This window comes from Pinus tabuliformis, chromosome X (genome assembly GCF_031772625.1).
Source record: "Pinus tabuliformis cultivar Carrire ecotype Pingquan chromosome X, CPIR1, whole genome shotgun sequence".
Lineage (NCBI taxonomy): Eukaryota > Viridiplantae > Streptophyta > Pinopsida > Pinales > Pinaceae > Pinus > Pinus tabuliformis.
Genome location: NC_142308.1, coordinates 1,068,546,963 through 1,068,619,051, shown reverse-complemented (window position 1 = coordinate 1,068,619,051; position 72,089 = coordinate 1,068,546,963).

Here is a 72,089-nt window from a genome sequence, read left to right as displayed (position 1 = left end):
CTTCCTCTTACCCTTTTCTTGCATCGATTTGTTTCTTATTGTTGTTTGTTGTTGCTTCCTGAAGTGTTGCTGCCTGCAGAGAAAAGTTCCATTTTGTGGCTGTGCTGGCAGGTTCATTGAGCTTGGAGTGGTTGTAAAAATACCTCCAAGGGTCCTCCTCTACATACTCTCCCTAGCCTCTCTCAAACCTATGAAACTTCAATTATCCTCTAGTTCTAGCTATTCTCCTCCCCCTATGGGCTTTGTTAAAATTTAATGGGGCCTCAAAGGGTAACCCCAGGACAGTTGGCTATGGAGGTATATTTCAAGATCAAAATCATAATGTTCTTTGGATATATGTAGTTGAATATGAAACAACTAGTAACAATGAATTAGAATTTATGGATTTGGAAAGGGGCATCTAGTTAGCATCCATGCTACAATTTTGAAAACTCGAATTGCTTGGGGATTCTTAGTTGGTGATCAAGAAAACTTATAAAATTATTCAAGGGACTCCAACTAAGAAACTAACTAGCAGTTGGAGGTTAATTAACTTAATTTCTCGTGTGAGAACATTACTCCTCTCTTTCAACTACATTTTCAGCTCCCACAATCTCATAACATGTGATGAAGCCATTGATTTTTTGGCTAATATGGGATGCAACTAAAGAGACCTTAACTTTGATAAAGGATGGATTATGGGAACTCATTCAAAATGGTAAACAACATTACAATGTATTCTATAGGGGGACAAATATCAATCAGAAAGGGAGGCTAATGAGCAAACCCAAGATAGTCTGATGGGCATGAACCTCAAGGAAAGTGGGAGGTTTGGGGGTTGTTCCTACCACTCTAAAACCTAGAATGTAGTAAATGAATGGGGTTGTGTGGTTTCCCCCTCACATGCATCATGCATGTGAATTAATCCTTTCCTAAACTAATGTTTGTTTAATTGATAGAGACTTAGGAGAGTGGGTTGTCTGGTATTTTTACAACGAAGGGATACAAGTCTAATCTTCTACTATAGGATGAAAAGAAGGGAAGAATTTGATGGAGATTGGTTGAAAATTTCCTAGTAGGGGACTGTATGGGATGCTTGGTGGGAAATTTCTAAAGAGGTTGTCAGATTGCGGCTTTGAGTTTTGCATGGCTGAGTGACTTGTTAAATTGATTGCAAGGGAAGATTGGCGGTGTAGTTCAAGGTATCATCTTGGGACCTCTGAGCATGTCTTATACTGGAAAGCTTATCACATTGTTTCCATCTTATTGATGTGAGTTTTATGCACCTATCGATGGTGCTAGACCTGCAAACATTCAAGGGGATCTCCCTGGTAAGAATTCCCAACTAGACATCATACCGTTTGGAGTAGGAGTCCTAGAAGTGGGAGGTAATGTAGTGATCCGGGTTCCTTCAGCTACCAGAATCATCCAAGATCTTTTACTTCTATGATGTTGTTAGAATTTCATTTAAAAGAGCATAAAGAACAACATGTGCATGCTTAAACAAGAGGAAACATGACAAGATCAACAATTCAAAACACGAGACATTTGATAACGGAGTTCATCCAGTGTGGACTACGTCTCTAGGCCCAGTGTCAAGGTGGTGTTGGTCACTTCATATAATGTTGGAAGAAGATGATGATGTACATGGAAGACTCTATGTCATAGCAAGTACATATACCCTCAAACAAGAGTGGCTTGTCTCTCCACAAGATATTCCTCTTACAAGAATTCTCACTCAAGAAGGCTTCCTCTCAGCATGACAAACTCACATGATCTCACACAATGTGGCAATGAGTATCCCTTCAACATAGTTACACAGGGATCTCAACAACAATACATAGCATGACAAGCTAAATACATCTCACATAATGTGGCAAAAGCGATCCCACAACATAACATCAAACAGGGATCTCAAAACATAATACATCATCTCAGCAATTATGAAGGAAAACATGACATGATTGATTCATGTACCTTCACCTCTGAAGTTGGCCAAAAAATGGAAGGCTCAGCTACAAAAACTGACTACACCACTAAATTTTTGTCGTCGAGAGGTGTAAAATCAACTATCCATTTGTCGAATTCTGACACTGTCAAAATCTGGGCTTATAGGAATCTTTTAGATTCCCCGTGATTCTCCAAAGATTATGTTCTCTAGACTGACTAGAGATCTACAACTCAAATCACAAATCTGATCTCGCCATCATGATCCTTGCGATATTTTGATACTTTTTAGTATAAATTTGGTTGCATTTATCCTCTGGCAAATTTCAGCCTCCAAGGAATCTGGACGATTCCCTCAAGATTCTTCGAAGATTCTGCTCTACCAAGAATCTGCAAATCTACTACTCATATGGTGATTCTGGTTTCACCATTGCATTCCCTACAGAATTTTGGTTAAAATGACTGTAAACTTCATATGGCTCTGATAAAATGAAAATTTACCTCCCTAGAAAATCTTCAGGATCAAAGAATATTCTCTGAGAATATGTCTCGAAATGTGTGCCAATCATCATTCTGCCCCCTCAAACTATGTCATGGTTCCACATGGATCATGTTACCATTGGCTCTGAGTTTCACTTCTCTCTAACATAGATCCACTACTACTCACCATTCCGCTACATTCCGTCATATGCTTAGCTAGGAACTTAAAGTAAAATGTTGGGTAGAATTTTCAAAGTGCTGGCCGTTGGCCTAGCATTGGCAAAGCCTTCTATGGTTATGGCATTCGGGGTTCGAATCCCCAATGCACCCAACTTAGCATAGACATTGGGGGCATATGTTTTTTTTAAACGTCTTCTGTCGAATAATCTTGGAGCGGTTGTGATATGGTAATGTTTGAGGTGTGGTATAGTGCATAGTTGGTGGGTGTGGTCCATGCCACGCGACCCTGTCCCAATCCTTTTGACTTTTGTTTACCATGTTATAAGCATAATGTGGCTCCATTTGTTATTTTGTGTTGCGGTTATAACAAACGTTAAATGGAAACAAACGATTTATTATTTATGGTGTTTCAAATGGTATATAGTTGTTAACCCATATATATATTACCCACCACCCATTTTAATTCCTTTCAACCATATTTTCTTATGACTTTAATGTTTGTCTCATATGGATTCTTTTTTATTTTGTTGTTATTTTGTTTTTATATAGTTATATATAACTATATATTATATGATTTTTGTTTTATATGAGATATTTTAAAATTATATTTTTTTATTTTGCAAGATTGAAGAGGCCAATGAAAGGGTACCACATGTCAATGGCTGATGGGCTGCCATGTGGGTCCCACTTTCTCACTGGAATGCCAAGTGGCACATTGTGGGCCCCTCTTTTCCCTTGTCGTGTCAATCTTTAAAGAGATTTATCTCCCTCATACAAACTCAGATTTGAGTGTCGTTCACGTTGTTGGAATCAGGGCGATGAGCACTTTGATCTGGTGTTGGTTTGAGTGAAATCTCACCACTTTGAATTTTGACAATTTCTAAGCCCTCTTAGACTTCTACATGTGTCTGGAGCCACCTAGATCAATCCTCCCCATTGAGGAGCTTTTTGTCCTCTAAAAAATGAAAATAATCTGCAACTTCTTTGTACCTTGTCTGCACTACAAGTGTCCTGACAAGTCACCCTTCCTTCTCCTTCACCTTTGTCCTTTGGAGCCATAAGTGATGAGTTGACACCTGCACCCTCTGCAAACCTATAGTACAATTCTGCAAATTACATGCTTAATTTACATGACCAAATAATGACCCAAGCATCCCATACTTGCCATGAGTTTATAACACATACTCTATGGTCAAGTTTACATCAAAATGGAAATAATACCCCAGCTATGAAAACAAGGCCAACATATCATTGTTGCTTCAACACGTGATGGAATACACATCATCACTACAACACATGATTTACAAAGAAGGTCAGACAATATTGTTTTTTTAACAAGTGATGGAAACACATCATCACTTTCACAGTTTAAAATGCAACATAAAAAAATCCCAGACATCATTGTTGCTGCAACAAGTGATGGAAAACACATCATCACTTTTACAGTTTAAAATGAAACACGTGATTGGCAAAAATAAGACCAAGAAATTCTACCACACCTAGAAAAATCATCTCTCACTTATCAAAGTGAATGGGTCGTCTCCTTGTGGTGCATTCGTTGGTCGAACAATTGTTTCACCTAGTTCATGCATAGATGTTTTGTCCTTGCGACACTGCTCTAGATGGAGCCTCCAACATGTGGCCCTTTGAATGTCCACCTCTGTTGCAATGACTACAAAAAGTATTCTTCCTCCAGATATACTTTACCTTCTTCTTTGATTGTTGTTGAGAGGGTCTTTCATGCCTCATCTTTTTCCATGCTTCTATTCTTTTCCAGCACTCAGCAAACATATGGTTATGTAAACCGCAAAAACTGCAAGTTCTTTTATGCCATGATTTTCGTTCATTATTAACAATATGGTTGTAATCAAAATGAACATTAGAATACTGAGACTAGTTATACCTTTCTTGTTGGTCTCTGGTATGATCATGGGAACAAGAGCTTGCCTCAGCTCTTTCTCTGCAATGCATACTGCCATGGGATGATGGTGATGTGTTCCCATCATTCTCTTTCCTCGACGGTCTCAACAATGTCTCAGAAGCATCTGACACCCTTGAGAATTCTCCTTCGGTGTATCCCAAGCCTACAAATCATGGTCTTTGCATGACCTCCAATGGTTGAGTTATGCCTTGGCTATTAACACCAAGTCCTTCTTCTTCCTTGTACCTCATCCTGGTAAGGAGCCTCATGTTTGTCCCTGTAATTGGTATCTGCATATTTCCAATAGAAAGTATACTATGTGAAGATGAAATTGAAGGGAAATCAACATCTTTTATCTCCACTATCAATTTGGAAAGAACTGATGACGGTTTCTCATCATCTGTTGTTGGTGGTTTGCTGGCTATCTTGGCGCATTCCCCAACTTCCTTCCTGACGGGGTAATTCCTCTACTTTGATGGGGTTTATAATGCCCTGGCCATTAATGTCGAGGCCCTTCCCCTGATACCCCATTTTCTATAACAATTTGGATCCAATTCATGTGGTATGATTTTAAAAAATAGCAAAATCATCATTAGGAAACGTACATGAAGTCGGATAATTACTTTTTACCTCACACGGGTCACGTTGTAGCTTTTCCAAGGCCTCATCCTTAACTTGTAGCGAGCGTAGAAACCTCTGTTTCTCCTATTTCTCTTCTCGTAGAAGCATCTTCAATTCAACATTATCTCCTTGAAGATTTGAGTTGTTGTGCTTCAGTTCGTCCAGGGCCTCTTCTGTGGCTCGCAACCGACGCTGCAATCGCTGACATTCCTATGTCTCTTCTTGTAGAGCTTCATACATTATGTCCACCTTTTTGGACACTCTGAGCATGGCCTCGTACATCTCTTTTCCATCCTCCATTTTTGCACGTTCAATTGTTCACGCTTGTAATTCACATCCACGCGAAGACCACTTCGATACCAAACTTGATCTGAGTTCCTTCAACTACCATAATCATCCAATATTTTTTACTTTTGTGATTTTCTTAGAATTGCATTTAAAAGAGCATAAAGAACCACATGTGCATTCTTAAACAAGAGGAAACATGACAAGATCGACAATTCAAAACACGAGACAATTGACAACGGAGTTCATCCAGTGTGGACTACGTCTGGTCTGGGTTCCTTCAGCTACCAGAATCATCCAAGATCTTTTACTTCTGTGATGTTGTTAGAATTGCCTTTAACAGAGCATAAAGAACTACATGTGCATTCTTAAACAAGAGGAAACATGACGAGATCAACAATTCAAAACACGAGACATTTGATAACAAAGTTCATCCAGTATGGACTACATCTTCGAGCCCAGTGTTAAGGTGGTGTTGGCTGCTTCATATAATGCTGGGATAAGATGACAATGTACATGGAAGAATCTATGTCATAGCAAGGACATCTACCCTCAAACAAGAGTGGCTTGTCTCTCCACGAGACGTTCCTCTTACAAGAATTCTCATTCAATAAGGCTTCCTCTCAACATGAAAAACTCACATGATCTCACACAATGTGGCAATGAGTATCCCTTCAACATAGTTACACAGGGATCTCAACAACAATACATAGCATGACATGCTAAATACATATCACATAATGTGGCAAAAGAGATCCCACAACATCACATCAAATAGGGATCTCAAAACATAATACATCATCTCAGCAATTATGAAGAAAAACATGACATGACTAATTCATGTACCTTCACCTCTTAAGTTGGCCGAAAAATGAAAGACTCAGCTGAAAAATTGACTGCACCACTAAATTTTTGTCGTCAAAAGGTGTAAAATCGATTATCTATTTGTGTAATTCTGACACTGTCAAAATCTAGACCTGTAGGAATCTTTTAGATTCCCCGTGATTCTCCAAATATTTTGTTCTCTAGGTTGACAGTAGATTTGCAACTCAGATCACAAATCCGATCTCGCCATCATGATCCTTGCAATATTCTGAGACTTTTGAGTATAAATTTGGATGTATCCTAACTCTGGCGAAATATCAACCTCCAAGGAATCTGGAAGATTCCCTCAAGATTCTTCAAATATTCTACTCTACTAGGAATCTGCAAATCTACTGCTCAGATCGTGATTCTGATTTCACCATCGCATTCCCTACAAAATTCTGGTTAAAATGACTATAAACTTCATATCATTATGATAAAATGAAAATTTACCTCCTCGGAGAATCTTCAAGCATCAAGGAATATTCTTTGAGAATCTATCTCAAAATGCGTGCCAATCATGGTTCCGCCTCCTAGAGCTGTGTCATGGTTCCACACAGATCATGTTACCACTAGCTCTGAGTTCCACTACTACTCACCATTTTGCTTCATTTCGTCAAATGCTTCGCCAAGAACTTAAGTAAAATGTTGGGCGGACATTTCAAAGTGTTGGTCATTGGTCTAGCAGTGGTGGAGCCTTCTAGGATTATGGTGTTCGGGATTCAAATCCCCAATGCACACAACATAGCAGAGACTTTGGGCGCATATGTTTTTTTTAAATGTCATCAGTTTCATAATCTTGGAGCGGTTATGATATGGTAATGTTTGAGGTGTGGCATAGTACATAGTTGGTGGGCGGGGTCTGTGCCACGCGACCCAGTGCCAATCCTTCTGACTGTCATTTACCATGTTATAACCATAATGTGGCTCCGTTTGTGATTTTGTGTTGCAGTTATAACAAAATTTAGATGGAAATGAACGATTTATTATTTATGGTGTTTCAAATGGTATATAGTTGTTAACTCACATATATATTACCCACCACCCATGTTAATTCATTTCAACCATATTTTCTTATGACATTAATGTTTGTATCACATGGATACTTTTTTATTTTGTTGTTTTTTTTTTTTATATAGTTATATTAACAACTATATATTAAATGATTTTTATTTTATAAGAGATTTTTTAATATTATATTTTTTGTCTTTGTGTAGGAGTGAAGAGGCCAATGAAAGGGTGCCATGTGTCAATGGGTGATCAGATGCCATGTGGGTCCCACTTGCTCACTAGGATGCCATGTGGCACACTCCGGCCCCTCTTTTCCCCAGTCTTGTCAATCTGTAAAGAGCTCTATCTCCCTCATACGAACTTGGATTTGAGTGTCGTTCACGCCATTGGAACCAGGGCGACGATCATTTGGATCTGGTGCTGGTTTGAGAGCAATATGGCCACTTTTAATTTTGTGCATTTTTGAGCCCTCTTGGAATTCTGCATGTGTCTGGAGCCACCTAGATCATGTAGTGCCTTGACCACGAGAGCGCGAAGAGATAAGTATGAGGAATTTGGTTGGAAGCAAGTATGTGACCTTGCAACAAGTTAAGTGAGATACATGGGGGTTCTAACGCACAAAGGGGAAAAGGAAGTGTATCCCATAGAAGCTTGTAATAGTACGTAGCCTAAAAGGAACACACAAGCGGAACGACATCACAAGCTGCAATGCAGAATAGTCCACAAAACAAAGTGATGGGTTAATCCAACAACACGCCTCCAACCAGATTCGTACAATTGCAAACAAAATAGTTCATAAGCAAATGCATAAGTTAAACAACATACATTGCTAATGCAACCGGAATAGTCCAAGTACAATAACAACATATGCATGAAAATGTGTTGTCTCAATTATTATTATTAAGTGCAAGTTCCATCCATACATACACCATTGACAACCATTAGCCACAATAGTGGAAAATTACAGTCATGAACCCTTGCTCCTCCAAAGAAGTATACTTACTTTACCCTGTAGAGAAACTAAGGCTCGTCACAATACTCCCAAGCCTTCTCTAAGCCTAAGCCTAGCCAAAAGATTGGCTCCCAAAAGCCTCTTCTATGATTTATGAGGTTTTATTTATAACAAAGGGTGGGGTGACCCTTGAAATTCCCCTTTGGGACTCTTTGACTACCCTCATGACTCTTCAACTTCCTTTACAAATAACTCATTACATTACATAGTGAATTTTCATATTCCACTAATGACACTTGGAATTTCACTTACAACATATTTACAAATAACATGCAATTTCCACATGTACCCATGTGAGACAAAATAGGCTAGAGACGGCCTAACAAGACAAAACACTATGACTCCAAAGTTTTGAGAAATACCAACTCGACAACCTACACTTGATGCTTCTCGGTCACGTATGGACGCCAAGCTTGGTACTACGCGATGACGTCCTCAAATTGCTTGATGGTGTCTTTCTGATAGCATAATCTTTCCTCCATAGCTTCCAGGTATATGGTCCTGGAACCTATTTCCAACTCATCCTGAAGCATATGCAGCATGGTGTTGACCATGGAAGGGCCATCAATGTACTTCTACATGTTATGTGTGCTCAGCTCCAAGTCATCCCTTGTGGCCTCTCGCCTTAGATGCCCCATGTACCTATCGATCTCTAGTCAACCCTGGTTCTTGTCCTTGGCTACAGTGAGGGAACTGATTGATGGGATCCTGTGTGTTCTCACCATAACATCCAAACTCTTAAACAACCATGCATATGAGGACTGTATGGTATTGACAAATGGGGAGAGATGCTCATAGTTCTGGATCTGCATCCGGATCTTTGCTTTGTCTAGCTCTGCCTGCGGCTTCATCATCTTGGGAAATTGAAGCGGGGCTCCTTTGTATCTCATTTTTCATTCCTAAACATGGGTGATAGCAATTTGTATGTCTCTGAGACTTTGGACAATCTTTCTTCTCCACCACTAAAAACCAAATAGATGGACAACCGCCTTATGCACGGTGAAAAATCTGTGATAGAGTCTCTGCATGGTGGCCTCAAGGGCTGATACTTCCTCATTTATGCCATTGCGGATCCTGTGGATTGTTCTGCTTTCTGCATGGCCCCTTGCAAGTTCTTAGCCATGTGTTCATTCTCTTCTAGCAAGAACTTGACATTTCATCTTGTGGCTCCGACATAAGCCATAGTGGCATCGACCATGGCGACTGGATGCTTCCTGAAATCTGGTACTATCATGCTTTCCTTCATAAATGCAGGTGACGCGTGATCACCTAGGAAATTATTTCTCTGCACTTGTACAATCCTCTATTTCAACTCATCAAATGAAAGATTGTACACATCCATCACTGGATCATCATCAAGGAGAACAACCTCTCCTTGCTCACTTGGGACTAGTTCTGATACTAGAGGTGGTGGAGACTGAGGGGCGACCTCAGATGCTCTCGGCATGAGGTCGGTGTCTTGGTCCCATGGCTCCTATCCCAACTCCATGTATGTTGCTTCAATCATTTGCTCAATCTACTGAGAAAGATCCTGATCATGCATCTTCTCACCTTATTCTTCATCGGCTGGATGTTTTGACTCCTCAACTTGTATGGGTGAGGTTTTCTCTATGATCGTGCCTTTCCCTCCTTCCTATTATTTTTTCTGCTTCTCTTCCTTCTCTCTCCTTCTTAGCTCTTTTTCTTCTCTTAGCTTTTTCTTCGTTTCCTGCAACATCCTTTCTGCTTCCTCGCCCCTTTTCTTTTCTTTCTTCCTTCAATCTTCTCTCTTTATGTGTTGTTGCCTCGTTTCCTCCATTGCCAAAGTTGCTTTCCCAATAAGAGGATATTCTATGAACTTGTAGCTTTTCTTAGCCTCTGGGTTCTCGACAATCTTCCTCTTACCCTTGTCTTGCATCGATTTGTTTCTTATTGTTGTTGTTGCTTCCTGAGGTGTTGTTTCCTGCAGAGCAAATTTCCATTCTGTGGCTATGTTGGCTGGTTCATTGAGCTTGGAGTGGTTATAAAAATACCTCTAGGGTTCCTCCTCTTCCATATGACATTCCCCGTGGATCCATGGATAATACACCCTCGCACAGTGGTTCTTGCAAATCTCACAGGATCGTACGGATTGTAATCTTTGGTGCCGAACTCATACTTTGATATCTCCTTGGCTTCGACATTCGCATCTTTCAACCTCTTAATCTCGTACAATCCAATCCACAAAGGAAGAGTAGGGCATGTTGCCTTCTTCCTCCTATGTAGCCCTTCTGATAACCTTGTGGAGGTGTGATATGTGACCTCTTTCATGACCAACATGTCCATGGAAAACCTTGGTAGAACATGTGGAGGCTTCTCTGTGCCAACAATCCTGATGAAGGTGACACCAAGTGAGGCATACCAATCTACAATGTTCAGTATTGCCTCCATCGCTTTGTGGGACATGCAAGGTGGATCCTACTCAAAGATCAACTTGTACACTGGGGTGATGAAATGGTCAGCTGGCCTCGCCATAACTCCTCAATAGTTGAACTTGGAAAACAACTTCTAATAAATATTGATGGCATACTCCTGTGGTGTCCACGTCCAATCCATGTCAGGAAACTGATGTTGGGCACAGATTACATCAAGTAAATATGCAAACATGTAGAATCTCGTTTAATCATCCTTGGGCGGATTTCGGTCATCAGTCACATGGAATTTCAACAAATGAGCTAATAGATCTGATCAGTTGAATGGTTTTCCATCATTCACCAACTAGTCCAACACAACCACCCAATTCTGCGAAAAGGTATCCATGATTTCTTGACCATACAATCTGCATGCAAATATTCTCAAGAACTAATAGGCCTTTCTTAGTGACTTCATCTTGTAAACATGATTTGGCGTGGATATGAACTTTGATGGCCCCTTCATGCAATGCTTTATAATATCCATGGTGTTTACATAACTATGGGTGGCACATAAAACTTCATCCATGTGGTTCACTAGTTGAGGTAACTAATACATATAATGATAATTGTCCATCCTGAAGGTAACAAGATGTGGTCCACTGGCATTGCTCAATCTCATAGTCTCGGGATCTGTGTGTGAGAAAATTTAGTGGATGATGTCCACAGATTGGAATGCAGTGTACCTGCATGAATCCTTATGTAAGCCTGACTGATGGATATTGAAATACACCTCCCGATCTTATAGATCTTCCTTGAAGTATCCTCCAAAGATATCCTTGATTTCTTGCCATGTTAACTTCATGCCCTTCTTAATGAATAGTCGAGTGCCTACATAAACTGGTAAACTCACTAACACATGTTCAACTACATCCCTAGTGCTACTTTCAACAATATCTTTCAATGCAACTCTCTTCGAAGCCATGTTACCTGTAACTGTGGATAGTTTCTTAAAAACTACTGTAGCTAGAGATAGAGAGGACACTCATGGCATGCAAATATTAGTGTTAAACCAAAAGAACTTCAATAACAAAGCAAACAACAAACCAGGAAACTATTGGGAAGAATTATGCAATACTAGATTTTAGAGGTAACTGACTACCAGTTGGTTCTATGCATTGTGCAATCCCAGCTTCCAGTGTGGAGGTTCTACTAGCTTGAACTGCACAATGTGTAATTTAGTCATGCTTAGGCCAGCTAGGACTGCGCATTGTGCAATCCCAGTGACCAAGGCTCAGGACTGGCTCCTGGAACTGCGCATTGTGCAATCCCCGTGACCACAGACTGGCTCCTGGAACTGCGCAATGCGCAGTTGGAACGAGGCCTTGGAAGCCTTTGCACAATTTTTGGAGCCAAGGAAGAGCCTTGAGATCTAGAAATGCGCAGTGCATGCCTGGGAAGAGCTAGATCCGGGCCAAGGAAGCCCAAATCTGCCCAATGGCAACATGAAAATGAGTAGATCAGAAAGTAGAAGTGAAGGTGGGTGCATTGATTTGGAATTTATCCAAGACAAATAATTAAAGGTATTACAGACTCATGTGCATGGATGTGCCTAGGTTACTTATGCAACGAATCGATAAGATTCCTAGAATACATAGACACTGAGGCAATCAGAGAAAACATAACAGTCAAACATGTAAACAAAGCAAGTTTAATAAGGAGTTCACCCAATTCTCCTGGGCTACGTCTCCTGGTCCAGCCTTTCAATGGTGGCATCTCTATTATGTTTTCAAGAAGAGTTTTTACAACAATGAGCTCGTTTCGAGACTCACTAAACAGAATGAAGTCAGTAGGAATGGAGTGCACAGACTCTCCTTACTGAAACTCAACCTCTGAGGGTCACAGTAGTATGACAGGCTTATGCCGAGGAGTTTGCTTGAACCTCTCAAGCCTTCAATGGAGTACACAGACTCTCTGACTCTCTCTGGCTCTATTTGGCTCGATGCTGCCTTCAAGTCAGCTCGGCTTCTACTCTCTGTTCTCTGCTATTAGCTTCTTGCGTCTAGCTAACTCTCGTCTACCTCTCTGTGTGTTTTTTTCTGCTTCTATCAGGTCACGACTTTAAAGCTAGTCTGTTCTTTTGACTGTTTGTTTCCGCTTCCTAGCCTTTTGGTTTCCTTACCTCTGTCCATTCGAATTCCTCTGCTTTGCGTCATCATCACTGGGTAACGCCTCGCAGGGAGGTGGCCACCTGTTTCCCAACGAACTGGGTGTCAGATTCCTTGAATCATTTTTGAATGGCTGTTAATTTCATTTGCTTCAAGATCGCCCGCGAATCATGAATCGTTTGCCAACTAATCATCCAAGTCGGACTTCAAATCCCCTGTCATCTTGCTTTTTGACCTCTCAAATCCGATCAATCATCGAGACATATCTCCGTCGTTACTCTGGGCCCCCCAGATCCTACGATCGTCCTTCATATCAGGCAGACAAGTCGCATGATGTTTACCCGTCCGATGCGAGCGGTTTTCTCTCTCATTCACCCGACGTGTGTCACTCGATGTGTGGCATCGGGCGGGACTCAGTCAAAAGTGCTTACCGCCTCGAGGCCTTCTGATATCAGTGCATCAGTGCGCGTTACCATGGGCCAAAGGTCTGCGCGCTCGACCGAGGGTCCTCGTTGCTTCGCTCTTGCCACAACTGCAACTGTTACGAGGATTCCTTCTGATAGCTTTGATTTTTCTAGGACTTGAATCATTTAGCATAATTTGAAACAGTCATGAAAACTTAGAGAGTGTTCTAGGATCCAATTCGGATCACGGCCTTCCCACTGAAAAGGCTTTTGGACCACCAAAAGTTGGTTTTCTTTTAAGCATCAATCAAGTGAGGGTATTGTTTCCAACAACGTAAACTTTGAAACGGGAAATATAAACTCAAAATGGGAACTCTGGCCAAAAAACCTCGAAAAAACATCAAAAACAGTGTTAAAAACGAAAAAGTGTTGATGCTGGAATAACACCTTTTTTTTTCTTGGGTAAATTTTCAACGTGTTTTAAAAATTGCAGTGAAAACCAAATTTTTGCGCAAAAATTGTCCAAAAAACACCCTCAAAACAAAAAGTGTTAACGTTGGGAAAACACTTTTTTTTTTCAAAATTAAAATTTCAACATTTTGAAATAATGGCGTAAAATATTTTATCATGACCCCGAAAAACATTAAAATTTAAAAGAAATAATAAAAGCATAAAATAAAATAAAAAATCAAAACAATGAAAAAACACAAAACAATGAAAAAACACAAAACAAAAAAAATTAAATAAAAAATAACAAAACATAAATTAAAATATATACTAAAAATAAAAATGAAAAATGAAAAAAAAATAATCAAATATAAAATAAAATAAATAAAAATAAAAAAAATCAATCATAAAAATGTAAAAAGAAAAAAAAAAATTAATGATAAGAATTAAAAAAAAAAAAAAAAACATTATAAACAAATAAATAGTAAAAAAAAAAAATCTTCTAAACCATAAAAAAAAAAAATTGGCAAAAAGAAAAAAAATAAAAGACAAAAATATGGCAAAAAAAATAAAATAAATAAAATAACATTTAAAATGAACTAAAAATTAAGTAGGTAAAAAAAAAAAAAAAAACAAAACAAAACAAAAAAAATAATTAAAAAAGTTAAAAATAAAAATTAGAAACAAACTAGATTTAAAAAAAAAAAAATAGAAAATTAACAAAAATAAATAAAAACCACTAAAATTAAGATTAAAATGTTGATTACTTAAAAAAACAAATATAAAAATATATATAAAAAAGACAAAAATTAAAAATTAAAAAAATATATATATATTATCTCATAAACCATAAAAGAATTGGGAAAAAAATAAAATTAAATATATATACCCTACCCTATTTGGCATTTATATCGACAAGCTCGAAGGTTATTTAGAGGAAGCAGGATGTGATGGCACGTTCTTAGCTGGGATAGTCGTCATCCTTCTTCTCTATGGTGACGATATTGTTCTTTTCGCAAGGTGCCCATCTGATCTTGATAAGCAACTCAGGCTTCTTAAGGATTTCTGCTCTACCATGGGTATGACTGTTAACACTGACAAAACAAAAGTTATGATTATCAAATCCAAAAAGGACACTTACGCTAATTTTATGTATGACAATAATAACTTGGAGGAAGTGTATTCTTACAAGTACCTTGGAATTGATATTCATCACAAGCTCAACTGGAACCATAGCATTGAGAAAAGGATTAATGGGGGGTGGAAAGCTTATTTTGATCTTGAAAATAATTGTAAAACTGCGAACCTTGTAATGTTGGATAAAAAGAAGTTCCTCTTCAACACTTTAGTCACTCCTATTATCTTATATGGCTGTGAGGTTTGCGGTTGCAGCATCTCTAGAGAATCGTGGAGAAAGATTGAGCAAATCCAAAAGCGTTTTATAACGTATAACCTGAAAATTAAAAGTAATACAACCTATCATATTCTCCTTATAGAGGCAGGTCTTTCCCCTATTGAGAGCCTAGCTATGAACAGGTTTCTGATGTACAAGCACAAACTCAATAACATAGGCAGTCATAGACTTCCTAAGCTAGCATTAAATTCCAGCCCAAACCACCTAAGGCTCAAACGGGGGTGGCATAAAGACACAAGGGTCTGGTTAAACTATTGGGAGATCAACAAGAATGATGCATTGCAAAACATCAATAACATTAAAGATATTATTACTTCTAAGTTTAAAGAAAAATGTGGTGTGAGAAAGTTTTAGCAGCTAAAAGAAAATTAAGTTATTATAAGGAGGTCATCAACCCCACCCTAGAAGATCAAAAGTATCTCTCTATTTTAACTAGCTCAAAGAGGAAAATTAATATAGCAAGGTTAGAATGAATTCTCATAGAGCTCCATAGTGAAACAGGTCGTTGGGCAGTTCCTAAAACACCATGGATGGAAAGGATCTGCCATCTATGTGAGAATGGGAACATCAAGGATGAAAACCAGTTCCTCTTAGAGTGTCCCGCGTACAACCACATTAGATCTCAGTTTCACAATCTTTGTTACAATACTGACCTTCCTATCCTTTTACAATGTCAAAATTATAATGAGCTCGGAAGGCTTATCTCCAAGATTTTTAAGCATAAGAACAAAATCTTAAATGAAAATAAATAATTTGTTTCTTTAGGTCCGATAGAACAATGTTTGGTCTCAGCGGACGTTAACCATCATCATCATCATCATCATCAAATTAAGTAAAAATAGAGAAATTGAAAAAAAAAAAAAAAAAAAACATTAGCAAAAACTAGGAAAAATAAAATAAAATAAAACAAACTAGTTAAAAAATAAATAAATAAAATAAAATTAACGAAAAAAATTAAAAAATTAGTAAAATTAATATTAAAAATAAAAAATAAATTCGAATTAAAATATCTATATATATCTATATGTGAAAATTATTTAAAAAAAAACAATTAAAATATTAAAAAAACCAAAAAACAATTAAAATTTATTTTTTTTAAACAATTATTTTTATTAAAAAATATATATATATATATATTATTATTATTAACTCTTTTTTTTAAACCATTTTTTTTCTTATTTAAAAAAAATCATTAAAAAATTTTAATTTTTTTTTAAACGAATTAAAGTTTTTAATTTAAAATTTAAATATTTTAAAAAATTATTTTAAAAAAAAAATAAAATTTAAAATTTTTTATAGATTTTTTTAAAACATTTTTTTTCCTTATTTAAAAAATAATTATCATATTAATTTTTTTTAAACATTTTTTTCTTTATTTAAAAAAAAAAAAAATCATTAAAAAAATTTTAAACCAATAAAAAATTTTAATTTAAAATTTAAAAATTTATAAAAATTATTATTATATATATATATATATATATATATATATTAAAAAAAAATATTTAATGCCCCGTCGCCCGTGGTGGCGTGGACATGGGCGGAGGGTCTTGCGCTCAGGCCCTTCGCCCACGATCGCGCCACCATGGGAGGCCGAGGGGAGGGCGTCGGATTCCTAGAATCGGACGCTCGCCCCCCAGCTGCCTGTGGTGGCGCCACCACAGGCGGCTGGGGGGTGGGTGTCCAATTCTGTGCAGGCCCTTCGCCCACGGTCACGCCACCATGGGCGGCGGGGCATTAAATTTTTTTTTTTTTTAATAAGAAAAAAATGTTTTAAAAAAAAATCAATATAATAATTATTTTTTAAATTAATTAATTAATTAAAAAAAAGTTGTTTTTAAAAAAATCCATAATTTTTTTTTTTTATTTTTTTTATTTTTTTTTTTTTTTTATTTTTTTTTTTATATAATTTTTAAAAAAATTTAAATTTTAAATTAAAAATTTTAATTCGTTTAAAATAAATTTAAAAAAAATTTATTGTTTTTTTTTTTTAAATAAGAAAAAATGAATTGTTAAAAAAAAAAAGTTAATAACAACAATTTTTTTTTAATAAAAAAAATAATAATTTTAAAATTTTTTTGGTTTTTTTTAAATAATTTTCATATATATATAAAATAAATAATTTGAGTTTATTTTTGGTTTTCTTTTTAATATTAATTTTACCAGTTTTTTAATTTTTTTTTCCGTTATTTTTTTTTTAACTAGTTTGTTTTTATTTTTTTTCCTAGTTGTTGCTAATGTTTGTTTTTTGTTTTGTTTTGTTTTGTTTTGTTTTTTTCTTTTTTTTAACTTACTTATATATATATATATATATATATATTTAATTTTTTTTTTCCAAATTCTTTAATGGTTTATGAGATAAAAAAAATTTAATATTTTTTATTTTTGTCTTTTTATATAAATTTTTATATATGTTTTTTAGAGACAATTATTTCTTGTGGATTGAAAATTTAATTAACAATGTATAAATATGTAGAATATCAAAAATGCAAAATATCAACCTTCTTCTTTAAATATGCAAAACAATAAAAACCTCACTACAAAAAAAAAAAAAAAAACAAGAAAATATGAAGAAGACCACTTCTAAAGTTATTAAATTTACAAAATAATTATTTACATTTCATACATTATAAAATTAAAAGTAAAAAAAACAAAAACAAAAAACAAAAAAAACTTTTTAAAAAAACGGCATGGTGTAGAATTACCACTTTTTTAGATCAACATCAAAATCACTACCATTCTAAAACGCAATATACATAAAAAAAAATTATAGTGCAAAAAACTATGCTCTAGAAAAAACATGTGTGTTCTGCATCACCCTTTTTCAAAATCGGGTCACTTTTTTGCTATCTCTACAAAATGGGTAACAGTATCAGTTCTCGTTTCAAAGTTTACGTTGTTTTCCTCCCTTGCTCAATTTCTATCCATTTCACACTGCTTGGTTTTGAAACTTTGAGTCCAATCTTGAGGTATTCAACATCCCCTCTACGCATAGTTCTTACCTTCCTGTCCAGAATTGTATCTTCCTACAATTCATTAAGATATTCAGGCAACAGATCATCAATAGAATGCAATTGGTTCTGCTCTTCGAGATCTTCGATTAATTAAGGTTCAAATAGTCTCAAGCTATCTGCATTAACGACTGAGTAGATATGCATGTAAGCTAGTAGATCAAGGCGAAAAACATTCTCACCAATTTTCTCAAGTATCTTGAAAGGTCCATACCATATTGGCTTTAGCTTCCTACCTTCACCTTGCATTCTGTCTTTGTTGATATACAGCCAGACTTGATCACCAACTTGGAAACTATGCTCCATCCGATGCTTGTCATGCCTTGCCTTGTACTTGGCTTGGCTCTTTTCCAGTTGTTCATGTACTGCCTGTGAATCTCTTGGATTTGTTCAATGAACTTGGTTTCCTTGTCCACATCACTGTGTCCATCAACTGCTATGCCTTTACCAAAGACAAAATCCAAGGGAGACCTTGGCGTGAAACCAAAACAGGTCTCAAAAGGAAATCTTTGTGTAAAAGAATGTTTAGCTCGATTGTAAGCATGCTGCACATAACATAAATGTTCATACCAAAGTTTTGGATGCTTGCTGCAAGAGCCTCTAAGCAACTGGATCACTGTCCTGTTGACCACTTCAGTTTGGCCATCTGTTTGCAGATGAAAAGCTGTGCTCTTCTTCAGCCTGGTGTCCATTAATTCCCACAAACTTGACCAAAATTTCCCAACAAATCGGGTATCTCAATCTGATATTATGGAAGTGGGTAACCCAAAATGGACCCATACATGCTAGAAGAACACCTTGCAGTTTGTTCAGTTGTAATCTGTTTGTTACAAGGTATTAAAATACACATTTTGCTGAACCTATCCACAACACATATAAATAGTCATGACCTTTCCAACGAAGTCCATGGAAACACTTTCCCAAGGATGAGAAGGAACTGGTAGTGGAGTGCACAAGCCTAGTTTTCTATTGCTGGGCTTGCTTTTAGCACACATGGTACACCCTCTTACATATCTAAAAACTGTCTCATTCATTTTTTGCCAATAACAAAATCTTTATAGCTATGCAATGGTTTCACTTACACCAAAGTGACCTAATATTAGAGAAGTGTGTGCTTCTCGAATTATATTTACTCTTTTAGATTGTGGAATGCATATCTTCCCAAATGATACAGGAGTTGGTCCTTAACATGATAATCCAATTCTTCTACTCGTTTTCCTTTACTTAAAGTTGCATATACATCTTTAAAATCTATATCTTGAGCATATTGTTCAATGTAGCTCTCATGCAATACTGAATTATGCTTAAGTATAGTATATGCATTTATAATTGGTTTGGACAACATATCTACAACTTTATTGTGTATGTCTTTTTTATATCTGATGACTAAATGAAACTGTTGTAGAAAACCCATCCATCTATAGTGTCTTGATTGCTGCAACTTAGTTTGGGAGTGTAGATATTGAAGTGGTTGATGATCAGTATGTATAACTGTCTCTTTGGGCATTAAGTAATGTTTCCACTTTTTCACACTCTGTACTAATGCATACAATTCTTTATCATATGTGAGATAGTTAACTACTGCATAATTAAATGTCTCAGAATGATAACATATGGGTTTACCGTGTTGCATCAACACTGCTCCCATGGCATAGTCACTCGCATCTGTTTCAATATCAAATGGTCTTTGAAGATCGGGCAGTGCTAGTACTAGCGTTGTACTAATCTTTTCTTTCAAGGTGTCAAAGGCTTTCTGCTGTTTTCCTCCCCACTGAAACACCTTGTTCAATCTTGTTAAAGCATGTAAGGGAGCTGCAATTAAGGAAAAGTTAGAAATAAACTTTCTCCAATATTGTGCTGCTCATAAGAAGCTTCTAACTTTTGTAGCAGATTTGGGTTTAGGCCAATTTACAATGACTGCAACCTTAGAGGGATCTATTTTCAATTCACCACCCCCTACTATATGTCCCAAATAATTCAAAGATGTTTTGCCAAATTCACATTTTGAGAGTTTAACATAAAGATTTTCTCTTTTCAAAACATCTAGAGTCTGCTTAACATGCTTTAAATGTTCTTCTCACATTTTGCTAAAATAAGAATGTCATCCAGATATACAATAACAAAATCATCAAGGAAGGGTTTGAGTACATCATTCATTATTTTCATGAAAGTAGCATGAGCATTAGTTAAGCCAAAAGGCATAACCAGCCACTCATACAGTCCCTGCTTTTTTTTTAAAGCAGTCTTCCATGCATCTTGCTCTGCAACTCTGACCTGCTGATAGCCACTATGCAAGTCTAACTTGGAAAAATAAACAGCTTCTTTCAACTGATCTAATAGATCATCTATGTGAGGAAGGGGACAACAATTTTTTATCGTTATCTTATTCAGTGCTCAGTAATCAACGCACATTCTCCACGAGCCATCTTTCTTTCTCACCAGAACAACTAGAGATCCGCATGGTGATGTGCTAGGTCTGATGAACCCCTTCTCGAGCAACGCCTGTACCTGCTTCTTGATTTTTGCATTCTCTAAAGCAGACAACCTGTACATTCTGATGTTAGGCAATGGAGCATCTTGCTGCAAATTAATATCATGCACTATTTCCTTGTTGGGTGGCAGATCTTTAGGTTCTTGAAACAATATATCATATTTTGAAACAACTTTTTCTAAATCAGCTTGCTGTTTAGCATCACAGCCCTCAAATACATTGGTTTTATCAGGTTTCTTTTCCTTTACAACCATAATTAAAAATTGTTTGCATGAATTTACAATTCGTTTCATTTGCCCTGAGTTTATGAGAGTATAATTATTCTTGAACTTATGAGCTCTTACAATATATTCAATTCCATATTTAACGAGTAGATACTTTTTCTCAGCTCTATATAAAATATATTTTCTATCATAAAAGTAAGGAATTCCTAAAACAATGCCACATATATCCAAGGGAACTATATCTAACTCAACCTCATCTACAAATGCTGACCCAAAAGAAAACTTAAGTTTACATTGTATAGTCATTTTTAGCTTTGCTTTATCACATAACCAACCTAATGGATATGGTTTCTTGTGAGGTGTGGTTAGTAATCCCAACTTCTTTATAATTGCTTCAGAAATTAAATTTACTTGTGAGCCACTATCAAACAAAGTATCAATCTTTTGATGATTGGAAATAACTCGAATATGAAAAAGCTCGTGTCTTTTTCTCTCATTTTCTTCATTATCATTAGATTGTGCAGAATTACTAGTAGATGCTTAAAAAATTTTACCTTTTATACCTGTGGCTGCGATTGTTGCTTCATCTCCTGAGTCCGACCCCAAATCCTTTTGAATAGTTGCAACAATCTTCTTCTTATTGCCCTTGAACTTCTTAGGTTTCAACTCCGGATGCAGAATCTAGCAGTGTTCATCATCATGCCCATCCTTCTTATAGTGAGTGCATGAAGACTTGTTTTTCTGTATAGTGTTTGTCTTCCTCTCTTTCCATTTCTGTTTTCTTTTCTCCTTATTTTTGCTTGCAATGGGTTTGGATGATCCTCCAACTTCTGGGTTCCCATTCTTACCTCTAGCTTCTAGATGCGTACCCTGAATGGATACCTCATCTGTGCTGGTGGGATTAAACATGAGGATAGTGTGCCTCATGTAGCTATGTAGAACACCTATATACTTCAACAGAGTCTCAGGTGAGTCTAAAGAAATTCCTAGAATCAAAGCTCTTTTCCTAAATTCTTGGTTGTAACCTTGTACACTTTTCCCTTTTAGTTGTCGAAGAGTTTGTCAGCTCATCATGGCTTGCTGCATGTAGGCTAGTGGATAGAATTGTTTTTTAATTGCAGAAACAAATTCACTTCAGACAGAAAGAATCTTACCATGTTTCTTCATGTCAACTTGTGTCCTGCCTTCCCACCATACCAAGGCAGTGCCTCCAAGGCATAGGCTGGCCAGCTGAATCTTACTCTTGTCTGAGTCAATGCTCTGCACTCTGCAATAAACATCAATCTGTCTGATCCAATTATCCAACTTCTCTGCATTCAACTCTCCATCATATATTGGTAAATCAAATTTAACATCTAATTTAATCAAAGTTTTCTTCTTTTTATTTTCAGGGCTATTAGGAGGCATGAGAAATTTTTCTTCTTTCCCTTTGCCTTTAGAGTAGTCATGGAGGAGAGATTCTTCTACTCCTTTGTCTTTTTTGGAGTTTGATGAATCTTCATCTCTATTTTTCTTAAATTCCCTATACATTTCCTCCACCATGGATCTCATGGTCATAAAACTATCCATGAACTGGGGGTCTGATTCCAAGGGATTTTCTTTTGACATTTTCCTCTTATAATAGACTCTTCCAATTTCTGGGTTAGTTTCAGCCAACTCTCCTTCTCCTAATTTAAGCTTTGATCTAGTTAGCATTCAACAACAAGATCCAGCACAAGCTTGTCTAACCTTAGTAACCTAGAGCTATGATACCACTTGATCTGGAATTTATCCAGGACAAATAATTAAAGGTATTACAGACTCATGTGCATGGAAGTGCCTATGTTACTTATGCAACAGATCGATAAGATTGCTAGAATACATAGACACTGAGGCAATCCGAGAAAACATAATAGTCAAACATGTAAACAAAACAAGTTTAATAAGGAGTTCAACCAATGCTCCTGGGCTACATCTCCTGGTCCAGCCTTTCAGTGGTGGCCTCTCTATTATGCTTTCAAGCAGATTTTTTACAACAGTGAGCTCCTTTCGAGACTCACTAAATAGAGTGAAGTCAGTAGGAATGGAGTGCACAGACTCTCCTTATTGAAACTCGACCTCTGAGGGTCACAGTAGTATGATAGGCTTATGCCGAAGAGTTTTCTTGAACCTCTCAAGCCTTCAATGGAGTACACAGACTCTCTAACTCTCTTTGGCTCTATCTGGCTCGATGCTACCTCGGCTTCTACTCTCTGTTCTCTGCTATTAGCTTCCTACGTCTAGCTAACTCTCATCTGCCTCTCTGTGTGTTTTTTTCTGCTTCTATCAGGCCACGGCTTTAAAGCCAGTCTGTTCTTTTGACTGCTCATTTCCACTTCTCAGCCTTCTAGTTTCCTTACCTCTATCCGTTCGAATTCCTCTTCTTTGCATCAACATCACTAGGTAACGCCTCGCAAGGAGGTGGCCACCTATTTCCCAACGAACTGGGCGTCAGATTCCTTGAATCATTTTTGAATGTCCGTTAATTCCGTTTGGTTCAAGATTGCCCGCGAATCATGAATCGTTTGCCAACTCATCATCCACGTCAGACTTCAAATCCCCTGTCATCTTACTTTTTGACCTGTCAAATCTGGTCAGTCATCAGGACGTATCTCCATCGTTGATCTGGGCCCCTCAGATCCTATGGCCGTCCTTCATATCGGGCAGACAAGTCGCATGATGTTTACCCGTCCAATGCAGGTGGTTTTCTATCTCATCCACTAGACGCGTGTCGCTCGATGTGTGGCATCGGGCGGGACTCAGTAAAAACTTCTTACTACCTCGAGGCCTTCCGATATCCTACCGGTTTGTGGAATCCTGCATTACAGAACCGAATGCGTTACTTTTCCGAATTTTATAGCGATTTCAGGTCCAGGCACTTCAGGGCTTTCCTTCACTGAGGGGGATGCCCTGCGATACACGATTAGTGCTTTAGCACTAATCGCGTATCAGAAACCACCCCTGTTTCTTGATTTGGCCTCCATTTTTGCCAGTTTTCGCCAGTGCGCGTTACCATGGGCCAACGGTCTACGCGCTCGACCGATGGTCCTCGTTGCTTTGCTCTGGCCACAACCGCAACTGTTACGAGGATTCCTTCTGATAGATTTGATTTTTATAGGACTTGAATCTTTTAGCATAATTTGAAACAGTCATGAAAACTTAGAGAGTGTTCTAGGATCCAATTCAGATCATGCATAGATTAGTGAATGATGATGCATGAAAACAAAATAAGTGCAGGAGTCAATCAAACTGAAGAACAATGAAGCATGTGGAGAGAGTTGCTGCAATGAGGACTATTAGTACAAAAACAGGGTTATGCATGCGACACTTGGGAAAGGTAATGAAAAAATTAAAACATCACTTATACAAACTAAAACAAATCAAAATTGTAGTGGTCGTTCAATAAAATGGGTAAAACAAAACTTTCACATGCCAAGCAAACAAAAGCGATAGAAAAAGCAACAAAAGACTAGAAAAGCAAGACTTACCTGGAAAAGCTACGATGACTGTGCCGAGGGTTCCTAGATCTCCTCGGGAATGCTAGATATCCAATATCAAATGTGAAAATGAGCTCTGGCGGCATCCACTAAATAGATTTGATTGATTTAGGGTTTATGACGTGAAGGCCAAAAATTTAGGAAAAAGCGACACTTAGCGGAAGTTTCCAAAAACAACTCAAGTGTAACTTAGAATGCTAAAAATAGATTTTTATTTTTAGTGATGCTTTTTCGATTTTTTTATTTTTTGGGAAAAGGCTTCCATGCATGCATGGAGAGATTGCGTTGTTCAGGGGGGAACTGTACAACTCACTAGCTCACGCATCAAGTAGCCGCTAAGGGAGAGCTTCTGCAGAATTTCTAGGTTGAGTGGCAAAGGTTGCCTCTCATGCTCTGTGTAGTTTTCCAACTAAAGGAAAGCTGTCAGTTGGCTCTGTACAGTTTTGGAGTCGAAGGCTCACTACAAGCTTGGACTAAGCAGTTCCTGGACTGAAGGCTAGTTTCCTTCAAGGATTGCTCAGTTCACTAAGGAAGGCCTGGAACCAAGTTGAAACCAAGTGAATAGATTGGCTCGCAGATTAGACAAAAAAGAAAGTTATAAAGCACAAGCCATAAGAAGAAGATAAAACTCAATTAAAGCACAAGTATCTAGGTCAGCGTAAGATGAGCTGTTGTGATTTTGCGAGGGAGGCTCCGAAACAAAGCATAGACAAAATTTTGGAGGGTAGCTGTAGCTGCTACAACATTGGAAACACATTGGTAGAACTCCATCTCTTTGTACGGACATTGTCTCGTGTAAAGCGAGTCTAACTCTTCCAGAAGTATTGTTCGATTCTTTGATCGTCATGGTTTCTACACTAGCTTGAGTTAAAGATATAGTCCCTACAATTCTCTTTATCGAAAACACACATACCAAGCCAAGTAAACTGAGTTGTTTCAATTGGGGTGTTATCACTCAGATTTTCCATGAAGTTGTTAGAAGAAGGAAAGGGGTCTGAGGTAACCACAAACCAACTTTTAAGTACATAATCTATCCAATCTGTACTCAGAGAGGGCTCTCTCTTTATGATTTAGCTTTGTTTTATGAGATATTAGGCTAGTTATGAAAGCTTGGGGGGTTTTGATTTTGTTTGGTGGTGGAATTCAGGAGCAGATGGGTAGAACAAGGTATTTCAGGCCATTGGGCTATGGAGTCAACTGAGGATGGCTTAACTGGATCAGGTTGATTTCACAAAGGAGGGCTTCACAGGGAAAGATAGCTAAACAAGAGACAAATGGTAACTTGAAAGGGTGAAATGGCCTTGAAAGGGAGGAAGGGCAGTTAAGAATCCTTCAACAAAGTTCAAGATAAGGGAAAGTGGGTGATCATTAACAAAAAGCAATTAAGAATTTCTTGTTAAATGGCCACAATGATAAACTAAGAAGCAGGGAGCAATTAAGAATTCCCTACCTATGATTGCTTAGAAGAAAACATTAAGAATATAAACAATTTTAAAGACAAAATGCAGTAAAGCACTTTCTAAAATATACTTTTTCGTTTATCATTCAGATATGAAACACATGTGAAATATTTAAACCAGAAAACAGTAAAAACATAAGATATAAAATACTTATTTGTCCCTCGTTTGACACATGAATCCTGTAAAAGTCCTTTGCTTTATTACTTTGTCCAGCCAGCCATACAATAGTTTTTCAACGACACTTCTATTCCAAAATAGAGAGTTTACAGAAATGTCTAAGAATCCACCCTTAGTACTTCGAATGGGGAAGTACTTATACAAAATTTACAATAAAATATCTCCTAACTGAGAGAGATATATTCTAGGAAAACTAACTATATATATATATATATATATATATATATATATATATATATATATATATATATATATATATCTATATCTATATCTATATCTATATCTATATCTATATCTATATATATATATATATATATATATATATATATTTAACATGAACATAGAGACAGATGGTCTCGAAGATAGAAACTGAAAGTGAGATGCTGGCATGTTGTCCCTGTTTTTGTTGAATGAGCTGGAGGCAAGCCCCATGATTGTGCATTTTGTTGTCTTGCTTGTAATTCTGTGCTAGCTGATTGTTTTCATCTTTTCACTGATACTCTTTTACATGTGACTGATACTCTTTACCTGCTTTATCATCATTCATTTTATTTTACCAAAATTGGCTGTGGTAAATACTTCAATTTATTTTTTACCAAGGTAAATCATAAAATGTCTGTCATATCTGTCCACCAGTCATCCCTTGGTATCCTGGTCCTTGTTAATTTTCTGTAGATTTCATCAACCTCTGTGTATTTTACAAAATTTGGTTGTACTGGAAACAAGTGTTTCAATTCATGCTCAACATAAAAAATATTCTCCAGACTGTCATAGAGAACTCTTCTTGTGGGTAATGCTTTGGGTGCATATGAACTAGCAAAGGAACTGGCTTGGCTGTTTGCATACTGATCCAATTTGTCGACATAATCCTCATGCCTCATTAACTTATCATTTATGACTAAAGGACTTGGAAGTCCTTTACTCTGTAAGATGCCAAATTTTTCCATAAATTCATCTATATCTTCTTGCATGTTCTGACATTTTCTTTCTAGGTTCTGCATTAGAGTCCTTTTGGTTAAGACTTTCTTGATTTCGAGGATGGTTCTAGTCCTATCCTCAATATTCAGTTGTTCCATTTGATGCCTGTTTCTGTTGTTCAGAAAGTTTATTAGCCTGATAGCTTCTTTAGGCTCCCCTCCTAGCTCTTCCTTAGTTTTCTCAATCTCTTGAAGAGCAACTTTGACTAAGTCTATCTGTTCAAAAATGATCTGAATTGATGACCAAACATCATTGATTGATTGAGTGATGTTGGTCCATAATATTTTCTTGATATATGTTAAAGGCTTTTCAAATGTGAGATCCTTTTCTAGTGTTTTTACTTGTTGAGCCAAGCCTTTGTTTTTCCTCACTTCAGCAAAATTAATCGTTGACACATCATACTTGTGTTCCAAGGTAACGAATTTCTTCTTTACCTTTTGCAATTCAGAAACTTGGAGTTTCATTTCCTCCATAGACTTGATCAATTCTTCTGTGCTTTGACTGGAAGTTCCTACCTGTGCTATACCTGTGCCTATACTTGTTACTTCAATAGTCTCAGTTGTTGCCAAAGGGACATTTGGTGCTAGAGCAGTTGCAAGTGTAGAAGGGATTGCTGTGGAAACCACTGGTACTACATTTTGAGGCTGAGAGGTCGACTCACTCTGCCTACTTTGTAGTGTTTTTTCTAATTCTTGTTTTGTCTCCCTTAATTGCTCATTTAGCTTAAGGACCAAGTCCATAAGCTCTTCTTCATTCTTCTTTTCAATTACTTCAGCAATCTGTGGATGCATAAGCGGTGGAAATTTCAACTGCTTTCTCAGGGCAGCTATATCTTCATTTTTCTTTTTTATTAGGGCCTCTATAGCTTTGACATCCTTTGGGTTATGGCCCAATCCAATAATCAAATCCTCCAATGATTTGATTCTGTTGTCCTTGGCCTGTGAGGAGGCTCTTTCTAACTGTAATTGAGTTGTGGTGTTATTCAGTGAATTCTCCAACCTGTGTGCCATCATGGCCTTGCTTTTCAATGTTGAATAAACCATTTCCCCCATTTTCTTATGCAATTTTATTTGATCTATGGGGTGAATATCTTTGGCCAAGACCTCAAAATCAGTTTTGAGGTAGTCTACAAGTGACTTAGGCTATTGTATGGTAGGCTTTAGAAAACTCATCTTCATTTTGCCTTCTTTGATGTCATATGCCGACATCAACCCAATTTGATTGGTAGGAGCCATCTTTAAGTATTGTGTGTAGGCTTGGGCCTTTAGCTGTTCATTTTTGGCCTTTATCTCCTTGAATTTTTCTTTGATGTCTAAGGTCTTGTCAGACAAAGACCTGAAAGATGAAACTTCAATACTTTGCTATCTTTCAAGCTCCTGTCTTTGTGAACTAGAAGGTGTCCCACCTACCGGGAAAGTATGCAGACTGTCTCCACCTTATTTTCTCAAACTCCCTATTGTTTCTTCAACAAATTCTTCTTCTGAATGTGGATTTAGCCTGTGCCTCTTAGCACCAGGCTGGTCTGAAGGACCACTAGCAGGGGTAGCTACTTCCCTGTCTCTTTTCAAGCTTTTTTCCTCATTTAGAGGAGTCTGCAAAACTCGAGGATCTCTCACATTAACTTGAGCTGGATGGGTCTATGGTTGAGCCTGTTCTTCACATATTTCAGGTTGCTTTGACATGTCTGATTACCTTGATGCTGGAGTACTAGTTCCTTGCTCTTTTCCCTGTGGTGGTTCTGCAAGGGGTGCACTAATTTCCTGTGAGTTCCTTTGAGAAGTATCTGCTGTAGAGGCACTAGTTCCTGGTGTTGGCTTCTGAGAAGTCCCAACTGGTACCTGTTCAAAAGAGTCCAGGTCAAGTCTCTTTTCTAGGTCTTTCATCACATTATCTACATTGACCTGATCACTATCCATCTCAACTAGAGTCCCTTCCCTCCATTCATCCATATTAGCATATTGCTCTATTTCAGGGATTCTGTGATGAAAATATGGTGACAACTTATTTTTCATTCTCCTATCACAAATGAAACTGTGTGGGTCATATCTCCAACCAAAACTTTTATTTAATCTCATGTGTTCTAGGATTTCTTCTGCCGCTTTGCCTGCTTCTCTATTGTTGCAGACAAATGGGCCTAGGTGATCCTTAATTCTCAACTGTGCTTTCTTCTTGGCCCTGGTAAAGTGAATCTGATCAGAGTTTATCATTTGTCTATAATATTCCAATGCAAACAACCTCATAGGAACATATTTTGGTAGTTTGAATGGAGGAAGCTCACAACCATATATCCTGATCTCTGTGTGATTCTGGTACAAGTACCAGTCACCTACCTTGTACTGTTTGGATAGCTGAAGGATTCTTTTGATTTCATCACTAATCCTAGGAGGAGGATTTCCTGTCAGCATGGTGGTCGTTAGGTGGACAAACTGGTCAATGAACTCATTGTATGAATAAGGACAAGAAAATGAATGGTGGAAGATAGAAGTCCAAAAAATGACTGGTCTTGGATTACCCTTTGTATCAAGTTTATTTACAGAGAATGGTAACTTGTTAGACTGATAGTAAAGGATAAGGTGATATATGAAAGTGGAATATTTGAAGACTTTTTCATTTTCCATCCTCATAAACTGGTCATGGATTTTCTCAGCAATGAATGCAGCATAGTTGTACTTGATAGTAGGAGGCTGACCAGGGGTAAAAATGGACATTAAAACTAGGGTCAATTCATCTACATACTCACTAGTATTGAATCCCATGACTGCAGCTATCATATCAATTATAGTTTTTCCTGTCTCTGTGAAGAAAACTGACAAATAAGGAGGGGGATTTTTGGGTTGATGTTGCTTATCTATGAAAGTCTGGCAAAGGCAACTGAGTTCAGACTGGGAAAATTTGGATGATTTCTCTAGCAAATCTCCAAGGGAAATGGGGGTGAGGGCTTGACTGGGATGAAACTGAAGCATCTCATTGATTGAGTCTACAGTAATTGTGAAGAGAATAGTTTGATTTGGGGACATTACTGCTCTGAGGTTGGGATCATAATTTGCATGACACTGATGGATAATGTTAGGGAAAATGCACACAGAGGGGAGAAAATACATTGGGATATTTGGTTCCCAAAGTCCTATGGCATCATAGCCATTCATGTAATTGTATCGGCATTGGCAAAATACTTTCAGGTGGCCTTTATCAATATCCAGGTATTTTATTTGAAAATATTTATCTGCTAAGGGTAGATAATCCAAATCACGGTGAGGGGTAGTGATAGGTGCTACATTAAGGGCAACGGGGGTTTCCATTCTGGTTCTTGTGGATTTAGATAAGAAATGGGGTTTTTATGTGAAATTGGTGAAAATAGAGGGTCTGGGAAACTTGAATTTTGAATGCAGTAGCTGAACTATGATGAAATTTGGGTTTTTTTCAATTAATTACAGAGGAAAGCAAGCGTTTACAGGGTTTTTGGATGGAAACTGGTAAATACCTGTTTTTAGTGACAGGCAATGGAATGCAGGTCCACTGGGTGCGAATGGTGGATTTGGAGCGACATCGACTGCAATTTTGAGGGTGGCTGACGGCTAGGTGTATGAGCTAGTTGAGCTCGACGTTCAGGTTGCTACATGCATGCGTTTTTCATAAATAAGGACGAAACTGATAACTTTGTTTTTTTATGCAAAATAAACTTTTGGCGGGTTCAGTATTTGGATAGATGGCGTCAGTAGGAAAATGATTTGACGTTTTGTTGGTAGCGGGAGGCGGTAAGCGGTTTTCATCACACCACTAATGGAGGGGAGGTGGTATTTGGGCGCGACTGCGCGATTCCATACAATGTTTGACATGTAGCACAGACATTGTTTGCAAAACCGCTCGCCATTGCACACTAAAGTTCGACTGCAGAGGCGTGCGATATGCACGACAACCGTCGAATATGAGGGATCCAATCGGACTGCTATCAGGGATGTGAGGTGGCGAAAGATTAATGGAGGGAAGGCCAAGCATAATTAAAGGTTTTTAACTACATCTGGGGCGATGTGATTGGTCGAAGAAGTTATTAATTAACTATGGGGGTTAATTAATCCTTTTATTAGCATGGTGGGGATCGGGCTCTTAATTAACTACGGATTAGTTAATTAATCCCGTTTATTGAATGTATTATGGTTATATTTAACCGAAGGGCCTGATATGTAAGAATTTGGGGTTTTTTCATATTTATATTAATACGGGAACGGGTAATGTTTATATAGGGGAAGTATATAGTAATATAAATTAGTGGTTAATATGATTTTGGTGAAGTGCGCGCTAAGTTTGAAACATTTTCATGTATATATTTAAAACTTAGGCTTAGTGAATATGAGGGTTTATATGGAGAATGTGTTAATTTCCTTAAGTAAAATAGGATTTTACTTAGGAAAAGCTTTATAAAAAGAATGAATGATTTTATGAAGGGGTGAATATTGATGAATGGGCTTAAGTGCTTAAGGTATTATAAATTATTAGGCCGAGGGTCTAGTCCCTCCAAAAGTCAGAGAAATGCTCTGAACCCTTCTAACTTGATAGATACCTTGGCACTTAGGGGAAATGAGTAGGGAAGTTAATTATTTTTTACTTTGCTTGCTTAATATGCCTTCCATGTGATACATGCCTTTGCCTTGCGATTAAAGTAAAAGATTTACACATTTTAAACTTATCATTCACCACATATTATTCTGCAACCATCATCTACCTACTTAACCTAGCATTTTCACTTCTTTATTAAGGTGCACTTAGACTAGCAAACCCTTATCAAACTTTCTTTCCTTTTACATGGTGATGCCTATCTAAGTCTACACTTATTACATCCAAGGGCTCAAATTAAACTGTTGAGCTCATTTTTTGACTCTACCTATCAACTTATCTACCAAGATTAAACTATTTGGTAAGATCTTTATTTTCTATTTCTACAACATGAAATTGAAATATGAACTAGTCAAGCTTAAACTATTTGAATATTCATGAATTATGGCATAGGTGACAATCTGCACACAATTGTTTATTATACAAAAGTGTAAAAATTAGTGGCATTTAGACTTGCACACTTTCATGGTCTTTTCTTTTTGTTGGGGTTCATTTTCTTTCATTTTTTGACCTCTTTTTATTTCTTTTCACCCTTTGATTTTTCTTTTAGGGTATACCCTCTTTACATTTTTTAAATTTTTTATTTTTTACAAATATGGAAAACCTTTGTAACAAGTAAAGGTATGAACATATTACAAAGCTAAACCAAGTTAATCATGATATATGACACCTATTGGTATAGGGGCATAACATGGGGGATGAGGGGTATATTCATGCACAAGTAATATAGACTAGTCAAAGTTTTAGTTTCATCTTTGGTATTGCTCCACTACCAGTAGGCCTGGACAGTACCTTGATGAAGTCACTTCAGGAACACAAAAATTTCTCTACCTCTAGCTATCCTATACAGTACACCAACAGAGTTACTTTCTTCACCTCTTTGTGCAGGAAGCCTTTCTCTTCTTTCACTTTTTTTTTCATTTCATTTTTTTATTTTTCAAATATCTGTGCATATGCACTTATTTATTTCATGAGGCAAAAAATGGATCCCAACTTATTGAGAGAAGAAGAGGTTGTCCCTTCAGAGAAGGATGTTTATATATATACCTCTGAAATACATGTTAAGGTTTGCCCCCACAACTTCCTCTACTTGACCAAGTTGACAATGGTTAACCGAATATAGAAAACCGATTAGAGTAGACGGTACTATTTAAAAGTGCAAACGTTGTGATTTCACCAATAACTCACTCTGAAAGGAACGTATTTTCCATCAGGGTATCATCGACTAAAATAAATGCAAGATCTTCATAAAGAGAGGGAATAGACAAATAACCAAATGTTGATAGTTGTACAAGTCCTCTTGTATTTCACCCTGGTCGTCACAAGAATATAAACATGGTTTCATGGGGAAACTAATCCTATGGGTGCATAAACAAACAAACAAGCAAATGAAAGAAGTAAAACGAAGAAAAATAGGTAAGCAAAAGCAAATAGGAAAGAAAACACTACTCCTACTCCTAAGCTAAGCAGAACATGGGCCAAATCACGTGAAGTGATATTTCCAATGCAGCCACTGGTGCATTGGTTGACCCATGTGAGTGATGGCATGACTCACAAGAAATATATTCAAGCCAACCAATAAACAAGAAAGATAAAGTAGTGTAAACCAGAACGTTCAAAGTTTGAATGTGTCTATAGAAAAGAAAATATTAAAATCACATGAAAGGCACCCTACAGACATATCATGGTGTTGGTTCACAGTATGTGTGGATGACAAAGATGTACACTCTTTCGAACATGAAAAATCAGAAAACATGAAAAAGGAAGAAAATTTTCATTTGGCGATAGTGCTCGCTACGAATGACTCCTCCAATGCATGAGTGATAATATCATGTGATCTTGGTGGAGGATGCAAAAACTGTAAACTATAATGATTTTCAATGCGAACAAGAGAGTGATGAGGAGCCTGGGTTGATTCAACGAAATCCTAATCAAAAGTGGAACTGACCTCAAGGCTATGAGAATTTGACATAATCATCAGCTTAGGCTAAAGTGCCTCAACATCTTGAAGGGTTTCCACTTCATCAGAAGATGGATCGTCAAAGACCGGTGGCTTAGAAAGATCGACAGTAGGTGAATATGAATCGTGATCAAATTAATGAGAGAAAATATCATGACAAGCATGATCAAAATATCCGAGATGGACATTGGCATCCTTATGATCTGACGAATCATACAGAGGGGTTGATGAGAAACAAAAATTTTCACCCTCTGAATTTCTAGAAATGAAAGATGAGAGATCAGGTAGATTAGAAAAGAAAGATTTGTCCCCTTCGCAATAATGATAGGCTGACATCCTGCATGTTTTGTGAATGATTGGAAGTAGAAACATCAGTAAATTTTCACAAGAAAAACCAGAAATGGTAGAATCGTAGAAGATGTTAGGATAAAGCATGTGAGGCACGGATAGAAGGAGGCCATCCTTCACCACAGATTATTCTTCAAATTCCCACACATACTCATAAAAAATGATAGCGCAGTTTGGTTTCTCAACACCAACTCCATCCATAACTTGATCCTCATGAACACCGCATGTGAAGTACAGAACGAATGAACATAACACATCAAAGTCTGGAGGATCAAAGAAAATAGTGGATGAAGGTCGAGGGGATGAGACCACGTGACAACCATCAGGCTTGTAGTCCAAATCTACACAGAAATCCATAGAAGGTGGGGTGGGAGGAGGTGACAGTTCAATAGGTGGATTCACAACTTCTCCCACCTCATCCTATAGAGCTAGAGCTATTTGATGAGAATAGCACGGAGAGACACTTGTGACAACAACTTTGTCTGTCTTAGATTTAGAAGCTCTAACACCGAGATATGTTGGGAGGGGCTCGAAATATTCTAACTCGTGTGCATTGTTCGAGATGTGAAGAATATACTTAAACCTTTTGGGGAGAAATTCCAAATCAAGTTCATTTCTGGAAATTCAAAACAAAGATGTCGGAAGCGTTAATAAATTGTGCAACAAATTCATTAGGTGCTTTTCACAATTTTAAGATTTTGTGATTAAGTGCTTTACGGTCATAAAGAAAGAAAGCACGACCTAACTCTATGATCATGTGATTGAAAGAGTGAATAGAGTCTGCGGGAAATGTGAGACAACATTTTTTAACATGCCTTTCGTCTGAGGGGACTTCATTCCTGTCACAGAAACCCAAAAAGGAAAATTTGTGTCTTAACAAGGTGTTCTGCCTTCACCATCATATTTATGTCATGACAAGTCATCAATAACATCCTCCAACACTTCAAAATCATGAGCATGAGAAAAACATGTCGGGGTTGAGATTTTGATGTAAGTCATGGATGATGTGCAGAGATTCAAAACATACTTTGAGGGTTCAGCTTATCATTTGTTCGTCCTTCTAGCGCTAGAAATGTTGACAACATTGTACCCACCAACATTCAAGGGGATCTCCTCGGTAAGAAGTCCCAACTAGACCTCAAACCATTTGGAGTAGGAGTCCCAACAGTGGGTGGTAATGTAGTGCCTTGACCACAGTAGTTTACGGTGATAAGTATGATGAATTTGGTGGGAATCAAGTGTGTGACCTTGCAGCAAGTCAAGTGAGATATATGGGGGTTCTAACACATAGAAGAGAAATGGAAGTGTATCCCTTGGAAAGAAGGTAATAGTATGTAACCTCAAAGGAACACATGAGTGGAATGACATCACAAGTTGCAATGAAGAATATTTCACAAAACAAAGTTATGTGTTAATCCAACAACACGCCTTCAACCAGATTCATACAATTGCAAACACAATAGTTCCCTTTATGTGTTTTTTCCTCTTTGTCTCCGCTGCCAAAGTTGCTTTCTCAATGAGAGGATCTTCTTTGAACTTGTAGCTTTCTTCAGCCTCTAGGTTCTCAGCAATCTTCCTCTTACCCTTGTCTTCCGCTGATTTTCTTATTATTGTTGGTGTTGTTGTTTCTTCCTGAGGTGTTGCTGCCTGCAGAGTAGCTTTCCATTTTGTGGCTATGCTGACTAGTTCATTGACCTTGGAGTGGTTGTAACAATACCTCCAAGGGTCCTCCTCTTCCCAATGACATGCCCTACGGATCCATGGATAATACACCCTTGCACAGTGGTTCTTTCAAATCTCATGGGGATCATATGCATTGTAATCTCTGGTGCCGAACTCATACTTCGTTATCTCCTTGGCTTCGACATCCCCATATTTCAAGCTCTTAATATCATACAATCCAATTTGAAAAGGAAGAGCACGCCATGGTGCCTTCTTCCTCCTATGCAGCCCTACTAATAACCTTGTGGAGATGTGATGTGTGTTAGGCCCCTATACTACTAGTGTAACCCCTTATTGTTATTAGTATAACCCACTTATTATATTGATGTACCCATGTAGTGCCCATATTGTTACTATTGTGCCCCATAGAAGCCCACTATTGTTATTATTATGCCCTTACATTATTATTGTTATGTCGGCTCTGATTATGTTATAACCCCTTAGACTCCTATATATAGAAAGGAGGTCTTTTCATTTGTATCATCCAAGAATTTTTCATTTATGTAATGTAAAGGAGGTTTCCCCCTCGAAGAGGCTGAATTCTAAGGCGTTGATCTATCTTTTCTATCTTTTCTTGAGCTAGTTTCATAACATTTGGTATCAGAGCTTTGGATTCTAGGGTTTCGCTGCTCCAAACAAGTCATCGTGGCATTTTCGCTATAACTTTTTTTCTGTGACGTTTCAGAAGTCGCAAAAAAAACTCATTTGAGAAGAAATCACACTGAACCTTGGGTCCGAATTTCAGAGCTTCTCGTGCAATATTTGCAGAGATATGATCTGAGGAAGTTGGTCTTTTTGCAGACTCCTGAATTACATTCAAAACAGGTGACCTGGGGAAAATCGTCATAACTTTCTCTCTGGGGATTGGATTGAAATTTCGTAAGAAGGTATAGAAAGAGGACGGACTGTAGTTTTTTTTTATATATTTTTCAGAGTCAAAGGTCAGAATAGTGACACGTGGAACTTCATACAAGTTTGCTCAACTGAACTAGTCTATAATCAGGTCATCTTGGGAGATTGTGCATAACTCTTTCTTGGAGAATCCAATTTGGATTAGACTAGTGGCATTGGAAAGAGGACACAGAGGGCTACTACAGGTCACAATTTCAAAACTTAAAAATCTGAAAGTACAGAGTTACAGTTGTTTCAAGGTCGAGCTCCTAAAATCAAGAAAAAGCAAGATGAGGAAGTTTGATGGCAAGGATCCGGTAAATTGGATACTTCAGATGGAGCAATATTTTGATCTACATGGTGTACAACTATTAAAAAAGGTATGTATTGCATCTTCATATTTAGAACCAGATCAATTTTTATGGTACAAAGGGCTTTGTTCCCGTAAACAACTTGTTACGTGGTCAATTTTCATGGAGGAAATGATAGCACATTATGAGGATACAAAGAGCAACACCTTCTTTAGAGCAACACCACAACAATTGGAAAGAGTAAAAGGGCTTTGTGACATAGTGGAAAGCAAAATTATGGAAACCAGGAAGTGTACCCCTCACAACTATAAATATGGAAGTGTTGTTTCTCCTAGCCTTCCACAACCTACAAGGGTTACACCACAACAATTGGAAGAAAAAAGAGAAAAAGGGCTTTGTTACAATTGTGATAGCAAATGCACTAAAGGTCATACGTGTGCTGAGAAGAAATTAGTTTACATAGAATATGAAGAGGAGGAAGAAAAGGATCAAGAAACAACAAAAGAAGAAGATATACGCCAGGACCCCACCCCAGAGAAAGAAGAAATGAATCAGACCATATCTTGTAAAGCATTGGCAAGAATTACCACTCCTCAAACTCTCAAGATAGAAGGACATATCAAGAAGAAAAAGGTGCAAGAAGTGAAAGATCACATCGAGAAAGAAGAAATGAATCCAACCATATCTTGTAATTCAATGGATGAAATTACCACTCCTCAAACTATCAAGATAGAAGGACACATCAAGAAGAAAAATGTTCAAGAAGTGAAAGATCACATCGAGCATCAAGAAATGAATCCGACCATATCTTGTAAAGGACTGGAAGAAATTACCACTCCTCAAAAGATAGAAGGACATATCAAGAAGAAAAAGGTTCAAGCAGAGAAAGATCATATCGAGCATCAACAGCAAGTTCTCCAACTTTTAAAGGATAATGCCACTTCGGTGCAAAATCAAATGAAACAACAGGTAGATCAACATCGTAGTGAAAAAAGTTTTGATGTAAGTGATTGGGTATTTTTACTGCTACATCTCAAGCAAGCTATTTATGAGAAGGAAATGTTGGCAATACTACATGCACTTAAAAAATGGCGACCTTACCGAATGGGAAGACGCTTCAAGGATGAGGATGTGGAAGCATTGTTTTGTGCTATTTATATTATCCAACCAAATTGGATAAACGAAGCAACAGATGAATGGAAGAAGAATGAAGAAGTATGGCCACTTATTCAAAAGTTGCAAAAGATCCCAATTCAAGCAATATTGCCAGAAATTGAAGAGGAAGGAAAAATCATATTGGAACCTGGAGCAGTCACAGAAACAAGAACCCGACAGCTACGAAATCGATCAATTTCAGAGTATCTCATCAAGTGGAAGAACTTACTCGCTGAATATTCCACATGGGAGGACAAGAATTTTATATAGAAGCATCAAGAACTACTCAAGCGTTGAGGACAATGCTTTTTGAAGGAGAGGGGCATGTTAGGCCCCTATACTACTAGTGTAACCCCTTATTGTTATTAGTATAACCCACTTATTATATTGATGTACCCATGTAGTGCCCATATTGTTACTATTGTGCCCCATAGAAGCCCACTATTGTTATTATTATGCCCTTACATTATTATTGTTATGTCGGCTCTGATTATGTTATAACCCCTTAGACTCCTATATATAGAAAGGAGGTCTTTTCATTTGTATCATCCAAGAATTGTTCATTTATGTAATGTAAAGGAGGTTGCCCCCTCGAAGAGGCTGAATTCTAAGGCGTTGATCTATCTTTTCTATCTTTTCTTGAGCTGGTTTCATAACAATGTGTGACCTCTTCCATGACCAACATATCTATGGAAAACCTTGGTAGAACACACGAAGGCTTCTCTCCGCCAAACATCCTAATGAAGGTGCTACCGGGTGAGGCATACCAATCTGCAATTTTCAATATTTCCTCCATTGCTTCTTGGGACATGCATGGTGGATCCTACTCAAAGATCAACTTGTACACTGGGGTGATGGAATTTTCAGCTAGCCTCGCCATAACTCCTCGATAGCTGCACCCAGAAAGAAACTTGCAATAAATATTGACGGCATGCTCCTGTGGTATCCACATTAAACCGATGTCAGGAAACTAATGTTGGGCACAAATTTCATTAAGTAAATATGTGGACATGTACTTTTAACTAATAAGCCAATAGATCCGACCACTTGAATGGTTTTCCATCATTCACCAACTGGTCCAACACAACCACCCAATTCTACAGAAAGGTCTTTGTGCTTTCTTGACCATACAATCTACATGCAAAGATGATCAAGAACTGGTAGGCCTTTCTGAGTGACTTCGTCTTGTAAACATGATTGGGCGTGGATCTGAACTTTGACAGCTCCTTCACCCAACGCTTTATAATATCCTTGGTGTTTACATAGCTATGGGTGGCATAGAAAAGTTCATCCATGTGATTCACCAGCTTAGGTAAGCGATACATATGATTATAATTTTTCATCCTGATGGTAGCAAGTTTTGTTCCACTGGCACTTCTCAATGTCATAGTCTTGGGATCTATGTGTGAGACAATCCAGTGCATGATTTCTACACATGGGAATACGGGGTACCTACATGCAATCTTATGTAAGCCTGATTGGTGGATATTAACATACACCGACCGATCTTCTAGATCTTCCTTGAAGTCTCCTCCAAAGATATCCTTGATTTCCTACCATGTTAATTTCATGCCTTTCTCAATGAACAACTGGGTGTCTACATAAACTTACAACCTCAATGACACATGTTAAATTGCATCCACAATGCTACTTTCAATAGTATCCTTCGATGCAGCTCTCTTTTAATCCATGTTACCTGTAATTGTGGAGAGTTGCTCAATAATTGTTGTACCTAGAGAAAGAGAGGACAGTCATGGCATGAAAATATTAGCGTGAAACCAAAATCACTTCAAGAATAGACCAGAAAACAAATCGGGAAGTTGGTGGGAATAATTACTCAATACTGGCTTTCAAAGGTAACTAACTGCCAGTTGGTTCTATGCATTGCACAATCCCAACTACTAGTGGAGAGGTGCTCTTGATCGGAACTGCACAATGCACAATTTAGTCAGGCTTAGGCCAGTCGGGACAGGAATGACCATGGCTTAGGACTGGGTCCTGGAACTGTGCAATCTGTAGTTGGAGCTAGGCCTTGGCAGCCTCTGCGCAATTCCTGGAGCCAAGGTAGAGCCTTGAGATCCATAAATGCGTAGTGCATGCCTGGGAAGAGCTAGATCTGGGCCAAGGAAGCCCAGATCTGCCCAATGGCAACATGAAAATGAGAAGATCTGAAAGTAGAAGTGAAGGTGGGTGCAGATCTGAGTGAATGATGATGCATGAAAACAAAACAAGTGCAGGAATCAATCAAACTGAAGAACAATGAAGCATGTGGAGAGAGTCGCCGCAACGACGACTATTAGTGCAAAAACTGGGTTATGTATGCGACACTTGGGAAAGGAAATTAAAAAATTAAAAAACACTTCTACAATCTAAAAAAACTCAAAACGCCAACGGTTGTTCAATAAAATGGGTAAAACAACACTCTCACTAGCCAAGCAAACAAAAGTGATAGAAAAAGCAGCGAAAGACTAGAAACGCAAGACTTACCTGAAAAAGCTATGATGACTATGTCAAAGGTTCCTAGATCTCCTCAGGAATGCCAAAGATTCAATATAGAATTTGAAAATGAGCGTTAGGGGCATCCATTAAATATATTTGGCCTATGTCGGGTTTATGACGTGAAGGCCAAAAATTTAGGAAAAAATGACACTTTGTGGCAATTTCCAAAAATCTAGGCAAAAGTGACACTTTGCGGAAATTTTCAAAAATAAATATAGTGTAACTCTAACTGCTAAAAATAGATCCCTATTTTTAGGTATGCTTTTCCACTTTCTTTTTTTTTTCTTTTTTCGGGAAAAATCTACCATGCATGTATGGAGAGATTGTGCAATTCCATGGGTAACTGGACAACTCACTATCTCATGCATTAGGAAACTTCTGAGGGAAAGCTTCTACGCAATTTTTGGGCTAAGTGGCTCAGGTTGTCTCTCATGCTCTGTGCATATTCCCAGCTGAAGGAAAGCTGTCAGCTGGCTCTTCGTTGTTTCAGAGCCGAAGGCTCACTATGGGCTTGGACTGCGCAATTCCTAGACTGAAGGTTGGTTTCCCTCAAGGATTGTGCAATTCACTAAGGCGGGCTTGGAACCAGGTTGAAACCAACTGAAGAGATTAGCTTGCAGGTTAGACAGAAAAGCAAGTTAGAAAACACAAGCTATAAGAAGAAGAAAAAACTCAATTAAAGCACAATTACCTGGGTCAGTGTAAGATGAGTTGCTATGATTTTAGGAGGGAGGCTCTAAAATGAAGCATAAAAAAAACTTTGGAGGGTGGTTGTAGCCACTACAACAACACCCTAGTCAATAAAGAGGAACTGACGCAGATCGAGGCTCTTCACACAACCCAATCCATTTGGTGTAGTCATCCCTGACAGGTTTATAGGCTCTATTATCCATTTACCTATTCCTCTCATGAAAGGAAAAAAAAAAGGAAATGACAATTATCCTAAAATTATCATATATAAATGCAATAATATATAAACAATGAAATGCAACTCTAAGTAAACATACTACATGTTGCTATTACAGCTAATGTATATGTACAAGGTCTATCATTAGAGATATTTTGAGGTCTAAAATGGGCCTCAAAACAAAAATGTACAAAAAAACAACTTTATAAGAACCAATAGGATTCAAGATGATGATGTTAACCATGGGGGATGATCCACTATTTTTGGAGTAGAAACGTAAAGAAAAAAAAAAAAAAAAACTACATTTTCAACTTATCTCCCAACGGTTTTACTCAAATTTTGAGTAGGAGCACTTGTTGGATGTACAATTCAATTCTTCATCCAAGGAGTGCCCATGTTGCATACTTTCGATGGACCTTGCTACACGAAAAATGTGAAACACATGAAAATTATTCGTGTAGCAGGGTCCATCGAAAGTATGCAACATGGGCACTCCTTCGATGAAGAATTAAATTTTGCATCCAATGAGTGGTCCTGCTCAAAATTTGAGTAAAACCGTACGGAGATAATTTGAAAATATAAGTTGAAAAAATAGTTTTTTTTCTTTTTTCCTTCTAAAATTTGATGATGTAATCTCATTTTATTTTATTATTTCCACTATTATTTTATAATATTCTTTAGGAGGCCCATTTTATACCTCAAAATTTCTCTAATGGAATGCATGTTCTGTTTTATATAAAGAATGAAGAATAATAAGGATTCTAACTAAAGATGCAATAACTAGTTTAAAATGATAGCAATTCCCGATGTTAAAGTGAATATGAAAAAAACCATAGAAATGTAAGCTTTAGCTTCTATAAATGAAGTCATTTAAAACTAGATTTGCTTATATATTGATAAATCAAGAAATGTGTTCACATGCAACTACTGTTAGTTTTAGCCTAAGATAAGGAGAACTACAATAACCTCTAAAGTTTAAAAGATATTTCACTAATTTACTCATGAATCAAATCAACCTATAAACCATGAAACGAGATAACACATCAAAAAAAATTACAATTTAATTGCCAATTCAATTTACATAAAATGACATTCTCTACAATCAAAATCTCGAAATCAAATCACAAAGACTTTAATTGAAGTAATCCCCAAAATAAATATCTTTCTTAGGATTAAAACCACAAAATAATAATACAATTGATATAAACCATTAAAAATGAATTAACAATATCCAAAGGAAATGTGAAGTTTCCTATTATATGTACACGGAATCAAATCACTGAACAAATGTAAGTAAACTTTTAAAGATAAAACTACAAAAAGTTATAATATTAAAATGACCATGGAAGCAAAAGTTATAGGTTTATATTAATTAAATAAAATTAAAATAACATTTACTTATAAATTTAGGTATCGTTTCAAATTTCTCCCTTGAGTGATTTGTCAATTCATGCTATAAAAACAACACGAAATTTGTATTAAAAACTAGACCATGACTAAAAAATTCATTGAAATCAAATGATACAACCAAATCAGATGATAAAAATGGCTTAGCTCATCCCTTTCTGGTAGGGGAAGATTCTGTAATAGCAGAGGTTTCGTTGAACAAAATCGCAAAATATATGTATTTGATTACATTACCAATGTCATAAGACAATTAAATATCCATCAAATTTGTTCATTCAATTGACTGACATTAATATAATGTGATAATAGTGGATTAGAATCGAACAAATCTTGTGAAGAAATGATGGTTTGGGTGTTACCTGCAGAAAAACTAAGATGTTCTCCCAAACCACTCATTAATTCGCAAAAATATCGTGACGAAAGGTAATTGGGGTCACTCAGAAAAGTAATCCTGAAAAATATGCTTGAAATCCCTGGGTTAGTTCTAATTACGTTTTTTTGTTGATTTTTTTAATTTTCTAGGTTGGGGACAAACGTACCACATTCAACGGGCAGAATCATTTTATGGTTTTTTTATATGGGAAAATTTTCACACATTTGATGCATGGGGCACCCAAGGTCGTCAACTTTCAGGCGTATTTTGTAGTTTGATGCTACGCTTGTCAAATGTAAGCATGGGATTTAGGCTTAACTTGGGATTTGGCAAGGTGGTCAATTTTTAGGTGGACTTTGTAGTTTGATGCCAAGCTTGTGAACTTTGTAGTTTGATGCTGGGATTTGGCAAGGTGGTCAATTTTTAGGTCGACTTTGTAGTTTGATGCTAAGCTTGTGAACTTTGTAGTTTGATGCTAAGCTTATGAACTATAACCATGGGATTTAGGCTTAATTTGGCAAGGTGGTCAATTTTTAGGTAGACTTTGTAGTTTGATTCTAATTTTTAGGTAGACTTTGTAGTTTGATTCTAAGCTTGTGAACTGTAAGCATGGGATTTAGGCTTAATTTGGGATTTGAAAATATTTTAATGTACATTTTATTATATATATTAAATTTTAAAAATTAAAATATATTAATATATGTACAAATAATTAAAAAAAAGTTTTAAATTATTTAAATTTTCAATTTTTTAATTTTAAATACATAATATTTATAGATTTAAATACATATATGTTATAATCTTTTCAAAAAAAGAAAATTACCAAGATAAGTTTAGACTCATTAAACCAAAGAATAAAATGGTCAAGCAAGGTATCCAAAAGCGATGAAATTTGGAGAATACCAGAGAAAGTATCGGAGTTCCATTCATTAAGAAAAACCATTGACCCAAAATGTCGAAAGTGCTCAAAGCGAAACATTTAAGGAAAAATGAGTAAGGATTGAAGAATAACATCATAACATGACTAGAGTTCTGAAGGGGAAAAGTATAACGATTAGGATGAGGGGGAAAAACATCTACCACATTAGAGATATAATTTGACCAAAACATATGAAAGACAATGTTCATAAAGACCTTACGATATGCGATAGGCATCAAAGGGGGATGTTGCGGAATCAAAGATTTTGTAATGGCCCTGTACACTTTCAAGCTCATGTGTTGTATAAAGTCGTAGCCCATTCATAAGTCATCTATAATAACCGAAAGAAAGTTGATGATGTTGTTGTTAGCGAAATCAAGCAATTACTAAGAGAAAATTCCTCAAATACCTTGAATTTCATAATCTCATCAATAAAGCCTATCCATCAAGCTTATTGCCATAAAGGTGAACATGATGATTATAATAAAAGAATGCAAGAATCAAACTAATACACATCCAATCATAATGAGAAAAATAGTAAAGTTTTAGGATGGTATGATTATTTTTGTCAAAAATAAAAATGAGTAGGCTCACCTGTCAATAATGGCGACGGACTGGGCGAACCAGTTATCTCTGGTTTAAGGATTTGGAACCCATAGAAATCAAGGAATTATGATAAGATGTTGCGTTATGTTGGCCCTCAATAACTTGCAAAGTTTCATCTCTAATTTGTAGGAACAAAAGTTAGAAATTTGTAGCATGCCAAAATCATTTCCACCATAATTCAAAAATCAAATAAAATATAATCCAATAATTAAACTTTATTAATAATAATTTCGGGGAAAGACAAAGATGACCAAGTAAATCAGAGTGTAAGAATAAATTTAATACCAAAGGCATGGTCGATACTGCCAACAAGTGTCTATAGCGTTGGCAGAGATGCCTTGTAGCCCACTGAAATTCCTATATCCCACCTATCAGACATAGATTCAAAGTTCTTGAGAATGTTTAATTTACTTGTGAAATTTTCTTAGGGATTAAATAAAGTTCATTTTCCTTGATTGATGACCAAATAACGATAGCGACATTCACATAAACTTACCAAAGTGAAAAAGTTGACTTGTTATGAGACCTCTTATCTTTCAGTTTTTCAACTAAAAGCCAATGCCCCGACTTGGTGACTAGTAGCGGTAATGCCACTCTTGTTAGGACCCATGATCATGGTAAGTCGACTTGTACTGAGACCTCCTATCCCTCAATTAATTTTTTTATGTTAAAATAAACCCTAATTAATACTAACCCTTAATGGATTACTTAATAGACGAGGAGGAAAATTTGCTCCTTAAGAGGAAGGGATGGCGTGAAAAGTATTAAATGACTAATCTTTACTGGTAAGTCTCGCTACCTTTAAAAACCCAATTTTTAAGGAAAGCATCACATCTCATCTTTTAAACAATGGTGGAAATATTAAGACAAACATTAAGTATGGTCCAATGATAAGCTTCAAAAGCCAAAACATTGCTTATTAGGAAATGTTGAGTGACAACATAAGAAACACATCTTCGAAATAAATATTTCCTTAAAGATAAGGTTTCATTTATGTATATATCAGAGGATGAACCGATTTCCCAATAATCATGCCAAGGGAAACCCTCGTTTAAACCAAGGAAATAAGGACCACAAAAACCTACAAATGTGAAATCAAAGAAAACAAAACAAAAACAGGAAAGTAGGCCGGAAAAAAGTGAACATCCAATAATGTATTAGTCAAATTGCAAGCCAAAAATGAGTAAAAAGGATGATAGTATAGGGATAATATGAAATTTTGCAAGCTCATATGTTTTTATTCCCTTTAATATTTTATCATTTTCATAAATATTCATTTCACTTTAATAAAATAGACATTGTGCGATATGTTTTTATGATTTGACCTTTTATTAAAGAAATCATAAGAATGGACACTAAATGCAAATGTGCAAGTATGATATTAATCTCAAAACTAAAGAGATCCATTAAAACTAAAGAGAAGCTTTTGAATTATGATTTCACTAGATGTATTCTGATTTGTTAACCGTGGGATAAAAATCTCATTAGACATAGTGAACAAGAATACAGAAAGTGAAAGAATCAAGGTTAAGAAGACTCCCCTAATAATGTCGTGATGATGACTCACCTCCAACTTATGTCATTCATACCTGTAATTATTCAACTAAGAAAAATAAAAATCAAACAAAGGCTACTCTACTCATAAATCTACCCTATGCTACTCTAAAAATCATAAAGCTAAGTGAAATGATATTTCCAGTGTAGCCATTCAAGCATCTCCAATCCTGTAATGATAAAGAGATCTCCGATTAGCAAAAGGAATTGGAATATAACGAAAATAGAAGTAAATAAATCATTCTTACTTGGAAACTCTTCATTGAGAAACAAGGCAAGTATAATCTTACCATTTTGTGGGAACTTTTGTCGATAAGACTGCTCAAACCAATTTCCAATCATATCATGATAAGCACAAACATAAAATTGTTGGAAAAAATTTAGAGATGCAATAGGTCCTTAATCATGATGAATAGAATCTTGTAAAAGAGGCTTGTTATTATAATTAGGGTCCATTTTATAGATTACATCAAGAGAATGAGAAAGTGTGATAATTCTAGGTTGAAAAAGTGTTCCATTTTCTTGATTTTTTTTTTCATTGAACAGATATCTTTTGAAATAATCAACTTGAGATGAAGTGACATTATTACTTGATACAAAATTCTTGTGATTAATATCATGATGAGAACTTATAATCGATTGATTATGATTTTCAATATCAGGTAATTGATTACAATAAAAATAAGATTACTTGTTAAGCACAACTTAATCAATAGAAGAGACACTTTGAGACAAATTTGAATCATTAGCTAATCTCCCTATTGAAAATAAATAAATAAGTCGAGGGGATGAAATATCATCACTAAAGGAATATAAAATCGAGATTTCAAACTTATGTCTAAGAAGTTATGTGTCATCATCTAACAAATTATCATCATAATGAACTTCCCTCTCTTGCAAATCAGGAAAAAGATCAGACTCATCATTATGGACAAATGGATATGCAAGAAATTCATTACTATTTTGATTTTCTTCTATCTCAATTTCATGAACATGGTCTAGTGAAACCTCATCAAGATCGTTGTGTTGATTTGCATAATTTTCCTCTTCAGTTAAATCTAAACCAGTTAAAATAAAAGTTTGTGCAAGAAAATCATATGAATCATTATTGCATGTATCAAGATTAGAAAACATATTACAATACATGAAATAATGACTACCAAATTACATCTTATTTTCAGGAAGTGAAACATCTTCGATAATATTATCAATTAGACTCTAGTTAATAGATAAATCTTCTGCTAGAATAGTAGGGACGAGTTCTATATTATCATCTAAGGAAGAAGCATCATAAACATGATCAGTGGTTGAATCCATATTTTCTACAAGATTAAACATTGTTGAGTTTTTCTCTTTACAATCTACCTCAAAAGAGATTTCAGAAATAATTTCCAATTGAGATTCACAATCTAAATTAATTTTAGATTGTTTAGGATGTGGAAAATAAATTCTTGTTATGAGCGATTGTGAAGGGATTTGGGATTCACCAATTGATACTAAATATTCCAAACCAATACTAGCATTAAACATTGGCACATCATATATGTTCTTTTCATTATTTTGTTTCTTACTAAAAAGACCAAAATTAAGAAATCACAACGTTAGTTTGTGCCTAGGGGGTAGATCTTCTTAATGAAACCTCTAGAAACGTACAAGAAATATAGAAGAAAACTCTTGTAATGATTCACTTTCATACATAGATAAACTATTAATTTCTAAACATAATGAATCATAATCCTAAACTTGATGAGCATTAAAAAATATTTCAATGAATTGGTTCTATGAATGGATAGACTTAGGTGGCAATACTTTGAACCAATTTCTAATTCTCCCATAAAACATAAGAGTAAACAACTTGCATAACTCATCATCAGTACAATTTCCAAAAGGTTTACATTTAAACCAAAAATGACGAATATGTATAAGAGCATAAATAGAATCATCCTCACTATCAAATCTTAGCTTTGACAAATGGTTAATTTTCCTTTTGGAAATTCTCTTAGTAGGCCATCACAAACTAAAAACATGCTCCAAAACAAAAGTTGGAAAATAATCCATCAGTAAATAAAAGATTTGAAAAGTAAGATTGCATGAGGACACTTATCAATCAAGCTTTTGTTACAATGACACTAAAAGGAAGGAAAATAAATCTGGAATAAAAAAGGCTAAGGGTTTAATGATCTACTCAATTAAATTTTCCTTAGGCCCTCCTTTTAGCACAATTTTGTTGACCCGGGTTTTATACACCCTATTCAATAAGGAGGAAGTGACCAAGACTGAGACTTTTCACACAACCCAAGCCATTTGGTGTACTCATCCCTGACAAGTTTATAGGCCCTATTAACCTTTTCCCTCTTCCTCTCACGAAAGGAAAAGACAAGGGAAATGCAACTATTATCCTAAAACTACGGTATATAAATGCAACAATTCTACTACAACTAATCTATATGTACATTATATTTAAAGAATAAGATGGTGAGAAACTCATGTAACTAGCAAGTCTATGAATGCAAGTTTTGTTTTATATAAAGAATGAAGAATGATAATGATTCTAACTAAAGATGCAATAACTAGTTAAAATTATAACAATTCCCGATGTTAAAGTGAAGATGAAAAAAACCACAACAATGCAAGTGTTCAACTTCTATAAATGAAATCATATCAAACTAGATTTGTTTATATATTGATATATCAAGAAATGTCATCATATGCAGCTACTGTTAGTTTTAGCCTAAGATAAGGAGAACTACAATAACCTCTGAAGTTTAAAAGATATTTCATTGATCTACTCATGAATCAAATCAATCAATAAACCATGAAACGAGATAAGACATCATAAAATAATTACAGTTTAATTATCAATTCAATTTAAAGAAAATGGCATTCTTTACAATCAAAATCCCATAATACAATCACAAAGACTTTAACTGAAGTAATTCCCAAAATCAATATCTTTCTTAGGATTAAAATCACTAAATAATGATCCAATTGATATGAACCATTAAAATTAAATTAACAATATCCAAAGGAAATGTGAAATTGACTATCTGTCCACAGAATCAAATCACAGAACAAATGTAAGAAAAACCATTAAACTAAAATGTGGAAAGTGCTCAAAGTCAAATGTTCAAGGAACAATGAGTAGGGATCGAAGAATAACATCATAAAATGACTAGAGTTTGGAAGTGACAAAGTATAATAATGAGAATGAGGGGGAAAATCATCTACTACATTAGGGCTATAATTTGATCAAAAAATATAAAAGACAATGTTTATGAAGACCTTAATAGTGCTACATTGGAGTGATCTATAAATTTCCATGGATATTCCACTAGATGATTCGTCACAATAGTTCTAATAAAATTATATTTAACATTTGAAATTATAAACTATTACAGTTTTATTTCTATTTATATCTTTGGATGTGTAGAATACTATTAATAGTGCATGCGTGCAAATTAAAAATTATGTAGAACATAGAAAACATTGAAATAAAAGGTTACACACATTCGACACAAAATATGACGTTGGAAACCCTTTCAGGAGAAAAACCCAATTGGAAGGTGAGGTCGCTTCGCTCTCTTTCTTTCAATGGAAATATGGCTATGAGTATAAATAAGTATGGTGTGTGGCCTCTAGGCTAATACAGTGCAAAAAGCCTCTTTGTGTCCTTTATCTCTTATCCCCTTGTGCTATTTTGGCTTAGCTATGGAACAAATGCACTCGAAAGAATGGAACCCTTTTTCCTCCTAGTGGCCTAGTTATAACACATATTGATAGCCTACTAGCAGTTAGGTTTTACTGCCTCAATTCTTAACCAAATTTATAATATAGACTCTTCTAGAGTCTTCTACATCATAATGACACAACTAACCCCTTTTTCATGAATAATGGGGGTATAGTGGTGAAAACAAGAAGGACAACTTCTGAGTGGCATAAATTTCACATATTGATTTTGATTAACGCGACCCTTATGTCTTTGGAAAGGTCTCCATTTCTAGGATAGGAAAAAAATGTTCAATGCTAAAGTGACAAAGTTTTACTCCAAGAAAAAGTTGTTTGATGCCTCAAAATTCTCCTAGAGGGTTTTAGACCCTAAATTGCAAAACTAAGTCCCCTGGGTAAAAAAGGACTTGAGAGTTGATTCGTCCACTTTTTCCAATCTAAAATCATCGAGATGGATGAAAAACAATATAATGATCCAATTTGGATCACACCTCCCCATTTTGGGAGGCTTTTGGTCCCCAAAAGATTCTAATGAATGAGGTGTGGAAATTTTTCCTCCACCTTCCCTTTGGTGTAACATATATCTTTGCTCAGAATTTGTCCAGTCAACCCAATCTTTCAAATGGGGACTTTTCTATAGAAGTGCATACTTCTTTGTTGTAATAATGTTATATATATACTAGATTTTCATACTAGATCTTTGGATGCTTCTAGTTGTATCCCCTTAGAAGTTGCACCAAAGTTCTATTAACTACTTTTATTTGCCTATTTATCTACAGATGGAATGTTGCAGATCTCTTGAACTTTGTGTTCATATTCTCCCATAATGTAGTCTATAATTCGATGAGAAAACTTGTGTCCTTGTTTGAAACAATGCTCCTTGGTATCCCAAAGTGCACCTAGACCTATCCAAAGAACAAGTTTGCTGCTTCTTTCCCAGTAATGGCCTTTTTATAGGGCATCAAAACACACATCTTGTTGAACCTGTCAACTACCATGAACATGTAGTCATGTCCCTTCCTAGTTGTTAGTAAACCTGCCACAAACTACATGGAAATGATTTCCCAAGGATGAGTGGGTTCATGTAAGGGGTGATATAAACCATGTTTCTTGTTGCTAGGATTATTGGTACAACAAATCATGCATCCGGTTATCAACCTAGTTACCTATTCTTGCATCTTGGGCCAATACACATACCTCTACAAGTTGGCCACGGTCTTCCCTATACCAAATTTCCCTACAACCTTAGATGTGTGAGCCTCTCTAATCAGCCGCAATCACTCACCTTTATGAACACATAGTTTATCCATCTTGTAGAGTAACCCATCCTGGAGATGGTATTCAATAGTGATGTCACCATCGTGCACATGAATTTGACTCTACAACTACTAAAACACCTCCTTAAAGTCCTCATCCTTTGAATATGCCTCTTTGTATGCATAACGGGTGAATGGATCCATGTGCATAAGAGTCCACATAGTTGTGATATCTGATGTGGGTGGCCTCAAGAGCATGTCGTCCAACTTGTTTGTGCTTGCCTTCTTGTACTTGATCACCAAATGAAATTGTTGTAGAAACCCCATCCACTTGTAATGCCTATCTATTGTAGGTTACTCTAGACCTATAGGTACTGTAGTGGCAACTGATCTATGTGGATTACTGTCTCCTTCCAATCATATAGTGCTTCCACTTCATGACAACTTGCACTAGGGCATAGAGTGCCTTATCATAAATAGGGTAGTTAGAAACATCCCCATGAAATACTTCAAAATGGTAACATGCAGGCCTTACTCCCTGCATCAAGACCACTCCCATAGCATACCCACTCGCATCTGTCTCCACTTTAAAGGGATGCTACAATTTTGGTAATTCCAAAACTTGTGCTTAACTAATCTTCTTCTTTAGCTCTTCAAAATCCCTCTACTAACTCTTTCCCCACTAGAAACTCTTGCCACTTGCTGTTATTGCATGGAGAGGTGATGCTGCCACTAAAAATAAGGCTATGAATTTACTCAGGTACTATGCTACCCCAATAAAACTCCTAACCTCAGAAACATTAGTAGGCACCGCCCATTCAATGATGGTATCCATCTTGGTAGGATCTATCTCTAACTCTTCTCCACCTATCACATACCCTACATATGCCAAAGACTATTGTGAAAACTCACACTTTTTGAGATTTGCTAGTGGTTTTTGCTTCTTTAACGTCTCTGGCACCTATGTCAAATGTGGGACGTGCTCCTCCCAAGTAGAAATGTATATTAGTATATCATCCAAATAGAAAATAACAAATGAATCTATAAAAGAGCGCATAACATCATATATTACTATTATAAACATAGTTGGTGTATTGAATAGGCAAAATGACATGACTAACCACTCATACAAACCTTGACTAGTTTTCAAGGATTTCTTCCAGGTATCTTCTTCTTTGACTCGAACTTGGTGACAACTAGACTTTAAGTCCAACTTGGTGAAGTATTTTATTTATAGCAACTGATCCAACAGATCATCTATCTTGAGCATGGTGTACCTATTATTAAGCGTAATTTTGTTCAATGCCTTGTAATCTATACAAATTTTCCAAGTCTCATCCTTCTTTAACACAATGATGATGGGTGACCCACATGATGATGTACTTGGTTGGATGACACATTGTTCCAACATTTGTTGCAATTTTTTCTTCACCTCACTTGTTTCTATAATGGATTGCTTGTAAAACCAAATGTTTGGTATTGGGGTGTCTGGTAATAGTTGGATCTCATGCTCCAATTCCCTAGGTGGTAACCTTTTAGGTTCCCGGAACACATCCGTGTATGCCTATAACAACTCTTCCAGTTGTTGTTTATGTTTCTTAGTACACCCTCGACAGATGCCTTGCCTCTTACTAACTCTTCTACAAAATGATTTTTTCTTAAAAATAATAAAAAATACCTCTTACTGGAACTGATTAATTTCTTGGCTTGGTTGGCACTTACCAGTGAAATTTTTTACTTGCCCTTATGTGCATTGATGGTTAACACTTTTCCATGCTTGATGAGTTGACAACTAATTGACTCTCCACATGAATATTGCACTTGCATGTACATGTAGGGACTCCCAAACACAACTCCACATACATCAAAGGGAGCAGTATCTATTTCTACTTCATCGATAATATGAGCATTAATACAAAATTTAATTTTTAAATGTTTTGTTACCTTCAGCTCTGCATCTGTATTTACCCATCGTGGTGGATATGGGCTTGGATGATCTCGAAATTACAATCCAAATTTCTTGACCAAATTTTTTGCAATGATATTCACCTACAATCCTAAGTCAAATAGAGCATCAATTTTCATCTTCTTGACATGTATCTTTATATGGAAGAGTTTGGCCATTTCTTTCTCTTCCTACTACTGAAGGCTACTCAAATTCAGCGCCTTCTGCACTAACGTATATACGATATTCTCATCTACGTCTGAGATAATTTCAACTTAGTTTCTAAAATTAGTGGCCATGATATTATTCTTCTTATTGTCATTCCTTTTGTTCTTCACGTTAAGCTCTGGATGCAACTTCCAACACTTCTCCTTTGTAAGGTTGTAAATGTTTAAGTGGTTACAGTGGTTGCTAGGATATTTGCACTAGTTTCTATGGCTATTGTCTTTTCATCTTTTCCCCCTTTCTACTTCTTCTTCCCCTCCTTAGAAGTGTCATGTTCCTCCTTCTTCTTTGATCCACTTAATTTTTATTTCTTTAGGCCTATGTTCTCTAGGTATTGTGCATGTACACAAGCCTTGTCTACTAATTTGTTCTTGAACAACATCACTTTCTCCCATAGATGGTGATGTAGAACCCCTAAATACTTGAATACATTTTGGTTCATTGGGGAGATACCCAACATTATGGCCATCTTTATGAACTTTATGGTATACTCTTGCATGTTTTGCCTTAGCTTTTACCTGAAGTAGTGCCATTGGATCCATTGGTCCTCTACTTACCCAATAGAGTAAAAATATCAATTTATGAGGGTTTTAAAGACCTCCCACTTAGTCACTGGAGGTTTTCCTTCCAACCTCAAGGTTTATGTATGGGTTTCCCACTAAGTTAGGGCATGTCCCTCTAATCTCATCAACATAAATGAAATATTTCATTCTTCCTCAACTGGATGGACACTAAAATACACTTCTAGCTATTGCAACAAGTGATTCAGCTTCATAGTCAATCTCATCATGGTACAACTTGATATCGACCTTTGTTTCGATTTTAAATAGGGGTTGTGATTGATCCATGGCACTCGAACTGGGTTGATGTTTCGTGGGTTCTCTCTTCGGCTAGTTCTTTGTTTCTACTTGATCTCCTGATCCCCTTTCTGATTTGTCCTCTGCATTTGAACACCCATCTTCTCCAAATATCCTAATCTTATTACTCAGGGCCATCATGAGGAGATTTACATTACGATTTATATTAGTGACCTTTTTTTCCAGTAGCAAAAACCTCTCCTCTATAGGATCATGAGAGTTATTTTGATCCAGGTGAATATTGGCGGCCACCCACCTATTCCACCTAGACCTCCAGTGTATTTCATCATTTTCCTTGTTTATAGCAACATTTACTATTTTTAGAAAAATTTTCGGGTCCTCAACTTCCGGAGCAATTTTAACCCCATAAACAAAGTTTTTTTGAGGTCCGCAGCAGGACCATGGCCATAGGCTAAAGCCTACAACAAATCCTATAGTACTAGAAGAGATATTTCCAACGACGTATCATACGTGTCAAATGGAGATAATATGACCAAGTTATGACCCTAGGAAGTTGGTTTCCCAACTAACACAAATGGGGCCCACAAACTCTTATGTTCCATCTCCTGGTGTTAGTATTTTGGTTGTCTAGGGTTTTCCCTTATTATTCAATAATAAAAAGGCCCTTGAGCCTCATTATAACATAGTTCAGAGGCATGTAGCTACCACATTTCTTATTAGAGATATGCTACCATCACCCGAGATAGTTTATTTCCATTTCTGTATGTAAGCATATTTCAGTTCTTTGATATTAATGAAATGAAGTTTTATTTCTACTACATCTCTATGGTTATGTGTATATATGTGTTTTGTCACGTTCCTACATAATTATGGATCAATGGTATCAGAGCAGTCTACTCTTTCTCTATTTTTCTTTGGATGTCTCCAACGAGGTTAGAGTATAAGGAGTTAGGGATTCAATTGGTTGAACCTTTGCAAGACCAGCCTCGCAAACCTCGATGGCTTCCAATGCCTTGAAGAAAAGAAAGATGAGAGGGTAGGAGATCCTTTCAAAATATTGATTGAGGAAGCCCTTGAGCGACAAAGAAACACGATGATGGATAACATTTCCTAAATCCTTTGACGGCTACCCACAAGTGACACATATTCATCTAGCAACCACTCCAGAGGTGCCACTCCTTTTAATGTACAAGTTAACTTTGAAATTTCCATATTGGAAGGCCAAATAGATGAAGATGCTATAGATAGATGTTTAAATCTATTGGAATGATATTTTTTAGTTCATGACTTTTACAATATGGAAAACATTACTTTTTCACTCCTCAAATCTACCCCTCATGTCAAGGGCTGGTGGGAAACCTACTCTGAACAAAAGGACGAGAGGGAACCCTCACCTTTTGCAGTCACACCCACTTGGAATTATTTCCAAGATTCCATCAAGGAAAAATATTACCCTGTCGGAGCTATGAAGATAAATACATAAAGTGGACCATGCTGCAACAAGGAAGGGACCAAGATGTGTTGGAGTTCACAAATGTTCTCCATACCCTTCGCACGAAGATGGGTATCAAGGATTTTGAGTGGCATTTGGTACTCAAGTACCACGATTGTCTACACAAGTACATCTAGGATGAGATGGAGTTCCTGAACATCTCCTCACTTGGCACCGCCTATCAATACATTGTTAACATTGAGTAGAAATTTAAACAAAATAAGTGAGACTTTGGGTCTGTGAATCTGAAGCAAGGGAAAGGCACCCCCAAAATGCAGAACAAAGGACAAAGCTAAGGTGGGGTGACCCAGGACAACCCATTGAAGCCACAAGAAAAGAACAACACCATGAAGGTAAATAAGGATATAGGGAGATGGTGTGAGTTTCGTAAGAGCCTCACTCACAACACAAGTGAGTGTCGAGCCAAGCAGTCACTGGTGTCCAAGATGAAGCCTTCTAAATTAGATGCATGTTTTGACTCTGAGTCAGAAAATGAAAAAGGGAATGACAAAGGGACGTATATTATCAATTTGGAGTGTAGTGCCACTGTTGCCACCACCAAGATCTAGAAGGATGAGCTTGAATATCCAAAGGAGAGGGAGTGACTCTTCTACTCACAAGTGTGGTTGAAGGGTTCTCCACTATAGTTCATTATCGACAGTGGGAGCCAAAAGAACCTCATTTCAGAAGTGGTCATGAAGTAGTTGGGCCTATCGACCAAACCATAACCACATTCATACACCATCAAGTGGCTTCACCAAGGGTGAGATCTACACATCATCCAATAGTGTAACCTTCCCTATAGCATCAAGCCCTTCACAAATGTGGTACTACGTGACGTTGCTCCTCTTGAAGTTTGTGATGTATTATTATGCCAACTATACTTGTGGAAGCGACATGCTATGTATGAGTTTAGGCCTCGCACTGTTATTATTACTTTGGGAAATAAGTTGTACAAGATATAAGAGTGTAGGTTTTAACCCGATACAGAAATTACCTGCATACGAATTCTAGAACACAGAAAATAAACAATGCGAAAGCATAACACATAAAACACATATACACAGAGATTTTCTCCTGGATCCCAAAACTAGGACTACCAGCTTGATTTTTCATTATATTCCTTTCAATGTTACAATACATATTTATACATGCCGAAGCATCCAATACCATGGACCGAAAACCATCGCGTCCAAAACCATGGACCGAAAACCATCGCATCCAAAACCATGTGCAAAAAACATGCACAAAACCATAGGTAGGTCCGCCCAACCTAATATAGGGTCCAAAACCAAAATTTTCTGGGGCGCTGCCCCGAACCCCATAGAGTGGGGTTACCTGCACCCCTCAAACCCCCTGTGACTCCCCCCACTACGCAATCGACGCAACGAAGGGGGGGGGCTCTACCCCCCTTCTAACCGCCTGGTTAACTACATAGGCTAGTCATGGAAAGAATATAACACAACCCAACATTCTCCCACTTGTTGTTTCTTTCCACAGGCGGACACAAGAGAGCTTAGCCATTTATCCAACCTTGAAACACCCATTGTTTATCCACACCAAGAGAACTTCTCAGAGCTCAAAGATTTTGTCAATGCATCTGCAGTATTCTTCAAAATGTCCACCTTTACCAGCAACACCTTTTTGTCTTCTATCATATCCCTCACAAAGTGATATTGAACATCAATGTGCTTTGTCTTTGAATGATATGAAGGGTTCTTTTCCAAGAATATTGCACTTTGGTTGTCACAGTATATCCTTATATCTCCCTGTACTAACCCCATACTTGAACAAAATCTCTGCAACCAAACTGCTTCCTTGATTGCATGAGTGGCTGTCATTTATTCTACCTCTGTAGTTGATAGTGCCACTACAGATTGTTTCTTACTCATCCAACTGACTGCACCTACAAATAGGTTAAACACATACGTACTTATAGATCTTCTCTGATCCAGATCTCCACCCCAGTCTGCATCAACAAAGCCATGAATATCCGACACTCTATCCAATCATGGTCTTCCTTGGTAGCACAAACCATAATCACTAGTGGCATGCAAATACCTAAAAACCAGCTTCACTGTTGTCCAGTGCTCCTTCCCTGGTTTTGACATATACTTGCTCAATACTCCCACTGCATATGCAACGTCTAGTCTAGTACAGACCATTTCATACATCAAGCTACCGACTGCACTTGCATATGGAACATGGGACATGTCCTATTCCTCTTCTTGTGTCTTGGGACACTGTTCAATAGAGAAATTTACACCTACAGGAATAGGAACCTTCACCAGTTTACTATCCTACATATTAAACTTCTGTAATATTGTCTTGGCATACTTCCTCGGGTTTAACCAGAACTTCCTCTTTGTCCGATCTATTTTAATTTCCATGCCCAAAATATATTTTGCAGCACCGAGATCTTTCATGTCGAATTTGGAGGACAAATGGGTGTTCAAATCCTGGATAATTTCTTTGTCATTTCCAACCATCAACATATCATCCACATACAAGACCAAATAAATAACACAGTCACCAATTAATTTAAAATAGACACAATGATCTGAATCTTCCTCTTGATTTCATCGTTCTCCAGAACGAGGCGTCGATAGATTAGTCCATTGGGCAGCAGTGCACCTGGGGTCAGATCAATGGAGTGCTTGACCTGACAGTGCAGAGGAACCCCTGCGGGGGAGGTGAAGATGTCCTCGTACTCCTCCACAACCTTTTCCATCTATAGTTTTTGTGCGAAGGGGCCCTGTCTGGAGGTCGTGGCCACTGTCTTCTTCTTTCCTTGAGGGCATATCATCAGGAAAACAAATTTCTCGATTTTGGAAATGAGCTTGCTGCATTGTTTTGCAGTAATCAAAGAGATAGCGGTAGGCGGTGCTACCTCCGGTATCCTATACAACTTATTTCCTAAAGAAACAATAATAGCACGGGGCCTTGATTCATACACAGCATGTCGCTTCCACAAGTATGGTTGTCCTAATAATACATCACAAACTTCAAGGGGAGCAATGTCACATAATACCTTATCTATGAAGGGCTTGATGTTGTATGGAAGGTGACACTACTGGCTCACGCGAAGATCCCGTCCTTGGTGAAGCCACTCGATGGTGTTCGACTGTGGATGTGTTGTGGTCAGTGAGCCCAGCCACTTCACGACCTCTGCTGAAATGAGGTTCTTTTGGCTCCCACTATCAACAATGAATTGTAGCGGGCAGCCCTTTACCCACATCTGGGAGTGGAAGAGACACTCCTCCCCCTCTGGATCTTCGGGTTCTTCCTTTTGGATCTTCGTGGTGGCAACAGTGCCATTGGGCTCCACATCGATAATCTTCTTCCCTTTATCATTCCCCTTGTCGGGTTCTGACTCAGACTCAGAACATGCATTTGATTCCGAAACCTTTAGCTCAGCCACTAGTGACTACTTGGCCCGACACTCACTTGTGTTGTGAGTGGAGCTCTTATGGAACTCACACCACTTTCCCGTGTCCTTTTTCGGCTTCGCGGCACTGTTCTTTTCTTGCAGCTTTGGCGGGTTGTCTTGGGCAGCCCCACCTTAGCTTTTTCCTTTGTTCTGTGGTTTGGGGGCACCTTTCCCTTACTTCGGATTCATAGATCCAAAGTCTCGATTCTTCTATTTAAACTTTTTCTTGACCTTGACAGCATATCAGTATGTCGTGCCGAGCGAGGAGATGTTCAGGAATTTTATTTCTTCCTCGATGTAATTGTGCAAGCAGCCGCGGTATTTCAGTGCCAAATGCTGCTCCAAATCCTTGATACCCAACTTTGTGCGAAGGGTATGGAAAATATTGGTAAACTCTGGCATGTCTTCGTCCCTTCCCTGCCGCAGTATGGTCCACTTTATGTATTGATCCTCATAGCTTCCGACAGGGTAGTACTTCTCCTTGATAACACCCTGGAATGAATTCTAGGTGGGTGTAGCTGAAAATGGTGAGCCTGTACTTTCATCCCTCTGCTCGCAATGGGTTTCCCACCAGTCCTTAACGTGGGGGGCTACATTGAGAAGAGCGAAAATAATCTTTTCCCGACTAGAAAAATCATGAACAAAAAAATAACCCTCTAGCAGATTTAACCATTTATCGACGGCATCTGCGTCTATCTGACCCTCGAATATGGGGATTTCAAAATTAACTTGTACCTTAAATGGTGTGGTGTTTCCAGAGTAGCTGTTGGAAGCCAATGCATCACCCCTGGGTAGTCGCTGAAGGATCTGGGCAAAATTGTCCATCATCACGTTACTTTGTCACTCGAGGGCTTCTTTGAGCAAGATTTTGATAGGATCTCCTGCCCCCTCATCTTTCTTTTCATCCGCCATAGGAGGCCATCGGGATTTGCGAGGCTGGTATTGCAAAGGCTCGACCAGTTCAAGCCCTAACTCCTTATATCCCGACCTCATTTGGGACATGCAAAGAAAAAAACAGAGAAAAAGAAAACCGATCTAATACGACTGATCCATATTTAAACAGGAACACAACAAATTACAGAGATAACCATAAACACAGATATGCAATGGAAATAATACTTCATTTCATTAATGTAAAATACTGAAATATGCTTACAGACATAAATGGAAATAAACCAGCTAGGGCAATGGTAGCTTATCTCTGAGAAGAGATGTGGCGGCTACATGCCTTTGAACTATGTTACAATGAGGCTCGAAGGCCTATTTATTGTTGAGAAACAATGGAAAACCCTAAACATCCAAAAACCTTACCTTAAAAGATGAAACACCAAAATGTGGGCCCCGTTTGGGTAAATTGGTATATCAACTTCCCGGGGTTGTAACTTTTCCATACGATCTTTGTTTGATGCGCACAATATCTCGTTAGAAAGATCTATCGAAGAAATACAACTTTGGAGAAAGAAACATCAATCCATGGTCCTATGTTGCTTCCAGTTTTCCCAAAAAATGTCATTTAGGGCCTCAAAATGGCTTCAGAAGTTTAGGACCCGAAAAATAGTAAACTGTGCTACAATTAAGAAAACTGAAAAGCTGAAAGAAACAATGGTGGGGGTCCAAGTGGACTTGGTGGGTGGCCACCAATATCCACCTAGATCACAATGCTAAAGGAACAATGAACATCACTATGTTCAGCCAACAAAATATTCATACCGTAAAATATTCATGTCAAGCAGAGGAATTCCCTTTTTTGCTCATAGTGACATAAACGTTTTGAAACATTGTCTGCAAAAATTTTTGTGTCCTGCTATGTGTCAGTTCTGATTTTTGTCAACTAAATAGTTTTATAAGCATTGAATTATGTTTATTCGAAGCCTTTTGAAAAACCTCTAATGTAAATCGTTGATATACTCTACTCTCTTATTTTAAGCATTGAATTCTGTTTAGTCAACTATGTTGTAATTTGTTATATTGTGCTATCAATTTGAACGAATTTTCTCATGTAATTTTATGTCTCCAAATGGAAATCGCAAGAGGGACATATTAGCAAACATATCTCCTATCCATGTACCAAACCTCAAAACATGAATGCAAACAAAAACATAACAACAAACAGGTATCCTAGTCATGTCTTAGATAACATAGCATCACTGAATATTAAGTCTTAGGATGTTAATGTGAATAGGTACATAATAGGAAGTAAGTCTGTGAGCCATGTTTCCAAGACTAAATATCAAAGACTGGTCTCCTTACCGCAATAAATGAACTGGCCCATATACATACCCTTGGCTACGATGAAAATCTCCTTTTGGTTCCTATAGAGGAAGGGGTTCCTGAAAGTCCCTAAAAAGAGAGGCACCCCACCTTGGGTAATGGATAACATCAGAGACAATTCCTTGATGTATCATTACACTCTTCGTAGTCAAGGTTGCCAAAGTGGACAGGCCCTTTCCTATGGTGTGTGTGGGATCTGAACACCGACCTCACTCTGTTTCTCTCTTCTTTGATCACCCTTTCGTCGAAGGTCCCTTCATGTGGTGCATGTGGGATCTTAAAATCATCCCCACTCCCTTCCTCTCTGCTCTGATCACCGTCCCCATCGCTACACTCTACTACTATAGTTTCCTCTCCAATCCTTCCTCCCCCGATATAGAAAACCCTAATGCAAGAAACACAAGCATCATCTCTCCTAGCATTATGATCCCACTAAACATACTGGCCACTTCCACCATATGCATCAAAATTATTAACAAGTTGAAAAGTATCATGATTCCATGTCACTTAGCTTCTATAATTACAAAGTCCAACGCGTGCAACCACTTTCCTTTGAATTATGATTTTGTTGAAGAGTCAAAAAAATATAAAAGATGTATTTTAGATTGTGAGTGCACACCTTTGAAACACATTATGAATATTTTCAATGAAATATAAAAATTGCTCTCTAGAAGAAAGAATGCATTGTCCTTTGTACTATGTAATCATCTACTAGAGTCTAGTATTGAATGCTAGACCTCCATTCAAATCAAAGCTATATTGAAAGAGATTATAAACTCTTTCAAAATGCAGTCTGAGATGCAAAAAGTAGCTAATTTATGGTATGTGGCTATTAAAATAAAAATAGCATTTGTATCTACATTAAACTTTATGAAAATAGCAAGAAGGGTTTTTTAAAAATGCATTATATGTATATAATGATATAACTTTGATCATTTTCTCAATGGTATGCCAAAAATTGTAAATATTTTTACATAAGTCTCTGTTGTCTGGGGTTTGGAAATTATGTTTCATATAACGAAACCATAGCTTTATCTCATGTTATTGTTGCATGGGCCAAGTTTGTGGTTTCATGCCAACAAAAAGACAAATAAGGGATTTATGTCAATGTGTTTTACTAGAAGTAAATTAAACTTCTTGTAGGTAATTTTGTGTGAATGTGCTTTTCCAAGTTTCATAAATTAAAAATCTTGTTGCAAATCCAATTAGAACCCCTTTCCTATCAATTTTACAAAGCTTATGCAACCCCTGTAATCACTTAGAACATGATAAGAACCAGATGGGGCATGATAAGAACATGACTAATAAGTTGAATAAGGACTTAAGAAATAAATTTGCAATGAAAGATCTAGGTCTAACACAACAAATATTGGGCATGAGGATTATACGTGATAGAAAGAATAGAAAGTTGTGGTTGTCAAGAGAAAAATATATTGAAAAGGTGTTATACATGTTCAATTTGTTGCAAATCCAATTAGAACCCCTTTCCTATCAACTTTATAGAGCTTATGCAACCCCTGTAATCAATTAGAACATGATAAGAACCAGATGGGGCATGATAAGAACATGACTAATAAGTTGAAGAAGGACTTAAGAAATAAATTTGCAATGAAAGATCTAGGTCTAACACAACAAATATTGGGCATGAGGATTATACGTGATAGAAAGAATAGAAATTTGTAGTTGTCAAGAGAAAAATATATTGAAAAGGTGTTATACATGTTCAATATGAAGGATGCCAAACTAGTTGGTACACCCCTAGCATCACACTTCAAACATAGCGTTGATTTGTTCCCTTGTGATGACAAGAAGAAGGAGGAAATGAGAAAATTCCCTTATGCTTCATCCACTGGTAGCTTGATGTATACCATGGTATGTACTCATCTAGATATTTCACATTCAGTGGTTATAGTGAGCAGGTTCCTTGTGAATCCAAACAAAGAACATTGGCAAGCAAGTAAAGTGGATTTTGAAGTATCTCAAGGGTACTAGTAATTATTGTTTATGTTTTGGTAAAATAATGTTGTTCTTAAAGGATATACAGATGCAAACATGGCCGGAGATGTGGATACTAGAAAGTACACCAATGGTTATTTATGTGCTTTTATAGGAGCAACAATTTCCTGGATGCCCAAATTGCAGAAATTAGTGGCCCTCTCCACAATAGAGGCGGAATACATCATTGCCATAGAAGCTTGCAAATAGATTTTGTGGATGAAAATATTTTTAGGAGAGTTGGGAATAAAACAAGATAAATATTTGTTCCGTTGTGATAGTGAGAGTGCTATTCATTTAACAAAAAACCTAGCATATCATTCTAAGACAAAGGACATTGATGTTCGATATAATTGGATCTATGAAGTGTTAAATGATATGCTACTACAATTAGAGAAAATACATACTATAAGAAATCTAGTTGATATGTTAATGAATACTTTGCCAAGGGATAAACCTCTATGGGTTCGAAACACTTCGATCATAAAATTTTGACGTGATTTATTTGGAAGAGTTATGCTTTAATCGTGATTCACAGAAACCTCCATTTTGAGAAGATAAAACATCCATTTTGAGAAGAGAAAGCAATGTCAAAAACATTCACTCAAGCTTCTATTTGGTCTCAAGTGGGAGATTGTTAGGCATGAGATCAAATCAAGTCAAAGGTGTTAGTACCCATGGTATTATAATGAATATTTGTATATATATGGGTCTGAGTTAAAAAAGGAAATGTATGGGTGAGAAAGAATGAAGTGAGTGAAATGTATAAGGATTTTCATTGTGATAATAAAAATCTACTAGACTCTTTCCTGTGGTTTTTCCCCGGAATGGGGTTTTCCATGAAAATCTGGTGTTCTATGTTTAAGTAATTTTTGTGAGTTATTTCTAGTCTCAATGCATGACATTTTTTACTTTTGGGTTAAATAATTTTTATGTTGTCTTTTATTAACATTTTTTTATTATCTAATTTTCATAATGTTTATTTTTTCCATTTTTCAATATTACTACCAACTTTATCATCAAACTTCTTTAAAAAATGACATTGTCATAATATAAACACACATCCAAGATATATTGTTGTTTTTTTTTGCACATATTCTGCATTCTTGCCTGTTGCAAATTACTAATAATATGTATGTTGCATATTACTAACCATATGTATTTGCAAAATTATATCGGAATAGATTGACATGATTTCAATGCATATGTAAATTATATTAAACAAAATATGTTTGATGTCAAATGATTAAAATCTACAACTATGATCACTTACAACGATTTTTTATTCTATTATTATTGAAAATTCAATTATTAAATTAAGCGACAGAGAAAACACTAGCTATATGACCTTGTTTTATTATAATAATTTATCCATAAAATGAATAAATTATTCTTATCTCTTATAAAACATTGAGTTAGCGAATCACTCAAATGTTTTGAAATTATTTTATTATAATAATTTGTCTATGTAGATAAGGTTATTCATTTATTTCTCATAAAAACATTTAAAAGAGGAAAACATTAAAATATTTATAAAACCAAGTCAAGACTAGTAAACGATTTTTCCACAAAGAGAGAACTTTTTCACAATGGTCTTTGTGGAAATAATTTGTTTGACCATGACAAGTCACTATAATTCAATAATTGTACAACTCCATAGAAAAGTCAAGACCAGTCAAGACAACTCCATAGAAAATTCAAGACCAGTCAAGATAGATTTATTGTTTTCATGGCAATTAATTCAGTATCATCGCATGCCCAAACATCATCCACTGAGTATCTGAAAATGTCTTCAAATAATGCATCCCAATTTGACTGATCAACAAGGATTGATGACAGTCACCATGGTTGTTCCAAGTGACCTAATTGAAAAACGCGGTTCAAATATCTTGCCAGGAAAAGAAATTGCAGTCACAAATTTACAAATTGCACCAAAACAAAACTATGACTATGGTGATTGTTACCACATTTTGTTGTTAGACAACACAAGTATTCTATAAAACATTAACACGGTTTGTGCAGAATACAAATTTGTTCCCAATTCAGCAAAAAAACAATTGCAAAAAATCATAGAAACATTCCCAATTGCAACAGTTGCAACACTTGTAACAATAGTGCAAAAAGTTGAAATGCAATATACATTGCAAATTAAAGACAAAAGCTCTGAAGAGGAAAAGGCATCGATAGCATGCTCATCCTTGCTATTGGAAATAATATTGCGGGGGGGGGAATCAGTATTAGCAAGTCAATAATATTTCATTTCCATAATCAGATTCATATACGCTACTTCAGTTAATTGAACTTGCGTGTATACGCACTTGTATTTAATGAAACTAGTGTATATCCTACAAACTTATGATTTAGTTAATTTATCATATGTTGATCTTTACTCAGTGCATCAGAACCATATAAACAGTAACCAGGTGCAGTAAAATAGAACAGACAATCACACACACATGAACACAAGATATAAGGTGGAAACCTAATGTGGGTGAAAACCACCTATTGCAATCGTCTCTATCTTCTTTTAATAAGAAACTTCCTTTTACAATTTTTGTACTGGTGCAGTCTTATACCAGTACGCAGGCTTCTACCTGCAAAAGGCTACAACCTTCTCTCATTCTCCAGCTTCTCCTGGAAGGGAGCTACAACCCCCTAGCTCTTGTACTAGCTGATATGATTACTAGTACGTAGGTGCCGCCTACAAAAGGCTACAACCTTCTCTTTTCTTCCAAGGACCACGTTTCATAAATTTTCACACTAGATCCATCAATAACATCATTCAAACATCAAATACATCTACATCAATCAAATTTCCTTTGCACCAACCACAACTGAATCAATCAATCACTTTTCAGAATGTTGTAACTAGAATACAGTTACCAGAAATAGTAACCAGAACCTAGAACACTGTAATAGCATGAAGAAGTAGCTAAAGCATATTTTATGAGGTATATGCTACTTCAATGTGTCGAAACTGCGTGCATATGCACTTTTCTCAAGGAGAATCTGCGTACAGATCTGCAAATCAATTTTAAGATATATATGTTGTATTGATATGCAGAACCAGCGTGTATACGTGACTTTGCTAAGGTGAACCTGCATACAGATCTAAAAATGATGATTTAATATTTACAACAATTCCAGACTTCATTTATACCCAGATCATCATATTTATAGTCTACAACATGCGCTAGTTATTCAGATAAAAGATCAAAACACACAAAGATACTTCACTTCAAGCTTTAAGATCTTGACCCATCATTAGATCTTATCCTTCCTCAGGTGCTAAGGTTCATCCTTAATTCAGATCCAATTGTACACCATAACCCAATAACCTGTATTCTAGATCTTGCTCTTCATTAGATATTGAATGCATGAGTACCTTTGCCTAACGATCTTCTCCTCCTTTTATAGTCTTAGGCCTTACTCAATACCATGGACCAAAACCACTTAGAACCAATACCTTGGACAAAATACCTAGGGTCAACACTTCAGACAGGATACCTTGGACAAATACTATGGATCAAAATACCATGGACCAAATACCACAGACCAAACTAAGATTTCCAACATGTACGCACCTTTCCTTCCGTGAAAGTGCGTGTGTACACCTTACGCGCCTTTTGGTCTGTGAACCCGCGTGTACACACGCCTTTGTCAATGAGGAACCTGTGTATACCTCTCTTTCTTCATTCTAAGAGTCTGAACTGTGATCTGTCATCTGAGTGAGTTGCCATCAAGGACAACACCTGTGTCATAGTGCCAACAATCTCCCCTTTTGGACTTGATGGCAACCCCAAGTCACTCTTCCCCTTTTTCATCAAGAGCAAAGGGTTATGCTCCCCCTGAGTACATGTTGAATGCTCTGATATGCTGAAGAGTGTTGATTGAGCTCCATGCTCAAGTCCATGCTCCCCCTGAAAATAAGCAAGGTCTGCAAAAAGATGTTCTAAAAGAAGAACATGACTCTATGCATCATAAATTACCTTCCTATCACCAATTACTCATACATACATCCATCTCCCAACCAAGTGGCGATATACCAAGTTTGACTCATCTACCCAACCAAGTGGGGATATACCAAATGTTTATACATGTCAAAACAAGAACATTACATCATCCATCTCATGCATTGTGGGGAACCAAAATAGGTCGTTTCATGACCTTGACATTAAAAGATATACATGACATAGAGACAAAATATTTGAAACAAGACCATGATAGTTATCAGCAACTATCATCAGTAGCATCTGTCAATCACCATCCATACCAGCAACCATGATCTCCCCCTGAACATGTTCCACCTGCATCAAAAACAATTGTGAATTTGTACCAAAATCTTCTAAGATAATGCCAACAATGCATTATTAGAAGTATATGCTCCCCCTGTGCCAGATGATCACTGTCAGACCCATATCAGACTCCTTTCATCCTAAGTCTGGCCCACTGTTTTTCTTCAAACCAACATATACGCGACTATATCCATAGAAACCGGCGTATGTACATGGATACGCTTCATGGAACTCGCGTATAACCGCTTTTCTCTGAAACAGATAAGTTTTAACCGTAAGATGATGCATCAACTATTCCCAGCTTCTGTTTGAGATATTCAAATGTCTCTCTGGGCAGTGGTTTGGTGAATATATCAACAACATGTTCTTTGGAGGGAACATACTCCAATTTGACCTTTTGTTCAACCACTTGTTCACGTAGAAAATGATATTTGATGGGTATGTGCTTGGTCTTGGAATGCATGACTAGATTCTTTGAAATATTGATTACACTTGTATTATCACATAGAATGGAGATGGGTGGAGTACATGTGATCTGAATGTCTTGCAATGTTTGCATCATCCAAAGGAGTTGTGTGCAGCAAGATGCAGCAGCCACATATTCTGCTTCAGTTGTAGATAATGCAATTGAACTTTGCTTCTTGCTGAACCAAGATACTAATATGGAACCCATATAGAATGCACCACCACTAGTGCTTTTTCTATCATCAACACTTCCTGCCCAATCTGCATATGTATATGCATGAAGTGTAAGATCTATATCTCTAAGATACCATAAACCAAAATTTTGTGTTCCTTGAAGATATTTGAAAATCCTTTTGACTGCCTAAAGGTGTGATTCCTTTGGATTGGCTTGGAATCTTCCAACTATTCCCACTACATGCATGATGTCTGATCGGGTACCTATTAGAAAAAGCAGACTACCAATCATGGATCTGTAGGTTGGTTGATGTACTGCTGCTGATTCATCATTTGAGCCTTGACTACATCTTGTTACCATAGGGGTACATACTGGTTTAGAATCTTCCATGCCGTATTTTTTTAAGATCTACTTGAGATACTTGGCTTGTGACAGAAAAATATCATCTTTCTTTTGTTCAACTTGTAGACCAAGAAAATATGTGAGCTCACCAAGCAGGGACATTTCAAATTCTTGCTGCATTACCAAAGCAAAGTTTTGACTCATGGCTTCACCAAAAATGATATCATCAACATACACAACAAGTATTAGCAATTTATTATTGTCAATCTTTGTATATAGCTCGCTATCAGCTGATCCTTTTGAAAAACCTTGTTGATGGAGATATTTTTCAAGACGGTAATACCAGGCCCTTGGAGCTTGTTTTAGACCATAGAGAGCCTTTTTGAGTCTGCATACAAGTTTTGGATCATTTCCAAGAATGAATCTGTCTGGTTGTTCAATATATACTTCTTCTTCTAAATCCCCATTAAGAAAAGAAAATTTTGCATCCATTTGGTATACTTTGAATTTCTGAAAACTAGAAAGAGCAAGGAACATTCTTATGGCTTCAAGTCTTGCAATAGGTGCAAAAGTTTCTTCAAAACCTATACCTTCTTGTTGAGCATACCCTTTACAAAAAATTCTGGCCTTGTTTCCAATAATTTCTCCATTTTAATTCAACTTGTTTTTGAATATCCATTTGGTTCCTATGATACTCTTATCATGAGGTCGAGGAACTAATTCCCAAGTATTATTCTTTTCAATCTGCTCTTCATGGCCTTGACCCAACATTCATCTTTGCATGTTTCATTTACATTTTGAGGTTCGATGGAGGAAAGCAAGGCTAGATAGCTCGAAACTTTTGTAATAGTTCTTCTTGTCTGCACACCTGCCTCTTTCTGTCCCAAAATTTGAGTCTCTGGATGATTTTTCTGAACATACCTGGATGGAGTCTTTTCTTCTGCCGTTATCTGTTCTTCTGGTGCTTCATTGGTTTCTTCTTCAAAATTTGATGTGGAAGGATAATCCTCATCTTCTCCACAATCTTCGGTTTTTCCCTGCTTTGGATTTTTGCATGCTTCATCAACCACAACATCAATACTTTCAATAATTTTCCCAAGTCTTTTATTATAACACTTATATCCTTTACTTCAAGAAGAGTAACCAAGGAGAATGCCTTCATCTGCTCTGGGTTCAAACTTGCCAAGTTTTTCATCAGTCCTTTTGATGTAACATTTGCTTCCAAAAACTTTGAAGTATTTTACAGTAGAAGTCTTACCATACCAAAGTTCATGTGGAGTTTGAGTGTTGTTTACCCGAACATTTGCTTTGTTGAGAATAGTGACGGCAAGTTGCAGGAGTTCTAGACTCATCTAGCATAGCATGTGCCATTTGTTGAATAGTTATATTCATCCTTTCTACCACTCCATTTTGATGAGTCCTTGCAATGGAGAATTTCATTTTTATTTCATTTTCTTCACAAAAGTCAAAGAATTCATCCGAGATAAATTCCCCTCCTCGATCAGATCTGAGACATTTGATTTTGCAATCTGATTCATTTCCAACCAAGGCTTTGAAGGCTTTGAATTTTTCAAATGCTTCATCTTTATGCTTTAGAAGCCCTATCCAACACATTCTGGAAAAATCATCAATGAACAATATAAAGTATTCCTCTCCACGAGCTAACTTTTTCCTTTGATGGACCACATAAATCAGTATGAACAAGTTCAAGAGGCTTACTAGCTGATCCTTCCTTTTCAGGGAATTGCGACCTGGTTTGCTTACCAAATTGACATGATTTGCATATTTTATTTTCTAGAATGTTGATATCAGGAATATCACGAACAGCCTAGAATTTGCTTGCTTTTCTTATTTGAGAGAAGCTTAGATGCCCCAATCTTCTATGCCATAGCCAGTGTTCATCATTTTTGCTTAGATAGCACTGTTGTTGTCCTCCCTTGAGTATATATAAGTTGTTTGGAGTTAGTATACCTTTGATCACGGTTTCTCCTATATCAAGCTCATGAACAACACATCCATTTGATCAAAATACTACTTCATTTCCTTGATCACACATTTGACTGACACTCAACAGGTTATGATTTAGACCATCAACATACATAACATTTCCAACTTTAACTTTTTCTTTTAAAAGAACACAGCCTTTACCTTTTATGACAGCAGGAGTGTCATTTCCAAATGAGACCTTCTTTTCCTTTTCTAAGGCATTATATGACTGAAGTTTTTTGTTTCGAGCATCCACTGTCGATGTACCACTGATTTTCTTGTCCTTCTACATATAGGGCTATACCACATCTTTCTGTTTGTAGTTCTTTCTTTCTCCATATTTTGGGATTTAATGCAGTTTTCTCCTTCTGAGATGTTTGCCGAAATTTACTCCTGCATTTAGATTCTTCGTGACCAAAGTTGTTGCAGATAGGGCATTCTATTTCATTTTCAAGAAGATAAAAGTTATTGTAGGTCCGTTTCATAATCCCCGTCACATTCCTTTGATTTCGTGCTTCTCTAGTCATGATGGTCTTTTAAGCAACACATTGAGCAGCTTTGTGTCCAAAGTTATGACATGAAAAACATTGGCCATTAAATAAGTTCCTGTGATTATCGAATCTACTAACCTGGTGATTGTAGTTGCTATTGATATTCATTCTTGAAGCAGATTGAGTATGATTTACCTGAGGTTTGTAGCTTCTATTCATCCTTGAAGTAAATTAATCCTGATTTACCTAGTGATCTACTTTATGCCTTTGTTTTCGATTGTCAAATTGTTCACTACTCTTTGCTGCATCAAGATAGCTTTTAGTGGAGGTTGACGACTTTTGTGCTTGGGATGCTTCTTCAATATATCCAAGACCTATCTTTATCAGAGGAGAATGCTGCACTTTGATAATTTCATTTAAGGTTTCTGATCCTTTAGTAAATCTAAGATTGAGAGCTTTTGTTTTCTCAATATCCTTTCTTAGACCCACAATTTCACATTCTAGTTTTTCATTGTGTTTTTCTCTTTCAACAAGTTAGAATGTTAGAGTATCTATAATCATATTCTTTTCTTCTAAACAAAATTTGAGTTTAGAGATTTCTACATAAAGGTCATCTTCATCTAAAGCATCCAAGAAATCATCGTCTTCAAAAGCCATTAGAAGTCTATAGTCATTACTATTTTCATCTTCATCACTATTTGATAAACCATCACTATCTTCATGAGTATAGTAGTTCTTCTTACTTACACTTTGTTTTCTGTTCCATTTTGCTGATTCCTTACCTTTATCAAGCTTATCTTTATGAGGACATTTGGCAGCATAATTACCAACTCTTCCACAAGCAAAACATTTGAAAGGTAGTTTACCTCTGAATCTCTCGGAACCCGTTGAAGGTTCTTGAAAAAGTTTGCTTCTTCTTCTCCTTCTGAAATATGTCTTGATTCATGGAATTCTTCTCT